The sequence below is a fragment of the Mercurialis annua genome, linkage group LG3 (genome assembly GCF_937616625.2).
Source record: "Mercurialis annua linkage group LG3, ddMerAnnu1.2, whole genome shotgun sequence".
Lineage (NCBI taxonomy): Eukaryota > Viridiplantae > Streptophyta > Magnoliopsida > Malpighiales > Euphorbiaceae > Mercurialis > Mercurialis annua.
Window position 1 is genome coordinate 76,120,446 of NC_065572.1, and position 72,089 is coordinate 76,192,534.

The window sequence follows — 72,089 nt, forward strand, 5'->3', positions numbered from 1 at the left end:
CCGTGAACACCAAGTCCACCAGCTTTTTGGTTGCCCTTATTTATTATAAAGCAAACCCATTTTACTCAATTTATTAACAAGGTTGAGTTTATATAATTTTAAGCTAAAGTAGTAACACTCTTTTTCCCCATGTTAAGTTATCTCTGCAACAAAACTCATAGCTTTAAGCAATTAAACTCGATAAAAGAATAAACAAAAAAAATCATATTCTAACAGATTTTACACATTTTGAGAATTCCCACAAAGCTCCCATGGTTCACAGTCTTCACACTTGTAGAGATCCATTTCAGCAGTGTAACATGGAGATAGTGCTCCCTATTATATAGCTCAAGAAGAAAACCCAGTTCAACAAGTTTGAAGAAAACATATAATAATTCTATTATTCTAAATTTCTATCAATACCCACATATCATATAGGGGTGTCAAAATGGGTCATGACACGATAACACGATTCGTCTAACCCGTAAGTTTGGCGAATCCGGGTTGAGCCTTAGCGGGTTCGTGTCGAAAACGTGTCAACCCGTTTATGACACGAAATAAATGGGTCGTGTCACGGGTTGACACGCGAACCCATCTAACCCACCTAACCCATTTATAAATTCTATTATTTATAATAATATAAAAATAAAATAGTTATAATTATAAAAAATATATAATAAAATTACTAAATCAATTATATTAATATAAAAATAAATTAATTATATTAAAAAATTACAATTTGAAAATTAATTGATAAATTTGAGGTTAAAATTATACTTATATGATTTAAAAAAATCTTAAATGTTAAGTGGGTCGTGTTAGTCGTGTCGTGTTAGCCGTGTAATAGTGTTAATCGTGTTACCCATTTATCTTAACGTGTTAATCGTGTCGTGTCGTGTCACTCGTTTAAAATTCGTGTCGTGTTAGGGTTGTGAATTTTGACACGATTAGTTAAATGGGCCGTGTTCGTGTTGACCCTAATCGTGTCAACAGAGTGTATCGACACGACACGAACACGACCCGCCAATCCATGTTGACACCCCTAATATCATAATGTTGAAATTTGAAGATTTATATAGAGACGAAAACAAGACAAAGGATTTAGAGGAAGAGAAAAGATGGGCTGGATTATGGGGTTTTGTGGGGATTTGATGAAATGAGTGGGCAGAGGGTTAAAAGGCGAAAATAAAATAATTTATGCGAACAGGGTTCTATGGGGATTTAAAGGAAATTTTAGTTTTTGATGAAAAAGATGAAGTGGAGAGGAAGAACAAAACGCAATCGTTTCATGTGAATTACAAGTTCAGAGAAAGAAGGAAAAAATACTTTAGAGGTTCCTTAATTTATATGTATATTATATATCTTTATAGAAATTAAAAGTTAAAAAATAAGACTAATTTTTTTCACAGTCTCATATAACGCAAGTGAACTTCACTTGCCACTTTCCGTCCATTTAAAAGTCTTAAAATTGGATTTTGTCAAGTATAAAAATCCGGACATGAATAATTTTAGAGTAGGGTCTCTCGAACAAAATCGATAAAATTGAGAGACCTCGTATGGATTTTGCTAATCTTTAATGTTGGTATATGTACTTATTTTTTATTTATTTGAATGTCCAAACTTGTTTATTATATTTATTTTAATGTCCGAACTTGTTTATTTTATATCTAATAAATGTTTATCACTTGTTATAACAATTTTTTTAAATTAAAGTAAAAAATTAATTGGAACCCCAAAATAAAATAAAAAAAAGTTATAGTTTAAAAAAATCATTCAGGAAGTGGCACTAGCACATTTGTATGTTAATTCCATCATGAAAACCCCAAGATAAAAAGTTGTCGTTGACAGGTTTATTAGCTTATGATGGGAATAAATACTTTATAGGCTGCTAATTCTTTTAAATTATTTCAAAAGAAAAAGAAAGAAATATTAACGGTTCCATCTAGTTCATAATATTCATAATAATTGGCCATTTTACATTAAATAAAAAAATTAAATTTTAATTTATATACACTTCTATTTAATTTCTCATATTAATTACTACTATTTTTAAATTTAACAGTCTTTTTAATTTTATAAAATTATTTACATACAAAAATAAATTTAGAAATACAACAACAAATGCTCTCGTAATATTCTAAACTGATAAGTACTGAATAAAAAAATACGACAAATATTTTAAACTTAAAAAAGTATTAATCTATTTTTTAAAATTGTTAAACTATTTCATTTTTTAAAATAATTTTTTCAATTTAATTTTTCAATTTGGCCAGTTAAATTACGATTATTTACATTAGCAATCCCATCATACACCAAAAAAATCAATTTTTAAAACAATAATAGAAAAGCACTAAATTATGTATATAAAATTAATCATTTATTAAAATTTGAAAATAGAGAAAGAGAAATGTAAAAAAGAAAACACACAACATTTAATATCATATTTGAGTTTTTTATGAATTAAAATATTTTTAAGGCAGAAGGTATAAAAAAGCTCTCAATTTTTTTTTAAAAGTACAGATCAGCCCTTTTACTTTATCTGGGCACAATTAAGCCTCCGTGTTTTTAAAATTGAACAATTAGACCCTTATTATTTTAAAATTGAACAAATACACCCTTTTAGTTTACTTTTGGGACACTTATCCCCTTAAATTTTTGATAAATATTTTAAATATTAAAATTATTTTTGAACTTTTCCCTATATGATTATGGGCAAAAGGCTCACTTTAGCCCCTAAGGTCGGACCAAAAGAATAAATAAGCCCTTCAGGTCGAGGTTGGCTCACTTCACACCCCGTAATTTTTCAAAACGGCTCATATCGCACCGAAAACTTAACACCATTAATTTCTTCTGTCAAATGATGACGTGGCATATAGTCAAAATGTTCAAAAAAATCCTTAATGTTTAAAATACTTACTAATTTTACACTTACAATTTTTTTTATCAATTTTCAATAATTAAAAAATATTTAAAATTAAAATATTTATTAAAACAATCAAAATACAATTAAACATTTCGAAACAAAATTAAACGTTTCGAGATCCAATTAAACGCTTCAAAATCACACTAATTAAATTTTTTCTAAAAAAATGATAATTAAATTTAGTCCACCCACTCACTCCCGAACACCCACCGTAAACTACACCGACAGAAAAAATATTCCAAAAAAAAAATTAAAATTTTTTTTATCGGAGAAGACTCGTTCGTCTTCTCCGGACTGTTCTTCCCCATGGAAGAACAGATAAGGAAGAACCGGCTTGTTCTTCCCCGAGAAAGAACAGCAGCTATTCTTCCCCATGGAAGAACAGATGACAAGGGGAAGAACAACCGACCTGTTCTTCCCCAATGGAAGAACAGATCTGTTCTTGGCTGTTCTTCCCTATGGAAGAACAACTATGGAGAAGAATAGCTCCGGCTGTTCTTCCCCGGAGAAGACGAACGGGTTCGTCTCGTTCGTCTTCTCCAATGATTTTTTTATTATTTTTTTAATTTTTTTAATTTTTTTAATTTTTTTTAATTAGGTATTAATTTTTAATTTTTAATTTAATTAGGTTTAATTTTTATTTTAATTGTTTTAATTAAATTTTGATTTATTTAATTGAATTATGAAACGTTTAATTAGGATTCGAAGTATTTAATTGTGTTTAATTGTTTCAACAAATATTTTAATTTAAAGTTTTTTTTAATTATTGATATTTAAGTGAAGAAGAGGGTGAAAATGGTTTAAAAAAATTATAAATATGAAATTGATAAGTATTTTAAATATTAAGGATGTGTTTGAAATTTTTCCTTACATGCCACGTCATCATTTAACTGAAGAAACTAACGGCAGTGTAATCTGAGCCGTTTTGGACAAGTACGGGGTGTAAAGTGAGCCAACTTTGACTTTAGGGGCTTAATTATTCTTTTGATTCGACTTTAAGGGCTAAAGTGAGCCTTTTGCCATGATTATGAGAGACATTTCAGCCATTAACGAGTGTTTCTAATGATGTTGGATAAAAGAGATTATTTGTTCTATTTGAAAACAAAAAGGGCTTATTTATACTCTAACAAAATAAAAGGGTTAATTTGTACTTTTGTAAAAACTACAAGAGTTTGTTTATACTTTTTGCCTATTTCTAAGGGTATATAGAAGCTATGCGCCAAAAAAGAGTGAGATATTCAGATATTTTTGTTATCTTATTACCTACTACATTAAATGACATGATTTGATAATTAAAGTTAGTAAGTTCACTTCATTTAAAGACAAATACTAGAAAAAGGCACAAAGTATAAGTAGTAGAAAGGAAAGTTTTGTCTGTTTTAGGTTTTCTCATCGTCTTGTTCATATCATGTTGGCTTGTTAGGGTTCTTGGAAATTGGCGATTCTGGCTGAAATTCATGGCGGCCAAAAAGTCGAGCGTTGAGTGGCTCTGGTTAATTGATTATTTTTCACGCTATCGTACCGATTTTTCTCTCATAGATGATTTGATAGATGAGGCTCCAGAGTTACCTGAGGATTTCAAAATGAGGTTGGAAGAGACACCGGTATGTGAGTTGATAACAGGGGAACAGGATTCGTCTGGATGTGATTTTCATGGTTTCTTCTTCGAGAACAGAGCTCTCAGGTCGATATGTGCACTGCGACAGCTGAAAGATGCACTTGTTGAAGGTAACAATCCACTCGCTTCGTCCTTGAGAAAATCCAGTGGTCTGGTGCGCGAAAATGATGTAATTAGTGTTGATTCTGGAATTGTGTCCGACAAGGACGTTCAAGTTTTATCAATCTCAAAAACCTATACAAACACCTTGTATGATGAAAATCCAGTTGAACCTGTTTCCCGGTCTAACTCGGTAGAGCTAATTCTCTCTAACAGAGATAATCAGTTGTTGATCTGTAATGCTGATGCAAATGACGACTTCCAGAAAAATCAATCTGACAATGTTAATAGTGGCAATAGAATGCTGGAATGTATATATGGAGGTGGAGCTAAGCAATGTATCTTGGAGGATGAAGCCAACGCGGCTGATACTGGTAATCAGTTTCAATTACAAAATGTTGTTTCCTTGAATGTATTTCCTACTGGCAGTGGTAGTATTGCTGTGAATTTGGAAAATGGCACGGAGAATGTTTGTCAGAAAGTTGCATCAAGTGAAAGTGGTGGCTATAATCATGAGAAGATTGATGTTGCCATGGGGGAGAGTTGTTTTCTGAGCTCTCCTTCTACTCTAAGCCCTGTTTCCCCGTCTAACTCGACAGATGATTCTGGCCAAAATGTTTGTAAAAATTGTAAGAATAGTAACGAAGATCATCAGTTGTTGATCTGTCCACTTTGTGCGTGTCATGATGCCGTCTCTGAACGCAATGTAGCTAAATCAAAATACAATGAAGCTAAGGAAAAGGTGAATTTGGCAAGGAAGAAGCTAGCTGCATTTGTTGGCGAAGAGCATCCTATAAGAGATCACTTATTCAGAAGCGTTGCAACTTAGAAGACAACAGAGAGGAAGGTACTCTTCACAAAATGCATGAGACCTAATCGAGATAAATATAGTTCCATATATGTGATCTTAAAGTTGTGTTTTACTTGAACTTCTATGTTGGTAATTTTACATATATATAGATTTCATTATCTTAGATTACTGGTTTGTAAACAGTTACTATTTTGTAGTACAAATAGCTAGGAATTATAAATTGTTCTTTAAGTGTTGGAATTCTACAAACTTCATTCAATATAGTTCCCGTTCTCTGTTTCTTAAATTCTGCCATGGTATGGGAGCGGGTCCGAGCCCGAGATCAGGCATTGCCACTGCGCTTTGCTTTTAGGTTCTTTATCCGTGATTTTTTTATTTCAGTTACAATTTCTACTATCGCTGGTTTCAGATTTCTTGTCTATCAATTTCTATCATTTCAATTTCAGATTAACAGTTAACCTTGTTCTTATTCTATGTTATGTTTCCTTATTCTCTGATTTTTTTATGATTTTTCATCTCACAATATCAGTTCTGTTCAATTTCTTATCTCTTTGTTATCATTTGAGTTTTAATCTCAAATTGATTACTGTTTCTATGTTTGTTTGGTTTCAAATTCTTCACTTGTGGAGACAAGTGTTTTCTTTCAGTAATGCTCCTTAAGTGTTTGATAAAATTCCTCAATGAGAATCATATCTCTTGAGTGAAGAAGAATGACAGAGCGCTGGTTCTGTTAAGTATCTTATTCAGATTCAATAATCCCCTCTATCATTCTGCTTACGATCGTCATGAATCCTGAATATGTCCATCTATTCAAACTTTTTTTTGCTAATTACGACTTATGGAGTTGACAAATCACGTCTTCTTTTGAGGTGCTAGAAATGATTTTGATAAATCATACTACAAGTTAACAAACACATCTCAAATTTATGAGAAAGAAGTTGATTTTCTCATATATTGTGAAATAGTGTTATTGCACACTAATTCATAGTAAGTTAAGAGAGAGCAGAAATACTTACTCAAAAATTAAAATTAACTCAATATGACCAAATAGAACTGAACCTCATGTATTTCAGGACTTGAGAAGAACTTCATTATAACATGTAAATTCACAAGCTAAAAAATTAAAATGTCTTTGGACACCCTAAAAGTGCAAGAATTAAATTGAATCAATTACATGACGTAGTCAATGCTTGTGTTTAGAATCAATTCAGATGAAGTGTTGCACACGATCCCAATCTAAACAAGTATTTTTAAGAGAAGATAACAAAAATATTCAAAAAATGGAATAAAATAACAAAAATGCTAAGTTTGTTGAAATATTACATGAGCACCTCAAAAAGCTGAAACTTTACATTTAATACCTTCCCAATGAGGATGCAACACATGGCACACACAAAACAAGTCAAAAAAAGTCAAAAACGCGTCAGAATAGGTCAAAAACGCGTCGGAAACGCGTCTGACATGTGTCTGCCACGCGCATCAGAGCTGTGCACCAATCACGCGTCAGTTTGTCAAAACTATTCAAACATGTATCATTTATGTATCTGTTATGTATCGGATATGTATCAAGGACATATTTGATTATTATTTTTTCATTTTTCTTTAACAAAAATAAATAAATAAATATATATATTATTAATATGTATTATTTATGTGTCTTGAAGGTGTATGTATAATATATTTTAAATTAAAAGATATATGTATCACATATTTTAATTAAAATTCACGCATTAAATAATATCAATAGCCTCTTATAATAATCCATCAATTTTAATAAAAAAATTACAATGTATAAATTATACATCAAACATGTATCTCTAATGTATCATAACTTAACATTTATGTTATAACAAAATTACAGTTTAAAAAAAATTTAGTCTGCAATGTATCATAAGAGGGAATGCTTTACTCATGGTCTCATTTTCTAACACTCTCTCGAGCATAATAATTAAATTGACTTGTGATCAAAGATGAACTAGCGTTAACATATAATTATCACTTGTATGGGCTACTCCACTAGTTTAAAAATCGATTGATGTATCTACGATGTATCAAAGATGCATCGGTAATGTATTATTTATGTATTTATGATGTATCAATAATGTATCTATAATGTACCGGTGGTACATCTATGACGTATCAGGTGATGTATCTATAATGTATCATTGATGTATCCAGTATGTATATACATGATATATAAATAAAAAAAACTAATAATAATATAATGTCGTCATAAGAAATGTATCGTATATGTATAGTATTTGTATTTGAGTTGTATATTTAACGCATTGAATATATAATTTACGGGTAGTTGAAATGTATCTATAACATATATAAAAATAAAAATATGCCACATACTCTGTAAATTGTATAAATTATTTATTAATGATACATAGTAAGGATATACTTATTATATTTTAATTGTATATGAAAGATGTATCTAACAAATACATCTAAAAGACATATATTAAGGATGTACATATTATGTATAAATTATATATCAACGATGTATCTGTTTAATACATTTTAAAAATATATCTATCATATATATAAATTATTTATCAGAGATATATTAAATATGTATACAAAATCTATATGTAATACATGTAATAAAATTTTCGATAAGTCTTTGAGATGTATTAAAATATTAGTAATAAAACTTAAAAAGAGAAAATAAGAAAAAAGTTCCGAACAACGAATATGTATCAAATATGTATTGCAAATGTATTGGATATGTATTCGAGGTGTATAGTATATGTATCGTAGATGTATCAAATATTTTTTTTAAATATCTTTTGTATGTATTAAATATTCATCGGTTGATTCAATTAAATCGATAAAAATAACAAATAACAAATTAAAACATACCACAAAATACATAAAACATACATCTCTTAAATAATATAAATACATGTTATATACATTTCAAATACATAAATAATACATCACTTTCTCATTCGCAGTGCCACCATATTTTTTTAAAAAATGCGATGTTATTTTTTAAAATACAAATAAACTGAATTAATTAAATAAAAATTTGAAAAAATATATACATGAATTGTTAACGAATATTCAAATGCATTCTTATTTTTACTTTTGAACAATGTTATAGCATCTAAAGTTATACATGTGTGGTCCTTAACAGAGTACAAATTCGTAAAAACAAAAATATTAAAATTGGACCCGCCCACTTTCACCACTATTTTCGGCTTCTTCATCTAGAGTCTTCCCTATTCCGGCTACTATTCATTAGTCCAATTTATTCTCACCATTACTAGAGATCTACATCACTACCGTGTGTTTACTTGCGTGGTCCGCCGCCGCCGCCACTTGCTCCGCTCCTTCGGTTCGTTTTTCTTTTGAAATTTGGCAATAATTAATTGAAAGAAATTTGGCAATAATTCTTTGCTAAATCCAACCTCTTGAAATTTGTTCTATAAATCAAGTAGCCGGTGACAATAAGCAAGGCACTCAGCATAGTGAACTTATGCTAATTTTTTAATCAAAGCTTTCCTTTTACTAATGTCAATCATTAAATAAATCCAAATTTAATAACCGTAATTAATTTACACCATCAAATGCAACGAATAATAAAATTAATAGTAAAGTTAATTAATGCTGACTCCTCAATTTAACCAGGAAAAATACTTTAATTGAAACCCTAAATAAAAAATAGAATATGGAAGTGTAAAAATAATAAGAGAGAAATTTTACTTTGACTGGAATTAAATGAAGTAGGCGGTGGAGGAGGAAGATCAGATAGTGGTTGTTTGGCGGCAAAAGAGGAGATGGCTGCCGGAGGTGTAAGAGGAGGAGGAGAGTGTTATTGTGGCGGTGGTGAGTGTTGACCGTTGAATTCGAACAGTTGAAGAAGAATACGGGAGATTGTTAAAGACATGTTTGTTTATTTGAATAATAAAATCCAAATTGGGTTCATGTGTTGCTCTCTTATTTTTTTTGTCAATTAAGTGACACATGTAAGGGTGAGATGAAGTATGTAAAAGTTGTAATAATTTGCCATTATTAGCTCTCTAATGTAAACAAAAAAATTAGCAGTGATGAAAAAAATATGGCACCTTAGCATTTTTGTAAGAAATTGCCGTGATTAGCCTAATCTTGTAATTTTTTCTATTTTTAAATAACGTTTCAGCAAACAATCACATAAAGGCCTAATTATTGAAAACAAATCCCACCTTAAACTCTTTTTGCATTTATATCCCGACTTAGAAAATTTTTCTATTATACCCTATTTCGGATTTTTAAATTTCAACTCTACCTCAACTAAGGGTACAGTTGACGATTTAAATAATATAAGGATAAAAATATTAATAACAACAAATAAAAGGGTTATATCATGTTTTTTCTTATTAGGAAAAGACAAACAAGTCATTCAGCTTTAAAAATATTTAAATAAGTCCTAAGTTTTTAAAATATTTATTAAAAATTAAATTATTTAAAAAAAATCCAATTTACCACCATACTTCTCCAATTTAAGAACCTGCCACTAAATTTAATTTTGTTTTTTGATTTTTATGCTCCTCCTTCCATGGAGGAGCTTTTCTTCTTCCATGGAAGGAAGGAGCAAATCTGAAGGAAGAGGAGTTCGGGCTCCTCCTTTGAAAAAAAAATTGAAAAAAAAGTTAAAAAATATAAATAAATTTTGTTGTACGTAAATTTTAATTTTTTTACGGTTTTTAATTCAAAAAATTATTAATAAATTAATATAAACTAAATATTTATTATTAGTTGAATTTTTTTTAGAAAAGTGTTTTTGTATAATTAATAACATTAGCTTCTAATTAGAATATAGCCTAAAAATGAAGGACTATTTTAATTTTTTTTAAATAAAAAGAGATTAATTTAGTGCTTCGGGGTAGAGTTGAAACCTGAAATATAATTGAAATTTTTTTAAATCGGGGTATAAACGCTAAAAAAATTCAAGGTGGGAGGTTTTTAACTAATTAGGCCTCGTATAAAATACAGTATAAACTATTAATTTTTAAAAAGAATAAAAAAAGGTGGTTAAATGAATATTATATACCACAATACGAGACAGTTGAAGAATATCATCAAGAGATAATGAGGAAGCTTATCCCTAAACGAAGTGAATAATTAACCGATAAGCCGATTTTGACATCGCATTCATCTATTAATTTCAGGGTGAGAATTCAATCTGATAAAACCCAAGAAAAAAGGACATATTACTTTTTTTGACAATCAAAGTGAGACTTTCACTACTAGAAAACAGTCGATTAGCGGCTGATTTTAGCCACAGATTTCAATCAAATTTAGCGACGAATTTTGAATCTTTCGCTAAATTCTAAAAAAAATTGGCGGGATTCATCCCGCCATTTTTAGCGACGGAATTTCTTTCGCTAAAAATGGCGGGATGAAGCCGCCAATTCGTCGCTAAATGTTTACTTTTAGCGACGGATTACAAAATTCGTCGCTAAAAGTGAATTTTTATTAAAAAAATATAATTAAAAAATATTTATTAAAAAATTATTATTCATCAACAAAATAATTATTTGGAAAAAATAATTATTTATTAAAAAGATAATTATTTATTAAAAAAATAATTATTTATTAAAAAAAGTATTATTTGAAAAAAATAATTATTTATTAAAAAAGTATTATTTGAAAAAAATAATTATTTATTAAAAAAGTATTATTTGAAAAAAATAATTATTTATTAAACACGTTTAGCGACGAAATATACCCACCAAACAGTTTGGAGCATCGTTAACCCACTTCCTTCGTTCTTACATAGAATTTGTTATTCTCGCAAGAGTGAGCAACAAAATTCGCATAACGTTAAACAAAATGACCCTTCACATGCGGTAAGGTTTTCAGAATGTCAACACTATCACAAACTAAACAAAGGATGTAAGTAGTAGGTTGTATATCTGAGTACAACCATTGAACAATTTGCAAACAATCCACCTCTCCAATAACATTGCTTTCATTCTTCTCCTTTATCGAGAGAGCCTCCTTGAGGGCCCAAGCTTCAGCCATAACCGGAGGTAGTTTCTCCATAATTGTATCAGAAATCGCTTCTACCCAGTAGCCCCTAACATCACGTTCAACCGCAGCATAACCAGTACAAGGGACAGTCTGAAAACAAGCGGCATTAACATTTATCTTTGTTCATCCTTCCTCTTGTTTTTCCCAACTAACAACGCCTCCTCCAAATTCTTTATTCATAACCAGCCTTGTATAAGATTTTTGGACCATCTTCCATTGATGAAGGACGCAGCTAGCTCGATTCACCACTTGCTTTTAAATGCTCCTTAGTCTCATTCCACAACAGATTATTCCATGCATGCCACACGCTCCATAAGACCATCACAATAAGGAGTTTAAAGTCTTCATTTTTTCCTGTGAATATCCAGTTCAGAAAATCAAGCAAAGACTGCCAAGGATGTGTAATAGAATTAACACCTACTAACAACCAACAACGGTTAACAAAAACATAATTGACAAAAAAATGAGGCACCGACTCCAAATGTGCTTCACACAACAAACACACATCAGCGATATCACATCTTTTGGCCCTTAACGCGTCCCTAGTAGGCAACCAATTACGCATCGCTCTCCATAAGAGCACTTTGCACTTTCCGGGTATTTCATATTGCCATAACCATTTCCAGAATTTCTCCTCCCCAATTCTCGAATTACCCGCATCACCAGTAGAAAGACGATATGCACTTCTCACCGAAAAATCACCTATCACTTCTGGAAGCCAAATCAGATTGTCTTCTAAAGGTCGATTGCTCATAATAATCTGGTTAATGAGTTGCCTGTCTTCCGCCGAGAAAAGAGTCTCTAACTTAGAGTTGTCCCATCTTATGCCTCCATTGTCATTTAACATAAGAGATTCAACTCTATTATTCCTCACCTCATCATCTAAATTAGAATTCACAAGCCCTGATTCACTATCTGGTAAGCATCTATATCAATCCCAATGCGAACCATGTTGCCTTTACCAATACTCCATCTTGTACCGTTTCGAACTATCTCTTGAGCAGCCATTAAACTTCTCCACACATAACTCGGATTCGAGCTCAATTTAGCATTAAGAAAATCTATGTGGTATAGTACCGAAATAATTCAACCTAGTCAACCGCTGCCATCGCTTATTTCTAAGCTATGAGTGTTGAGATAATTCAAGCGAGTTAACTCACTAGATACGGGTCCCGAGGTAATTCCATCGAGTTAACCTCATATCTATCATGCATAATCCTCATTTCCATTTCATACACATCATCATAAAGAATTCAGATCGAAACTGGTGATCACGCAGCCCTATTATCGCCCAATAGGAAGGCACGTTTCATCGGATCTATACTGGTTTGAAATCACATATGTATGCATTTCATATAAAACCTTTGCGATATAAACAATGCACTTGTAAATACTCATAGTAAATATATAAACTCATGGATAACGGTATCCAAAAATACAAAAAGCAAAGCAACTCCGACTAAGCTCCCTAAGCTTTGGGTCCAGCTGGCAGTTGCCTCGTCGGATCTATAAAGGATCCACACAACAAAACAAAACTCAAATAAGAACCCTATTCTAGAGATGACTCTAGACTCAAAACTTAAACGATAAACGTAAAACATAATTCGTCGAATTAAAGTCGTATTACTCTCTACGTACTTTCAAACTGTTTTCTTTCCTTATTCCGAAAACATTCTTAAAGACCATTCAAATCAACCTCGAGTACGCGATTTGAACCTTTGTGTAGTGTCTTTGATTTTGATTTAACAAGAATGACTCGTAGTCTTGAACTCTATCTCAGTCATCAAGACACACACAACCTTTTTAAAAGTGTTTTTCTAAAGTGCGTGCATGTCAAGACCCAATTTATTGAGTCGAGACCGGCACTAGGAAATGAGAGTGGTAGCTCCAAATCCCGTAGCAAGCCTAAAAGTACTATCAATTTTTCGTGATTAAAACATATCATTATAAAAAATACGTTTTCAAAAAACCTTTTTAAATATCAAAGTATCATTAGTGCTTTCTGAAATCCATCGCGAATCATTCTTATAGACTAGGGTCTTACCAAGCGACACCTCATGTCCAGCACTGCCCTGTCTCTAATCATAATCTCGACCAATTCCACTCATGGCAATTGATTAAGAGAATCAAACGGTTAAAATACGATCTTTATAAACAAATAATATATATAATTTTATATCAAATCACAGTTGCCCATTTAAATATACCGTTTGAATTTAAATCTCACATTACATACAGACATCTACCGACTACCGCAGCTCTACGAAGAAAACGTTCATTGACATAGTCTTTCACTATTGTAGACTTCCAGAACAAGAAAAGGAAGTCCATCCTTTAAAGCGCTTTGACCTGAAAGAAAGACTGTGAGGGGTCAGTATATGGGAATATACTGAGTGAGTTCATACATTTACTAATAAGTATTCATATAAAACATAAAACAATGCAATAACGTTCAAACCTCATGCAGTCAAGTATAAGATCCGACTGAAACCCTAATCCTTAAACATGCTAATCATATATTATCGAATCCAAACATATAATCTCAAAGTTGTGAGTCCAACTCATTGGTGGGTCCAGCCCACTAGATACGGGGACTCCAGGTTACACCGTAACCGAGTGCTCACTCGTATCGAACTCATAAGTCCAACTTCGAAACTCATAATCATAATCATAGTCAAATGTATAATCAGGTTTATAATCGTATCAAATCAAAACTGGTGATCACACAGTCATATTTCCGCTCAATAGGTAGCACGTTCCATCGGATCTTTATTGGTTTCAAATCAAACATGTATGCAATTCGTATAAAGATTTCGCATCCCAAGCATGCAAATCAAACATAAAGCAATATAAAATAATTGCTTGAGTAAATAGTTTAAAAGTAAACTCATATAAACTCAATGTGACCGCTTATTCCAAAAATACTCATGTGCTAAAAAACGTCTAGCTTCCCGAGCTCCTGGTCCAGCGGCTCCTTGCCTCGCCGGATCTAAAACTATTTCAAAACAATTAACTCACATCAGAATCCTATTCTAGTATTGATTCTAGACTCGAGACACGACGCATTACTCTTATCGATTATCGTGCTTCTCACGTGCATCCCAATAAACAGTTTCTAACTCGTTTACGGATCAAATATCACTTTTAAATAAATTCTCTTTTAACCTCGTTAGGTTAATTAACTCAAATACATTGCTAATCAATCGATTTCAATCTCGATACGCGAGTATTAACGAATTTCCAAAATGTAACGATCGGCCGAAACACTGTGCGAGTGCACGTATCACTGTGCGATCGCACAGTCCCTCTAGACTATGCGTTCCCACAGTCTTGCTGTGCGATCGCACAGCACTGTGCGATCACACAGTATGTTGTGCGTTCGCACAGCTAGGCCGTGCGGCGCACAGCCGCTGGTTTTCACCCCGACTCCATTTTCGACGTGCTTACAACAATTTTCCGCATCCCAATGCTCAAAAAACACCCGACTATGTCGAAAACACAAAATTCTAAACTCAAAACGCTATAAATCAATTCTATAACCGTTAAAACGATTAAATCATTTCGTGGCCTAAAACTTTAACTCGATATAACTTTAAATTTATCCATCCAAACGAAAAAGCGTCAAGCTTACCGTGATTCACCGTTGAAATACAATCAACTCGAGCTATGGAACGTCGGAAACAGACGAGAAACAGAAATCGAGCGATGAAACGGAATCGATCGTCGAAGTAATGAAATGAGCTGGTGATAAGTTTTTATGATTCTGGATTATTCTTCCACCTGCTTTCTTTATCTATATATATGGATAATATACTCTTTTAATCCTTCATTTCTTTAACTTAAACCATTCTCTTTGAGACTTTTTATTCTAACTTAATAACGATTAATTATTTACTTTAACTCAATTACGTACGTATTATTTATACCAAATAAATAGTACGATTTTAAAATTATTACTTTCCATCAATAATCTTTTAATCGCTATTTGATAGGAGTATAATACTCCTATAATATAGAGTGTTTTTGATGCATTTTAGTGTCTCTTACTATGCACTTTGAGGTGTTTTTATATCTTATTTGTGTGCTTAAGCGTTTCAGGATTATGGAGCGTTAGGATGCATCTTTGGTGTAAAAAGAGGGAGATTCAAGGAAAGGAAGCGAAGAGCAAAGCCGGAAGCGAAAGAATTGAAGAATTCCTAGAAGCCAGAGCCTTGCACGGATCGTGCACCTCCTTGCACGGATCGTGCACCACAAGAAGCCTAGGCAGTAGCTTTTGAGGACACTTGCACGGATCGTGCAAGCTTGGATAAGTAGAGTTGCACGATTCGTGCAATGACTTAAAAGAGAGAATTGAAAATCTGAAAAAAAAGGACTAAGGCTTTTGCACATTTCCTCTTTTGGCCCAACACTCATTTGTAGGATGTTTTTATTTCCTTTTTGAGACTACTATAAGTACTACTTTATGATTCAAAATTAGGGTATGCAACATTCATTACTTTTATTCCTTTTGTGTTGCCTCCTAAAAATAGCTTAGAATCTCTTTGAAGTTGCGTGTTCCATCTTTTCCACCATTGTTGGTGAAGTTGAAGCTTTTAATGTTTGATTGAACAAGATCTCTTATTAATTAATGCAAGTTTATTTATTGTGGAATCTTCATTATCTTGTATGAGTTATTATTCTTCCATTTTACTTAAGGTAACATTTCTCTACTTTTTAATGTTTAGTTGTTTGATTAGTGCTTGTATTGAGAACTTAAGCATGAGTGGCTAAACCCCCCTTGTTTGGGGGTTAATATGAATCCTAGTTAATGCATGATTGAGTTAGGATTAGGGTTTGTGTGAATGTTCTAATTGATGCTCTTAAGACTTGCTTAGATTAGCTACCTAAGTATTATTTATTAGATTAAGACTCACCTTGAGAGAGGGTTTGTTAATTGGAAAGAATTGATTAGATGCTTAATTAATGACACCATGAGAGTGGGTTAGTAATTAAGTGGCCTATGGGTTGTGATTTATTGTAATTGCTCTAATTGTGTTTAGTGCTACGAGAGTAGGTTAAGCTTGATTAGGTGTGGTTTTGTAACTCTTTGAGGCTCGAGAGAGCGGGAGTTGCGACTTAGAAACGCTCGGCCCTCGTTTTATAACTTTAAACCCAAAACCCGTGAATGCATGACCTAGGTGGATTATTGACCTCCAAACCTCGTTTACCATTTGAATTCTCATTAATTGTTAATCGCTTAAGTCTTTTATAGTTGGTAAGTAGTTGTTAATTGCAAGTTTCTTGTTAGTTAATTGTTAGTTGTTAGATTTTGTCACCTAAGACCAATCTTTAATTGTTGCTTTCCGAATTGGAATTCAAGATCATAATTCATTCACTTTAAACCTTTAGTCATCGTGGGATCGACATCCGACTTTCAGATTTACTACGAGTTGGGTTAATTCTCAACACTATTCTCGGGGCTTAATTAGCTAATTTACGTTTTGATCCTTGAACTTTTCAAAAGTTGCACTTTAGTCCAAAACGCATCAGCGTCCAAATTTTGAATAGTCTCTGATTGACTCGAGACCTTTACCATAAATATTATAAAATATTTCGCGGACCTTGGCGAAATAATTATTATCTCGAAATTTATAATTTATTTTATATCAATTTCCGAAGGTTATTTCTTTAATTCCCGCTAATCCGCTTTATAAATATTATATTTTATTTCCAATATAATTAAATTAAATCTTTTTTAATTTAATTTATCGGAATTCACAACACGTGGCACAACTTAATTATTCTAAAATATTTGGGGTATTACAGTGCAATTATGGCTCTGAATGTCTATCCCGGTTTAAATGAAAAATAAGGCAAAAAGTATTAAAAAGAATTCATAAATATAAAATCTGTAAACTTTAAAAATTGAAACTAATTTTAGACTTTTTTCTATACATATATGAGTGACATGTCAGCAATTAAGACTGATTTTTAACTTTGATAGATAAAAAAGCTTTTTTTGATCGATAAAAAAACAGAAGGCTTTTTTGTACCAATAAAGACTGCTCTGTACTTTTAAGTAAATCTCGAAAGTTTTTTTTATACCTTTTACCTTTGCAATTTGTAGCATATTTTTATTTTCCGGCCAGTTTTTGTACATGTGGACTGCCGGAGAGCCACCTAACAACCGAATTTGTTCTAACTCACATATGAAATGTCACATCACTTTTAAATAATCTCAATTCACTCCCTCAACTTTATATATAATTTTAAAAAATATTTTTTTTTATTCATTTCTACCCTCTTTTAAAATCACCACCTTCTCCAGACCACCTCCATGTCGCCGGACTACCTCCCTCCGCAAAAAACCTCCTTGCCGCCGCTGTTCTTCATATCCATACAAAAAAGACAACTCTTCTTCTTCCTTTAGGTACGAGATGAAGAAGATGAAGATTTTTTTGTCTGAACACAAATGAATTGTCCGAGTTCAAACGAAAAAAGATCATCTTCTTCGTCTAGGTTCCAATTGCATTAAGCTATGAAGTGATGAATGCTTCCACAACACTTACAGCCCTTCTAAGCCAATTGACTAATTGTTTCCCACTCAAATATTGATGGACGCATGCATTCATTCGCTTTTAGCATATATAACTACTTAAATATGCATATATATGAGCTAAGCTAAACATCAACTACAGCTAAAATATATATATATATATATATATATATATATATATATATATATATATATATATATATATATATATATATATATATATATATATATTTGACACTTGGCACATTCTCATTCGTTATGATTAAAAAAATATTATTACTTTAATTGTTTTGATTATTATTCTCACAATTTAATAACACTATATTAATTGATTTGTTAATCTTTCCATAAATTCCTAGCTTGATATGAAAATAAAAATAATTACTAGCAATTAATTTTTTTATAATAATAATAATAGACTAATTATTTATTTGATAACCTTCATATGCATTTATTTTGAGAAAACATCCACCAATTATTATAAGCCTTTTATTTTTTATTATTTCTTTTTCATTTTTATATTATATAATATATTTATAAAAAAAATACTTAATTGAAATTTAAGTTTTCTCATGCAATCTACTATCCACTTCTACTAAAAACATATATTTTCGATTTTCTAAACTAATTTGAAAATAATTAATTAATTTCAAATGTTTCTTTAGTTGGTTATTATTTAGTTTGATTTTCAAAGCTATTACTATAAGATTCCAATTACAATTTAAAGCTAACATTTTGGCCACTAAATAGTCAAACGTAAATTGATTTGCTAATAAAATTTAAATTTATGGAAATAATTTTTTATTTTTCTTATTTTGGCAACCTTAATGATAATTATTTTTGCACATTTGGTAACAATTTACAATTAGTTAACAATAATCTGGTAATCTTATCTTTTTAACTTTTTTGATTGATCAATTTATTTATTTTAATTGAAGATCTATCTTAAATGTGTAACTTTTTTTCTCATATTTTATTCTCTACTAAAATGGAAAGTCTTTAATTTCTCTTTTAATCACTATAATATTATTAAGACAGTTAAAACTATTAATAATTTCATTAAAATTTATATTTTTACTATTTAGCCAATTAACGCACAATCAAATAAAATTAAAAAAGAAAAACATAAATTGTAAAATTATAGAATTATAAAATGATATAAAATATATAATTACAGAGAATAAACAATTAAAATTTTTAATTAAAAAAATCAAAAAATATATTTTAATCATTTCATTTCACATAAGAATTAATATATTGAAAAGAAGGAAATGCAAACAAACTCATACTAAATCCTCAGGATTATTAAAATTATTGGCTACAATTTCAGAATTGAAAATAAATAATTAGTACTCCATTCATTTAGGTCAAATAATAACTTTTGAAACGTAAAAATAAAAGGAATGTAATATGCCAATAATGTTAATACAAAATCCTTTAAATTATCCATAAATTATTATTATAAATACTCATATTTATATCCTTTTTTGGAGCAGTAGTTTTAGAATTTTAGCTTAAATTGTAACTACCATTCATTTAGGTCAAATAATAACTTTTGAAACGTAAAAAGAATTTAATATGCCATTAATATTAATACAAAATCCTTTTGATTATCCATAAATTATCATTATAAATACTCATATTTTTATCTTTTTCTGGATACTTTTGAGGTAAGTTTTTTTTACTTTTTCCTCTTATTCACTATGAAAAAAATCAAAATTTTGTAAACATTATAATTCTAATTGTGAGTTTGTTGTGCAGGTTTTGTATCGAAATTAAATTAAAAAGGTATTGATAAGGTTCAATTCTTGAAGCAAATGAGGTATTTTGACGGTCATCATTTTCATTTTAGAGAAATTCTATATATCTTTAGAATTTTAATTATTTAGTAATGTATATTGTGTTTAATTGTAGGTGGTGACTATTTCAATAATACTTGAGATAGATGAGACAAAGATAAGTAGAATTATTTTGTCATTCGCCACGGAAAATAATTGAATTAGATTTTGTATTATAAAAAAAAAAGTTAATGAAAGTTGTGTTTGAAAAAGAGTAAACAAAAAATTTTATAAAGAAAAACCTAATGAAAATTCTACAAAGAAGAGACTTATAATTTTGTTTATTATAGGTGATGAAACTTTTTTCCGTTTAAGCTATATATCACTGAAATAGAAATGCTCAAATAATAATTGAAATAAAAATTAAAACGCCATTATAATTATAGAGTTTTATTATTCTACTTTTTTTTTTTTGAAACTTCAGAGAAGTTTCCATGCAAAATTGTTTAATATTCATGCTCTATAATTATTAATCGTCATTCATCAAAAAAAATATTAATCGTCACATTCTATCATATGATATATGTTTTCCTATATATCAATATTACAGAATTTTAAATGCAATTTTAAATATAATTATTAATTGACATAATTATCTGTTTTAAATAATAAATGTATTAAATTTGATTTTTTTTTTATTAAAGGTGGAAATCGACTTTTTAAAGTCTCATGTTAGTTGTTAGTTACCGAGGCGTGGTTCGAACCCACAACCTCTCGATGCACTTAGAGACGCCTTAACCATTCAGGCTAGGCCCACATTGGCATTAAATTTGATTGATGATTGTCAGAATTCGTTTCATGTTATAACATGTATGTTATGTTTGAAATTATAATTTTCTATTATTAAATTATGTAGTATATATTCCTTAATAAAAAAAATTATTTATAAATATATGTAAATATTTTTCATAGATTTATTTGTATGGATAAACTTGATATTATTGAATTAGTTATATTGAGTTTTCATTTTTTTATAATCAGTTGTTATAACATGACAATAATAAATTTTATTTTTTAAAAATTGAATAGGTAACAAAATAATAAAAAAAGGTTGAGTCTGATAACAATTTATACAAGCACAATTCATTTTTTCATTAACTAAATATTGTACTATAAATTTAGAATCATTAATTGTAATTTAGTATTAATTCGGGTCAAATAATTAAAGATGACTATATAATGTAGTTAATAAGTTCCGTTTAATTATAATTAAGTTTCAATAACATGGATGTTTATTTTGAAAAGACTTGATTGAAAGATATACATCAACTAATCAAAATAGTATATATTAAAATAATACTCCTATAGTTCAAATATGGAAAACATACAGAAAATAGAGTTTTCTTTTGGAATAAATTTCGTAATTTAATTTGACATAAATTTTTGAAAAACAAGAATTTAACAATTATTATTATTATACAATTAAAAAATACAAATTTTGTAAATAAAAATCCACCTAATTAGAAAGATAAAAACAAAATCTTTCTATTTAAAATTTTATTTAAAATGTTAATTAAAATAAAAAATTAACTAAAGACATTAAACTTGACTAATGCTACCATATCAAATAAAAAGAAACGATATAACAATTTGATACATTAAATTCACTAATACTGCCACACTAATCAAAAAAAGAAATGCTATGCAATATTAAAGAAAAAATGTTAACAAAATGCTATAAAGAAAAGGTAACGTTTTCTTATCACTTTCACATAACTATTTCAACAATACAAGTATTTTAAAATCATTACTAATTGTTAATAATTAATTTGGAGTTACATATCTCTAATAAATGCTAGTGTATATAAAAATACTAACATTTCTTTATTACTCTCACTTATTAATTTCATTTTATAAATGTCCTTATAGAACTGCAACTTGGAGAAATCACTTTGAACGATTAGAAAAAAAGAGGCAAAAAAATGACAAGAAAAATGACCCAACCTTCTTTTAATCATTCATAGGAATTCAACAAGAGGAATATGGGTTACTATGATGATAAATATAATGATGTGGTCTTTATTGCTATATTTATCAGAGTATTATTTATATTTTTGTTCTATCCAAAGTATATTTGTTTTTCGTAACAAGTCTATTTGTAATTACAAGATTTAGTTGTGCCGTACTATATAATCACGAGATATTTTTATAATGAAAAATGAGATTTGATTTTACTCTTTTGCAGAAAAAGGCAAAAGATTTTGTAAAGAAAAAGCCGATGAGAAAGGAGAAAAATATATTGATGCAAAGCAATAAAGAAGAGAGAAATAAAAGCGTTAAATAAATTTCTATTGTTGAGAAAAAAATAATTGTATGAATTATGATTTGTTGTGTTTCTAATGTATTTGTCGGACATTATTCTATTTTTAATTTGATCTACATTTATTACTATATTATTCTTTTCGGTAATTAATATTCTTGACAAAATGAAAGACTATTCAATTAAAAAAATCCTATTTATTAGAAAAGTAATTTTAAGAATTTAAAAAATTTAAAAGAAAACTTGTGCAACGCACAGGCCTAATGCTAGTATATATATATAGTAGGACATTTTTTTCTCAATAATTGACATTTGGCATCTTTCAATTGGTTCTCACATTTCATTATTTTTAATACATTTCCTTTCTTTTTAATTCTTTCATTTGAATTATATAAATAGAAATTAATCACATTAAAGAGAAATTATTAGTTAGACTCAGTCCACCACGTCATCCGTAGACTAAACCTATCATATTATGATACGTCATTAAAATAATGGCACTATCGTAATATTACAATTCAAAAGTGTAAATAAGTAATAAACAATATTACGATAGTGCCATTGTTTTAATGGCGTGTCATAATATGATAGGTTAGTATACGGATGACGTGGTACACTGAGTCTACCTAAGAATTTCTCCACATTAAATGCTAATGATTAAATGCTAATGACCATTCATTCTCATTCATTTTATATTTTTGAAATTTACATACTAAATTGAGTTTGACCTTAACAAATTAGTACACTCTACTAAATACATAAAAGACTTTCCTCTTATACTATTATTTTTGCTAATTTTTAGTAATATTTATTAATAATTAATAACTTATGGTTATAATTTTTTTATTTGTATTTGATAAAAAAAATTATTTTGATGTTTTTTTTAATCTTTCCATTTATATAAGTTTAATAAATTGAAAAGCTAAAAACATTTAGTTGTGGCCCTGTTTAGTTGTGGGAAATACTGGCTGTTTTCCAAAAAATTACTCCAAGAAAACTAAAAAACAGAATCTGGTGTTTAGTTGTATTATTTTCTAATTTAAAAAACTAGAAAACAATTTTCATAATTTTCCATATTATAACTAATGGTTGGAAAACACCAAAAACATGTTTTCTCACTTTTCCTTTATTAAAATTAATTTTTAGAAAACACAATTTTTTAATTGATATTTCTATCTAACAAGTTTGAAAAATACTAAAAAAATTTAATTTAACAATTTAACAACGAGAATCAATATTTATTCAATCTTAATATTAATGAAATTTTTTTAATCACTAATAAACACTTGCATGTAGAAATGGCCACAGTTTATAACTCTATAGTTCACAGTCCGAGAAACGCTTGAACCGGTCCTAAACCGACTCTTAAATTATTCCGGAACGTTTTTTATACCGGAAAATTCCGGCTACACCCGATTCGAAAAATTAAAAAAATACATTAAAATAAATTTAAATTTAAAATAAATTTAATATAATTAATTCTATTAACAATGAATTATATAAACATATTTAGTATATAATTTAAAATGTATATTTTTTTTAAATATACCAACCGACATTTTTAGTTCCAATTTTTTTTTAAACCGGCCTAAAATATCTCAGTTTATTTTTGATCCGGTTTTTAAACATAATCAATGATCCAACCATATTATTTTCGAATTAAATAATACACATTCATCATGATATAAAAAAAGTTCCTTAGCACATATTTTCTCCTCATATTTAAATTAAGTATTTATTTTAAATTAAATATTAAATAATTAAAACTCGAATTTCAATTCTTTTTAATATTTTTTGAGATTATACAACATTCATGAAAAATAAAAATACGAAAATCTCGTTAAAAAATGTAGTATGTTGTTTAATTTTGGAAAATAGAAAATAGAAAACAATACAAAAATTAGATAAGCAAACAAAATTTCAATTTTCTAGTTTTCTATTTGGAAAATAAAAAACTGAAAAATAGAGAAAACGAGAAGAAAAATGGAAACAGAAAATAAAAAATATTTTCTACAACTAAATATGACCTAATTTCCATCTTTATTTTTCCGCCTTCTAATTATTTTACAGTAGTAAACATTTCTTTTTTTAGCCACAATTGCAAAACTTCTGTTTTTTATTTTCTAATTTTTCTACTTTCCATTGTAGAATCCAACCACTTCCCACTCTTTAATATTTCTATGAAACCGCTAATACATGCATTTATCATTTCTTTCCTTTGTAAGTAAAAATTAAACGAGATAGGACAAATAAATAGACAATTGGTACTAATTTATTTCTTTCTAAGTCTTTTTAATTTTATCAATTAACACCATTTACCTTTATGTTACTAAACATAGCTAATTAATTCTTACGTTTTTTTTATAGCTACCTTAACCGAAATTGTTAATATTTGAAATTTTGAATAGCTAATACAATTATTTGACAAAACCAATAAATATACCTTATTTGAATTTAATTTTTATACTATTACAATATGTTCTTTCATCTTCGAGAAATTCTTATGTAAACTCGGTCTACCACGTCATCCGTAGACCAAACCTATCACATTATGACACATCATTAAAATGATGGCAATCTTGTAATATTACTAGTCAAATGTGTGAATGACGTGTCATAATGTGATATGTTAGTTTACGGATAACGTGGTAGACCGAATCTACATAAAAATTTCTCTTCATCAAATAAATAAAATAACAAACAAATTTTATATTAATATAATTATCAAAATTTATAACACATACACACATCACTTCACTTTCCTATATATTCATCAACATCCTCTAATCAAAATCACCGAAAGCAACCAACTCAAATTTCGATTTCCACAAAAATTTATTATATTTTTATATATATATATTAGAATCCATAGTCATCTCAATGTATTGTCCATGCTTTTTATAGTATTGTTTTCAATCCCATTTTTTTTTTGATGATGATGATAAATTAAGCCGGTTAGTTTGTTTTGGTTTTTTTATATCAAGTTTTTGGATATTAAATAATGGAATTTCCTGATCAAGATTCTATAACTTTTGGCATCAAATTTATTTATCAAAATGATATTTATCTTAATAAATTTTTGTTTTGACTTGCAGGCAATATTTCATCAATTTTAGATGGTAGTGTACCTTAAAAGGTTCCATTTTCATATTTGTTTCACTTTAGTTGATCAACAATTAATTAACTATTCTCTGCTATTTTGGTATTTTTAAATAGCAATATTAGAAACTATTTTGGTATTTTGTAAATAGCAATATTTTGTAAAGAGTTTAATATCATCAACTCTAAAAATCTTGAGTTACCATAAATTTTCATTTTATATATTCATATATTTGTTCCTTTTCAAGCTACTAACTTCCTATATATGTTTTTTTTTTCATTTTAAAAGTTGTTAAGGATTAAAATATTGGTATTAAGTTATTTTTGAAAGATTCAACAAAATTAATTTATTTAAAAAAATTGGGTTATATATTAATAATTTTTATGGCCAAAATCCATGATGTTTTAAGCAGTGTTTTGAAAACCGAACCGGTGGCCGAACCTGCGAGGCCACCGGTTTCCGGTTCAACCGGTTCACTGACCGGTTCAACCGGTTTCATAAATTTAAAAAATTTAAAAAAATTTAAAAAAAATTCCGATTCACCGGTTTTTTATCGGTTCAATCCGGTCCGATCCGGTTCAACATCCGGTTTTTTACCGGTTTAATCCGGTTCAACCGGTCCAACCCGGTCCAACCAAAAAAATCCGCTTTTCGCAGTTTCAGACCGGACCACTGGCCGGTTCGCAGTTCAACCGGTCCGACCGGCCGGTCCGGTCCGGTTTTTAAAACACTGGTTTTAAGATTCATCAATCTAATGTATTAATTGAATTTTAAATTTAATTCGGTAACATCTATTTTAATTTTTTTTACTAAACTTGCTACCATTAGACTTTCCAATTTTACGTTTTATTTTCCTATTTAACCGTTTTTTTCAGAGGAAAAAAACATGGCATTTATTTTGAAATTAAGACAAAATGGAGCATTTAATTTGAGAATAAATTATTTAATATTTTCTTATTTTATCTTTCACTTATCAATTTATATAAATAACACAACTTGAATTCCACAACTTCACATCCTTTAGTCTTCATCTTTAATTTTCCCTCTTTTTTTTCTTTCCAATAGTTCTATTCATGTTTCTATTTTATGTTATTCTTATACATGTTTTTTATTTTTTTATTAAATACCTTATGATGTGTCTTATTATATTTTATTATTAATGATTTATATATATTTCATCTCAGTAAATTTTTAAAAAACAACTATTGATTATTTTTTTGGAATGTGTAAGTATATATGAAGTCAAACCTGATGCTATTTTTTTCAAGGATGAAGATTTCAAGTGCAGCAAAAAAATCCTTTTCCGACATCATGCCAAAGTTGACAAAACTCTCAATAGCTCCCATTTTATTGGATGGATGATCAAATGTATAATTAGTATCAAATTTAATAGAAATATTTTTATTGTTTATCAATATTTATTTCTAATAGATGTATTAACTTTTCATCTAATGTGCAATTAGAATATATAATTTTATTTTTGAACAGTCATGATTATAAATTTATATAACTATTTTTATTAAAAAGAAAAGGTCTGCCATTGTTAATTTAGTATATTACATTTACAAAGCACATGCCAATATTTTATTCACCTAAATCTTATTTGGTGATATTGAAAATATTAATTGTTATTGTTTTTGGTAAGCTTTTGTATTTTTTTTATCTTTTTTGGAATTATGGATGGTCATATTTTTTTTCTAAATTTTAGTTTGATTGATTAGATATAATAAGATTATTTTTTTATATTGTCTAAATTAAAATTATGTCTCTTGGTGAAAAGATTTATGTCTTCTCATTATTCTCTTTTTTCCACTAACTTTTAAAAATTATAATTCAATTTCAATTTGGGTTGAGTTTATTTTAATAACTTTTTACATTCCTTTATAAAAAAGATAAGTTTTTACAATTATTTTACATATATTTATTATACATGCTTAAAAATAAATAATATATTCAGGATAATTTACAATAAAACTTAAAAATGACACTTTTTCTTTAATTTCTTTATTATTAATTGATTCTCAACTATTCTCAACTATTTTCAATTTCACATAATTTATTCCTTTTATTGAAATATTTCATAATTTTTAAAATAAATGCATTATAATTACTTATTAAAATTAAAAGAGGTATAAAATACCTATTGATTCATAAATAAAAAACACAAAATTCTACTAATTGTTTTTAAAAAGTTAATAGAAAAATAAATATTAAATAAATATCGTGCAACGCACGGGTTAAAGCTACTAATCTACTATATATATATAAAGCAGATATTTTCTCCCTTGTTGACATGTGTCACTCCCTAACTTGCTCTTATATTTTTCCTTTTTTATTTGTTTGCATTGCCATTTACTCCATATTCCTTATTATAACTTTCCTAAATAAAACGTTTTACCATTTAATACTCTTTGCCTATACTTTTCTTTAAAAAAACCTGATTAAACACCCTAATTAATTTTTTCAAATTGCTACTATAAACGTATCTGATACTAATAGATTATAAATTTTCTTCCTTTATATTAGATTCTTGAGAAGATCATAAAAATACCACAAAAATAGCTCAACATTTCACACATTGTCACCTAACTCCCTTATTTATCATTCTTACCACAAAAGCAAAAAAATTTACAACAAACACCATTCCATTAAATAGGTGACACATGGCAAGCATAATACCATCTTAATAAAAAGGAATAACAACAACTAGCACATGTGATTTCCGTGTCAGAGCGCGTCAGCGCGTCAGCACCTATAGCAAGCAAGCATCAACAAATTATAGACACAGTTTTGTAATATCATATGATACATCTCTGATACATCTCTGAGACATCATTTCAAAAAAAAATTGATAGTAATCTATTTATTTTTTAAAAATATATACTGATTATTTATAGTATTTTATTATTTCTGTACATTTACAAATATAAAAATAATCCACAAAACTAAATTATTATCAAACAAATATAATAATATTTACAAAAATTAAAAAATTAGTTTAATTAACTAACAATAAATAATTGTGTATCAATGATGTATCAAACAAATATAATATTGATATATATCGGACACGGGTCCGATGCATGAATAATATATTTTTCATGTATAAATTATGTATCGAAGATTTATCAAATATGTACTAAAAATAATTTTATTAATTATTATCGAATATATTGTTCATACATACCGAACACGGGTCTAATGCATGAATAATATATTTCTCATGTATAAATTATGTATCGAATATGTATCAAACATATATTAAAATAAATATATAATACATGTAATAAAAAATTTGATACGTCGCAAAATGTATCAAATAAGTGTAAAAAATAAGTGTAATAAAACTGTATATATCATGTATCTATTTAAATATATATCGTGTATAAATTTAGTAAAAATATATCTATCATGTATATATTTAAATATATTTAAAAATATATCTATCGTGTATAAATTATGTATCAGTGATGTATCTATTAAGTACATTTAAAAAATATATCTATCATGTTTAATATTTTTTTATAAATACCACGTATAAATTATGTATCGAAAATGTATCACGTATGTATCCAAGATGCATTAAATATATATCGGAGATGTATCAAATATTTATCGAATATTTTGCACTTATACTCGTCTTTCTCATTTCTTCCACCTTGGGACTTTCAGTCAAATAATGAATACAAACTGATCAAATATATATAAAACAATAAATATAATAATATTAATTATAAGTTTTTTTAAATTTAAAAACGAACCAATTGAATTAGTTAGTTAATTCAATTAATGTATCAAATATGTATCTATAATGTATAAATTGTGTATCAGAGATGTATTAAAAATATATTCGAGTTACAATTAAATATAGTCGATTAGAATTAAATAAAATATGTATCGGAGATGTATCCATTTTTTAAAATATAATAACAAACCGATTGAATTATCGGTTGTTTTAATTAAATCGATAAAAAAATAAAAAAAAATGTCTGAACGATCTAAATTATATATCATAGATGTATCAAATATGTATCGGAGATGTATCAAATATGTATATAAATATGTATCGAAAATTTCACTACAGTTGTAAAAAAATAAGAATAAAAACGTAACATCGCCATTCTCATACTCACTAGCAAATTAAAGGTTATTTTCAACAAAAAAATTGAATTTTAACTAAAATTGGCTTAATAACTAAACAAACGTAATTCAACAAAAAAGTTTGGCTTAACTACAAGTTCAGTGCTCTTTTCTGCTTTATATTTCACTTCTTTATTTTTTATTTTTTAGGCTTAAAGACTTTTGCCAAAAGTTAGTACTGAATTACTAATACCCACTAAATCCTAAATATTTCATCTTTATAACTAAATTTATGATAAAAATGAAGAAAATCCCAAGAGAACCATCCAGATCTAACACTTTCTCTAACGCTGCCATGAAATTTTGCAACATCAATTTAAATCTCATAAAAATCCAAATAGTTTATAGGATCACATCTTTTGTCTTACTTTCAATCACTTTCTTTTACTGGATAAACACTTATCTTTTTTAAATGGGTGTCAACACCTCATCTCTTTTACAACACCCACAAATTCCATTTTAGATTCACCAAATTTCTGTTCATGGGTTCTTTTGGGTTAACGCCGCCGTTGGAGGAGAAACTGTCTCGCCGGATCTGCTGGTTGCTGCCACCAGTTTGGAGAGAAGAAGATGGCGGTTGCCAACGCCGGTCTGGAGAGAAAAGAGGTTGCCGCTGGTTTTGGGTCAGTGTTGCTGTCGTTGTTCGTGGTAGAGAAAAAGGCACGCGGGAAAAGAAGGTGATGAGATGGTATTGGTGAAATATTTTTATAAAATCTGGTATGAATGTAAAGATAACACACAAAATTGTATTGAGTGAAAAAAGCTCCCATATTATTGGTTTTTATGTTATTTTCTCTAGATTCTTTCATTTTTGTTATGGACATGACAATTAATCACATTAATTACTATTTTTTTGAAAATAGATTCATTACCTTTTAAATACTATCATTTTTAAAAAAATTAATAATTTAATTATTTTTTTCAAAGTCAATAATATAACTCCTCCCTATTTAAAACCATTTTTAAATACTATGATTTTTAATTTTTCAACCATTCACTAGATTTTTCTCACCTTTTTTAATATTTAAATAATTCCTTTTAGAACATGGTAACTGAATCATTCCTTTAATTAATGACATTGATTTTTTTTATAATTTTTGGTAATATTAACATAATTGACAACTATTTAAACCTTTCCATTTATGTTGTTTTAATCCATTTATATCAATAAATGACAAGAATAATAAACTTATTAGACTTTCCATTTTTCAATTATTTCTTAATAACATTCATTCTACCGTTTTTAGAGATTATAGAATATGAGAATTAACATTTATATTGACAATTAATTGTTTGTCATTCTTATTTGACAGTTTTCAAATGACTAACTATTGCTCTACCAGCCTATTTTTTCTATAAATTAACTACTAATTTAATTTTTCTCTCATTGTCCACCATCATGTATGTAGATTGAGTCATTAATTTTTTAATTCTTGCGATGCTAAGGTTTGCCTCTTGCAATTCTCTGTATTTCTTATTGTTTTAGTATTTGATCTAATATGAATTCCAATTGATTGAAGAGAGTAACCATAAAAGGATACTATGGACCTGTCATTGTTTAGAAACAGATAAAATATATCGAGAATCCTTTAAGCGAGTTCGAAAGTAAACACAATTTTGATTTGTCTAATGTCTTTTTCTTTTTTTAATTATTGGAAATTATATCGATTGCTTGAGATTGGTTGTTTTTGCTAGAATTAGATAAAGGAAATGAATAGAAGATGAGGAAATTATTCTATATTGTTTTTGGTAATATTATATTGTTGTAGTTAATAATAATTGATAATTTATTTGATGGGATTATCATTCATAATTTCTTAATATTTTTTTATTGCAGTCATGTGTTTGTCTTGTGGTGTATAATATAATTTTTACTGTTAAATTCATAATTTTGTGATTGTTTTCATTTGTTTATGGTTTGTTTGTTGAAAAATTGTTTGCAATCAATAATACTTTATTTTAAATTTAGCGATTTAATTATATAGTGTTCAATTAGCAAACAAATATGTAAATATGAAATTTGAAGTCTTATACATAGTTGATCCAACTATAAATTTACCCTAGAAAGTAATTATTTATAGAAATTGTCTTTTCTGGTGTAGTTGTGCAAATATTAGCGACTGATATAAAACTAGCTAGGTAACTATAATTCTATTTGTTCTTTAATTTAGTTTTTTAATAGCAAGTGTCAGTATAATTTTTAAATGGATATTTTAAAGGAGTTTTTTCTGGGTAATTTGAACTTTTTTGAGAGAAACGGAGATGAAGAACTGGGCGCTGGATGTGCACATATAATAACCTAAATTTTTGAGGTATTACGTATAGTGCCACGAGACATAATCGTAAAGATTAAGAACGAAAATATCGGATTAGGATTGGATAATAAGGACTTAGACCGAAGCGGGTCTATTGGAATTATCGTAGAATAATAATTTAAATGGAAAATTATTATACGATAAATTGGATTTAATCGAGATAAAAAGGAAATAAAATAAAATAAGTTGGAAAGGCAGAGCTAATAATATACACGTCAAGGTCCGTGAAATATTATTAATAAATGATCGTCAAAATTCCGTAAGTATACGAAATCGTTTTAGAAGATAGTTTGATGATTAGTTAAGAATAAGGGTTAAAGTGCAAATTAGCCACTTTAAGGACTAAAGTGGACTTTTAACCACAAACTTTCGGAGAAAATTGTGTTTTACTCTATTTTCTCAATATAAGAAAATAATATCGATAAAGTTGTTATCAATAGTCAATAAAATGAAGATTGGACGAAAAAGTGCAAGTTAGCTCAAAATGGAAATTTGAGCGTTTTTGGCCAAAATTGCCAAAATAAATTTTTGGAAAGTGATACTATAAGATACGAGACTAATATTATTTATTTGGAAGTAAATAATGTGAAATTAATCGGACCTAAAAGGTTTCGTGTTCGGTGGACTAAATTGGACGAAAGACAAGTTAGAAAGTGAAGAGAAAGGAGGTGGCAACTTCAAGGACCAAAAGAGATACTTTGCCAATAATATAAATATCAAGTTCATATGATTTTAGATCAGAATAGAAGTCATTTCCAGCAAAGTAAACTCTTGAAGATCATCATCTTCATCCTAGGGCTTGCAAAAATTTCAAAATCTTGCCAAAGTTTCGTTTTTGATCCGATTTAAGCAATTCTTGCGGCAACGGAACGGGAAAAACGATACCTACTGATTCATGGCTTCAAATAAAGGTAAGGATGAGTATTTCCAGTGAGAGTTTTCTGGTGTTAAGGGCTGTTCATGATTGATAATTAGCAAGTGATGGATTTTGATGCAAAAATCTTAAAAATCTTGTAGGTTCTTCGTTTGATATCGGAATTGGACGATTCTTACGGCAACGGAACAAGCGGGGAATTATATACTTATCCAGATCATCATTTCAGGGTAAGGAACTCATTCTCTAAGTTAGGGTTTGAGGTATTGATTTCGGTTTTAATGAGAAATGATGTTGTTATGATTGTTTATGGATGAAATTTTGACATGAATAAGGACTTAGGGTTTCAACCATTATGTTAGGTTTATGGTATGAGATGAGTTGATGGTTTTAAGGTTTGAAATTAAGAGTGATTAGAGCTGAATTGTAGTTGGTTTTGATAGATAGTGTTGAATGAAAATGAATTGATGATTCAACCAAAGTGTGCAACTCATGTCTAAATGAAATTGAGCTATGCTATGCCAATGGATTGTGTATGTTCGGATGTGTGCAAGGGGCTGCATGTGTTGCTGATAGAAGCATGTAATCGATAGATTTTATAGGTCTCGATGCGTAATGAGTTACGTAAACTAAGTTGACGTTTTGCAGAAAACTGTTCTGCAGAACAATCATGTTACGAGGGCTATATCTGGAGTTTTATAACTCCAAATCGAGTTCTGTTTGATTGTACAGAAACTTGAATGTGTCCTCTACAAATGTTTACCTTTGCGTTTTTCCTGATTCTGCCTCTAACATAGTCATATGAGGCAGAACAGTTTGTTACGCAGAGCAGTTCTGCAGTTTTAGGACATCACTATGTAATAACTTAGGAGCTAGATTCAGACACCTTCGGGTGCTAGTTTTAGTTCGAGACCTAAATGAATATTGTAGAAGACATTTCAAACTATAGGAATGTCAATTTTGTTTAGAGGTCGGACTATTTTAAGTATACGTTTTTAATAGCCGAAGTTGGCTAGAAATCCAACTTTATAATTAAAGTAGTTATAGCTTGAATATTATTAATTCATGCTATTATCATAATTGCGTAGACCTGACGACGCGAATACCGATGAGGCGCGGAATTTATGGATCGAGATTAACGTTTTGCTGGATTAGAGTAAATGGATAAACAAGTGGTGAGTACACTTTAAATTATTCGTCAATATTCATAAAGCCGCGTATTTTCATACGAAAGGCTATATGAGTATTTATATATTTGAAATGTATGATTTAAAATGTATTATGTATGTATGTTTTGAAAACAATTGCTTATGAATTATGTTGTTTTAAATAATAACATGGTTATATGAACAGATCACGAATGTTAAAGTACCGGGGGAAGGGTAAAACAATATAATACGAAGTCAAATATCAAATAATATACGAGAAAAGTATAGTACATTCCTATATGTACTATTATTCATATACTTATAATGAAATATAGTACGTTCCTATACGTAATTTTAATTATAATGAATACCCTATTGTGCGTGTGTTATAAATGTATGCTCTTAGGTTGTATTGTGCATGTCATGGTCCACAAAAGATAAAAAAAATACCCAACATAAATCATCGAAATGATAAATACATGAGATAAGAAAAGTGTACTCTGACATATTCAATAATAAGAACTGAGATATAAGGTGGAACTCGGTAGAATTATCCCGGGACCTGTATCTCATCCATTCTCGATGATAGTCCTCGGAACTCATACGAAATAAAAAAATAAGTGCGATACATCGAGAATCAATACGAAACAAGATCGAGACATAACGTGAACAAACACTCCTATTAAATGTCAATAGGAATTATATGAATCGACAGTTAAGTTCAAAAGACTTGCATGGTGCAGAGTCCGAATGCAGACACGAAGGTAACTCGGTTGAACTATCTCGGGACCTGTGTCCGGTGAGTAACTCGGTTGAACTATCTCGGGACTCACAACTTGGGATTAAGTAGTGGCATGAGTAACTCGGTTGAATTATCTCGGGATTGTGCCACATGATTGAAGGTAACTCGGTTGAACTATCTCGGGACCCAGCCATAAGGATCAAGTCACAAGAGACTTGCCAGTGATTTAATTCGATTTAGAATCATGATGATATAACCTAAGATTTAAGATTCGATCAAAAATTATTGCAACAAAACAAGAAAGAAAAATATCAATACCATAATAAGAAATCAAAAATGTCAAATACGTATAAACTATAAGTTTATGAAATAAACAAAGAGTTATGAAGGAAAGTAAACAGGGTATGCAATATGATTTCAAATGAGTATTTTCTATATATAAAATGGATTTTCAACGGTTTTAACCCTTTATGTGATATTGCTTGTAATTTGGTGAACTCACTCAGTTTTATACTGGCCCCGTTGCTCCTCCCATTTTTCAGAGATAGTATGATATGATTTGAAGAGTCAAGCTTCTGAAATTTTAATTCTCGGAAGTCATTTGCACAAGAAGTAAAAGAAGGTTTTCATTCTAGCGGTCCGCAGTAGTCTAGATGTTTTGTCTATGTATTTGTATAACGCATTTTAACTCTGATGCTTTTGTAAAATGGGGTCACATGTATTTTGATATGTTAAATATGATTTGATTTGCGAAAAATTTACAAGTTTTTAGGCTTGCTACGGATTTCGGAGCTACCACTTCCATTCCCTAGCGCCGGTCGCGACTCATAAATTTGGGTCGTGACAGCACAGCTCAATATGTTCATCCCAGTCGTGAACTGAAAAGAAAAATACATAAGGTCAAGTCACATGCATTCTCCGCAAAATATTTATATTAGTAATATTTTTATTATAAAAAATGTAAAATTTGATATTTAATATATAATTGTATAAAATATTTATAAAGCGGATTTTTTTAACTGACATTCTGCTCTTTTAAAAGTATACTCATAATTTTATTTCTTTATTTGATATAGTTATTACTTATGATAATATGCCAATAATCTCTAAATAAATGTTAATAAACAATTAAGCCATTCCATTTACATTTTGGTGATTTGATTTAGCAAAAAACTCAAATAATTTATTTTAAATTTTGTGTAATTTATTTTTAAAAACATCGTCAATAACTTATTTCTTTCTTTGATAATATATTAGCATTTCCATTTAAATTTTGGGAATTTTAAAACATACTAATGACTTCTTTCCTTCTTTGATTATATTTTTTTGTTTCCTAATTTTTTTGTATAGAAATCAGTTTTTAAGCCCCAATTATGGGGTAAGGTAACAATAAATAACCACATCAATAAAAATATTATTAACAAAAAAATTAGGAATCTCTTAGTGCTTTTAAAGTGAATGGTTTTAAAATTTACTTTCATAGTTTGTGGTTTGGATTGAATGGCTAACAATTATTATAAATTATTATCTTAATATTTTTACATGACCTAATATTACAATTAGCAGATGAAATAGTTATTAGCAAAATATTTTAACACAATAATTAAACAATAAAAACTTTTAAATTTCATGTTTTAAATTTGCAATGATAAAACAGCTAATTTTCAATAAATAAACACAAATGTTATGTTCTTATGTTTCTTACAATTTTAGATGTTTTAAATTTTTTTGAAGTTGTGATGCCTAATATTTATACTATATGTTTATCATAAAGTGGTATTACATTGTACATAAAATTTTATTTTTAGCATATCAATATGAAAACTTAATAAATAAATAAATAATACATTAAAAGTAAAAATAAATTACAATTATTAATATTTAATATATATTATTACTATTTATAAACATAAAATAAAATAAAAAGTAAATATTAGAGAATTAACTACATTATTGTTATTAATATAATTATTATTATTTATAAAAATAAAATAAATTAAAAAGCTAATATTAGAGAACCTATTGGAGCATGGCATATAAAAAAATAATTTCTTTAAATTAGAATTTTAATATGCATAATTAGAATTTAAGAACTACTACTATATTTTCAATTTAATCACAACTTTACATTTTCTATAACTTTTTTATACTACATAAATTATTACTTTTTGTATCTTATTGATAACTATATGTATCTTACATTTGTGTGCGAACTAATAAAAGTTAAGGATCAATTATTGCAAAAAAAAAAATCAATTACTATTTTAGTTTATTTGGTAAGTTAACAATGACTAAGATAACAATGCCAATATTAAATTGATAATAAAAATGTTAAAAAATACACTTATTTTTATTTTTTAATTCTCACAATAATTTTAATATTTTTAATAATGTTTTGCTATAGAAAAAGACAATCAATCACATTAAATGGGAATCAAATCAAGTTTGATTAATTTTTCTATGGTAATAATATCAAAAATAAAAATAAGATGCTATTAACAAAAATGTCTAATAAAAAAATGTATTTATGATAAGTTAACAGTTATTAAGGTAACAATTCCAATATTAAATTGCTAACAAAAATATTAAAAAATGGTTTCTAATTTTATATGGAGAGATTTAAAAAGTTATCTCCATGGTTTGTGATTTAAATTAAATAGCTAATAAATATATTACATATATTAAATTTTGATAACAATTTAGAATTAAAGCAATCATTAATTTATTGTGGACAAAACACCTACTAAGTCCATTATGTTTAAAGTGACCTTTCATTTGGGTCAATCCAAATCAAATTACTTATCAAAATTTGAAATTTATATATCAGTTACAAAATTTAATACATTCATTATTTCACATCCTATATATTTCTAGCGAACACCCCACCCCACTAAACCAATTAGTTTGCAATAGCAAAAAACAAATATGATGTTGATTGTGAGAGTTTTGAATCTCATCCAGGAAGGGCCTCTGGAGGGAGCTGGCAACCAACTACCAGTGCCTCCGGCAGTGGACACTGTCCCAGCATTAGGGTTTTTGGAAGATGTGAAAGTTCCAACTATGGGTAGAAAGCTTCCATGCTCAATGACAACTCCCCCGTCTGTTCGGAGGCAGCAACCGGGACGTGCCAGGGTCAAAGCAGTTGCAAGACAGCGGCAACATCAATCTCCTCAGGTCATTCAAGGGCCTCCTCTTCAACCACAACCAGCGGTAGGTGAGACGGAGGAGGTTACTGGAGGTAATTGTAAAAGCAGTAGGGAGAAAGACCAGGCTATGACTTCCAAGAAACGGTGTGTTACCCAAAAATCCAAAATGGCGGAGAGTACCAGCCTCAAGGGTACTCCAAAAGGAAATATGAAGCTTTTGCTGTGGAACTGTCAAGATATGGGGAACCCCCTGACCACCCACCATCTGAAAAGGATGTGTAAATCCTATTCCCCGAAGGTCGTTTTTCTCTCCGAAACGAAAAAAAAATCTATCAAGGTCCAGTCTTATCTTAGGAAAGCAGGTTTTAGGAACTTTGTTTCAGTAGAATCAGTCGGTAGTTCGGGCGGTTTAGCGCTTGCTTGGCAAGCGGATTGTATTGTCTCTGTTATTGCTCAACATAATTTTTTTTCATTGTACTGTTGTTAACAGTGAAGATAATGAAATATGGAATTTCGTTGGGGTGTATCTCGATGTGTCTTGTGTAACTCGCTTACAACAGTTTGCTTTCCTACATAACTGTGTCACTTCCTTAACCGGACTAATCATAATGGGAGGAGACTTCAATTGTGTGGGTACGAATGAAGAGAAACAAGGGGGTATGCTGTATAGTATCAGAAGAATGGAAGAGCTTAATGAATTTTTCCTTAATGCAAATTTGATAGACTTGGGCTGTACTGGTCACCCATTCACGTGGAATAATCGACGGGTAGGTAACGCCAATATCCAGATGCGACTCGACAGAGTGGTTGCTTCCATGGATTGACTTAATGCTTACCCAAGTGGATTTGTTGCGCACCTGGACGAGCTAGGGTATGATCACAGGCCAATGCTCCTTGACTCTTCCCCTAAGAAGCAACACAGACGGGGTGCATTTTCTTTTGACCAACGATGGGCCAATAATCAGGAGGCAGTCTTTATTGTGCAGGAGAGCTGGGTGGAGGAAGGGCTATGTCCGACGATGGAAGCAGGGCAGTCTAGTTTGGACGATGTTCATCGCAAAATTAAGGCATGTCGTTTTGGGCTGTCCAGATGGGAAAAATCTCAGAAATTGAATGCGAATCAGAACATTAAAGAACTCAATGCAGAGCTGATCAGCCTGCACCAAGGGGGCTTCTGCCCAAAATTCGGGCAAGATAAAGGAAGCGGAGGAATCTTTAACGAGAGAAATTGTCAGGGAGGAGCAATATTGGCACCAAAAGGCTAGAGTCAATTGTTTGAAGTGGGGAGATGGAAACACCGCCTTTTTCCATTCAAAGGTTATCCAACGACGACGAAAGAACAATATAGCGCAACTCAGGAACAACACATGGCAGTTATGTAGAGAGCAGGATCAAATTGTGAATATTTCTCTAGATTACTTTAGAGATATTTACACTACAACAAATCCTACGGGGATTAATGAAGCAACTAGTGGTATTCTTAATCGGGTAACGCCTAGAATGAACACCTCCCTTACAAGACCATTCTCAGATGCTCAAATAAGGAAGGTAGCCTTCGAAATACATCCAAACAAGGCGCCGGGGCAAGATGGGATGACAGGGTTGTTCTTTCAATCTCATTGGAACACCATTAAGGATGACATATGCAAGGCAGTAAGGGAGTTTTTTGATGGTAGTAGGCTTCCAAGGGGTCTGAACCACACAACGATTACCTTAATCCCGAAGATTAACACTCCGACCTCTATGTCCGATTTGAGACCCATTAGTCTTTGCCCGGTATTCTACAAAATAATCTCCCGTATTTTGACCAATAGACTGCAACCCTTTATGGCATCGATTATCAGCGAAAATCAAAGCGCATTTGTTAAGGGGGGAAACATTTCCAGACAACATTCTTCTTGCACACGAATTAACTCATCACTTAAAAACAAGGAAAGGTGTTTCGAAGTTCGAATTGGCCCTTAAATTAGATATGAGTAAAGCTTACGAAAGGATCGAGTGGAATTTTGTTAAACGAGTGATGCAGAAGATGGGTTTTCATTATCGTTGGAACAAATGGATTATGTGTTGTATTTCGACAATTTCTTACTCACTAAAGTTTAATGGGAATTCTCATGGGTTCATCAAGCCGTCTAGAGGTCTTCACCAAGGAGACCCGCTGTCTCTCTTTCTTTTTTTGCTGTGCGCAGAGAGTTTCTCCTCCCTTCTGTCAACTGCCGAATCGCGAAATCAGATTACCGGCATCCAGATTGCTAGGCACAGCCCTACGATTTCACATTTGCTTTTCGCGGACGATTCACTTTTGTTTTTCCAAGCGAACTGTGCTCAAGCTGAGTGTATTAAAGACATCCTCCAGGTTTACTGTACTGCATCGGGACAACAAATTAACGTTGATAAATCTTCAATAATGTTTGGCAGAAATACTCCTATGGCGGTGAGAGGACAAGTTGCAGCGATTTTACGTGTGAGGAATAGTGGTGGGGAGGATAAGTATTTGGGTCTTCCGGCTCTCATCAATAAGTCGAAGAGAGAAACCTTTAGTGAAATCTGCTTAAAGGTGCGACGCAAGGTAGCGGGATGGCAAGGTAATCTGCTGTCTTACGGAGGTAGGGAGGTTTTAATTAAAAGCGTCGCGCTAGCTGTCCTGGTACTCTCCATGTCGTGCTTCCTCCTCCCAAAATCAGTCCATAAAGAAATCAATAAAGTCATCGCCAATTTCTGGTGGGGGCAAAGAAAATCTGAACGGAAGCTTCACTGGATCTCGTGGAATCCATGTGTATGCCCAAAAGTGAATGAGGTATGGGCTTTTGAGATTTAGAACAATTCAACTTAGCGCTCCTAGCGAAACAAAGGTGGAGACTTCTATCGCAGCCGGAATCTCTCGTTTCAAGAGTTATGCGTGGTAAATACTTCCCTCATAACTCGTTCCTTGAGGCGACCGCTCATTCCAATGCATCTTGGGCCTGGAAAAGCATTCTGCAGGGGAGGAAAGTTCTGAATTATGGAATCAGATGGCAAGTCAGAACAGGCAAAAACATCAACATTAGTGAGGATCCGTGGGTACCGGTCAACCCGGAGTTCAAGGTGAGTACGAACACGGCTGTTCCTCAGCACATTACACAGTCTCTGATCTAGTGATAGAAGCTACAAACTCTTGGAACATTGATTTGGTTAGAGGAACCTTTAATCAAATAGAAGCCGAATCTATCTTGAGTCTACCTCTGAGCACGACGGGACAAGAGGAGAAGTTGGTTTGGCACTTCAATAAAAATGGAGGGTTTAATGTGGGGTCAGCCTACCATGTAGCACATTCAAGAGCCCTTTTAACAAGAAGGAATGAGGGTATCCGCAGGTACACAAAGGAAATTGCTTGGAAAGATATTTGGCGACTGCAGTTAACGCCAAACCTGAAAACCTTCATATGGAAGGCTTTGAACGATGGTTTACCAACAAACTACAATAGCCACAAGAGAATCCAGGTTAGAGAGAAACTCTGCCCTCGTTGCAACACGGAAGAAACCCTGCTACACCTGTTCTTTAACTGCCCTTTTGCTGAATCTGTGTGGATTGGAACGAACTTGGGAATCCTGGACGTTATCCAGGATCAGGACTGCCTTCCGGGTGTTTGGGTTGCGCTGGATCAGTCCCAGCAATCTGTACCGTCGAAATTGGAATTGTTGTCGAAGGTGGTGTGGACTATGTGGTCCTTATGGCGATCCCGTAACGGTTTCATTTTCAGAAATGAGTTTGACGAACCCAGCAATGTTATTTCAGCATCGGTAAATCTTCAGACGGAAGCCAAACGAGCAGAATTGAGTCTTCAGCTACCGAGGAGCGAGCATCCTCATGAGAATCAAGTTACAGCTACAGCTTCGGCAGATTGGACCCCTCCTCCTTTTAACTGTCTCAAAATTAATTTTGACAGGGCTTTCAAGTCGGAACTTTCAACAGGGGTGGGTGCATGTGTAGTCAGAGACCATATGGGGAAAGTAATCCATACTCTCTCGAATAAGTACCAGAATGTCACCTCACCAGCTCTTGTGGAGGCAATGGCCATGGGAGATACTATTCGGCTAGCCAATCAGCTTAGACTACCTGAGGTAATTTTTGAAGGGGACGCGAAGGGTATTGTGGAAGCCATGTCTTTGGGAACGAAGGTTGACTCTTCTTGTGAAGTTGTTATTGAGGATTGCAGAGCCATGTTGGCTAATTCTTGACCTCATTCGTTTCAGTTTGTTAGACGTGCATATAATTGGGTGGCGAATATGTTAGCCAAAAAAGCCCTTAGAGATTTTAACTTTTGTTGTAATTCACTAGCACAAATGGTGTGGCTAGTAAGAGTGAGCACGGTTCAGGGGAATCCGGGGATTGACAAATCTCCGGAACCAAACCAAAAGTCGGGGATATCGAAAATTGGATCTCCGGATCCGTACCAATAATCGGTTCGGTTCGATTCGGAGATTTTATTTTTCGGTACAGTTCGGTACGGGAATTCGGTTCTAATGGTTCGGTACGGATATCACTAGAACCATAGATATTGTTTTATTTAAAATATGATCTCTATTATATTATAATATATTATTTTAAATTTTAAAATTAATTAGCTACTCATTCATTCTTTTTTATATTTTCAACTATCACAAATAAATAATCATCAATAAAATAAAAGGACACAACATATATATTATCGTTCGATTTAATATTAAATTTTTGATTATTTAATAAGGATATTTTTATCTATTCTCAAGTCTAAACTATATTATTTTTGATAAAACTATGTAATTTCGTCAATAATAGAAAACAATGAATATGTAAATTGTTCATATCATTTTTTTTTAAATTTTTTAATAATTATTAAATATTTGACAAGTTTATATAATTTTATAAAACAAATTTAATGTTTAGTAATTCAAAATCAATACGAATATAATAATCAAATTAAAAATAGAATTACTATACATATATACATATATATATAATATATAATTTCGTTTCTTTGGGTATAAGTTCGGTACTTCGGTTCGGTACGGTTCTCGGTACGGTTATTTATAAAAGATCTAGAACCGTACCAATTAAAATTTCAGTACAGTTCGGTTCGGGGAAAGTCAATGGTTAACGGATATTTTTCGGTCCTGGATATTTTCGATCCGGTTTTCGGTTCGGCTTCGGAGATATCCAGGATCCGTACACACCCCTAGTGGCTAGATGTGAGACTCTCCGAGTCGATTTCAAATCAATGAATCATATTCATCGTTGTTAAAAAAAATTAATAATAATTTTTACATTCTTTTTTGAATATTTAGAAACTTAATGAAGAGATGAACTAAGTGTTCTTTTTGATAATTAACCTTCCATCTTTTATGTATTTAATAAAACAAAATACTATCAAATTTTAAAAAAATCTCCTAATTTTTAAAATTATTAGTAAAAATTTGAAAATTTTAAATAAATATTGTACAACGCACAGGTCTAACGCTAGTTTATAAAAATAGGGCAATACTTATCAATTCTATCACTTAAAAGTACTTTTTCTAACATAAAAAAAAAGTAGGCAGATTGCCACAGGACACTACAGATTGGATTCTATGCTTGAAAATGTGCACATGTCAAGCAAATATGCAAATACAGAGTACCTTGCAAAACCATATCATAAGAAAAATGAACATTAGCCTTTTATGAAAACTCAATTAAATCCTCATTGGATATCTACAGTGCATGCTTAGTGGCTTTTGAGATCATGCTGAATCCCTGTTTGAATTATAGTTGGGGTAGTTTGATGGAGCACCTTGGCGAGACATGCCTTCATTACTCGGTACATTCTGATAGTTATGCTGCATATTCCCTCCCATGTTATTGGACCATCCTGCATTTGGCGGCATTCCTCCACCGTTGTTCGGAGGCATGCTACCCATGTTTTGTGGCATTCCTCCCATGTTCTGTGGACGGCCCATATAGTTGTTTGGCGGTGGGGGTCCCCCCATGAAGTTGTTCTGCGGTGGGGGTGGAGGTCCACCCCTAAAGTTGTTCGGCGGTGGAGGTGGTGGTCCTCCCATAAAGTTGCTTGGCGGTGGAGGTGGTGGTCCACCCATATAGTTGTTAGGAGGCGGCGGAGGTGGCCCACCTGGTCCACCCATGTTGCTCTGTGGCATTCCAGCCATGTTAGATGGAAAATTCTGCATGCCCTGATTAGGCATAGCCATGTTGGATTGAGGGTTCTGCAAGCTTTGATTACCCATTGGTGGAGCAGTATTCTGGAAATCTCGGCTCTGCATGCCTTCCCTCTTCCTGTCATAATTTCTTGACCTATCAAAGTTACGAGGCCTATCATTGCGTCTGTTTCTCTCATTTGCCCTTGCATTGTTTCTTATCCATTCCTCATGGTACTTGGGATCATATGGAACAGCTTTCCCATCAATGAATGGTTCCCCTACAGAAGATACAATTTAAAACTCATTTCATGTATGAACCAGAGCTTGTAGCTAGTAATGAACCAAAACTGTACACAATCGCATAAACACTAACCAAAAATATTCAGTTCAACCAAAAAAAGAAAAAGAAAACAAGCACTAGATTTAAATTGTATAGCGGGTCAAAATGCAAGTTGTTGTGCAAGCCTCATTGCGGATTGGGGAACTAGACACCTTAAACATCATACAATTACGACCTACATGAGAGTCGTGGATTAATGTAAAGGAGAAATGATATTGTTCATTGCATGATAATTATTTAATGGCATGATGTTCCTCTAGCACCAATCACCAATTTTGACAAGACTGCAAAGCTAACTCTCCAACAATAAAGAACACTCATTCAATGAAAGGCCTCACAAAGCCTTCTTGCAAAAATTTGCACTTGCTTTACAGTTTCAGGACTGTAAGCCTTTAAAGAGTATTAATTGCATAATGTGAATACAAGACTGTTTTAAAGTTCAGTAAAACCAAATAACAAAATATATCTAAGTGCAGTGATTGTCAAGAGTGTTATTATAACAAGGCCAGGAAAACATGAAAATAGGGATCCTTGATAAGATTCTTAAAAAAGTTTAAAAACAAAACTGTTCTTTTAAATTTTTATCAAGTCCAAGACATATTAGGACTCCAATATAATCAGCAAAATTACTATGTTCAAGACAATGAATAACTAGAAATCTCACCTCCATAATTTTTGTTCTTAACATCCAAGTATGAATCAGGAAGGACCCAGCGAACCCTGGGCAATTCTGGGGGAAAAGAAGCAAAACAAAATCGTCAAACACAAGACTGACTTTACAAACCGTGATTAGCACAAACTTATGCATTTGAAGCTAGATATACCTTTTATTTTGTATGAGAGCTCTTCTGACACGAGAGCTCCAAATGCAAAGTAGCATCTAGTTGAAACTGAGTAGAGTTTCATCCTCGCTTCTTCCTCACTGTTGTTAGAACAAATTTTTTGTAAGAATCTTATAACACCTACAGTTCAAAATTTCTTCTTATGGAACAAACTGCTATCAAGCATGCACTGATAAAACAGAGGTATGCCATAAAAAGTAGAATGACCAAACTACAGGTGCAATTATGCATATAAAGATCATAGGTCTTGTGTAACTGAACAGATTCTCTGGCCGTTTGAAATGGGAATTAATTACAGAAAAAATTAAAAAACAAAGCTTAATATGGATCCGAATGTCAAACTGAAGCTGCTTTTAGTAACTAAAGGGCATAGTCACTACTTTTGAATATGGTAAGCAACAATTAGATCATCCACTGAAGCAGTAGACAAGAAAAAGTAATGACCAGCCTAGAATACAACAGAGTGGAGTTGAATTTTATTCATCAGATAAAAATAAAAGACTACAACAATAGACAAAAATCATACTAGTGGGAAAATATCAGTTTGAAAGTTCTCGGGCTATATTATCTTTGATCATTTGAAACTCTCAGTAATTAAACTTTAAAAAGGATAACGTTTTTGGAAGAAATACAAGCAGCAAAAGGTAGAGCAGAATTTGCACACTACAAAACAGACGCCATAGCAGAGGGAGACAAGCTATTAAAAAAAGCTATTCAAGGAGCAGGCAGGAATTAGACAAATGGTATGATCATGCTGGAAAGATTAGCAGCAATGAAGACTGATGATCAAATGCAATTATGTACTTTAAAGTGATTTTTCTCATGAAGCATACATCAATTTTGATGCTATGTACGAATACAATGTTGTAAATCATTATTTAAACCAAATCACCACGGAAAGAACATATCTGCCACTGACAACACTGCAACTCATCTTTGCTAAAAGATTTTCATTATCAAAAGGAACACTTAACCAACAAGAAAGAATCATAACCACAATTAATTTAAACTTTATGACTTTTATTCATGTTAATTCCAATCCGAAACCAACAAAAAGGATGAGAACAGATACATGCCCATATAATCATATAGAGGAAAATGACATCAATGGTAAAGTAAAACCTAAAACACCCAATAGGCAACAGATAATTGAACATTTAACTAATGATAATAATAAAAAGGGTCATTTGCATTTTAAATCACTATGTTCCATTTTTTAGCAATTTAATCTCATTCTTTAACTTTTAAATCGCACATTCTAACCTTTCAATGTTTTTCGCATGCTGTAGCCTATAGTCATTTTCACCAAATATAAAACTATGAAATGTGTACAAAAAGGCGGTGTTATGTATGAAACAAAACAAAAAAGGGCTATAGGCTACAGAATGCCAAAAAATTACAAGGTTAGAATATGCGATGCAAAATTTAAAAAATACAATTAAATTAAATTAAAACATCGGGATTTAATATGCAAAACCCCCCTAATAAAAAGAGAACCACCTATAACAAATAGACAGTTGCATCAGACTAATCTAAAGAACATCAATCAATCAATTAAAAAGCACCCAAAAAAAATAAGCTAAATGGGTATATCTATAACAAAAAGATTGCAAATTTACTAAAAGAATATTAAATAATTAAATAAAAAATCATGCCTGCCAACAACAGCAGCTAGGGTTTTGATATAGCTATCAATAATCTCATCTCTGGTAGGATCACCCTCAGGAGGTTCCATAACAACAAGCCAGTGCTCAAAATCACAGCCGTCCAGCAAAATTGTTTCTTTGGGCGGCCTATTAGACCAATTAGGAGAAGGATCATTAAGAGAAGACCTCGTAGCACGGGTCGATAAGGAGCGGGTGGTGGTGATAGAAGAGGAAGATAGAGGAAAATGGGCGCCAGCGGCGGAGAGAGGGCGGAGGTAACGGATGAGAGCGAGAGAGCGAGAAATGATTGGCGTAGGTGTTTGTGTTGTAAAGGAGCGACTGAGGAGGGAGAAGATAGTGGGTTTGTGAAGGAACGAGCGGGAGATGATCTGTGTAGCCATGACGGGTGGATAGAGCAAAATGGAGAGATGTGTTTATGAGGAAACTGTGAGGGAATGAGGGTCTAGGGTTTACGGATATGTAGGATGTAAGATAAAGGTCGAAGATAAACCCCTTCAATTTTAGAAAAGGCCTAATTACTTAAAAAAATGAGAAAATTAGGGAATTACATAAATAAGTAAAATAATAGCAAATACCTACCGCAATTTGTGGACTTAACTTTCATACCTAACCGCCTCAACCAATTACTTTTATACCCTGATTTATTTGTTTTTATACCTAAATAATACTCCACGTGTTTTCATTGTAACAAACTTCTTCTTCCTCCTCAAAACTTTCAGCTCATCTTTTCTTCTCTTTTTCAGATCTCAAAATCACGAATTCTCTCTTCAATATTCTGTCAGATTCACTCGATATACTGCTACATTATTCAAATTCATTCATTACGATCATCAATAACTGCGAATTCAGCAAAAAACGGTAAAAATTTGTTCAATCGAATTGTTTTACAGTTTTAGTATGTTTAATTAGGTTTCAGAGATTTTTCGAACATTTTATCTAGTTTAAAACGTAATAAAATTTATATTACAGTTGCAAACTGTTTCATTCGTTTATTTTTTTATCGTTTTTTATATTATCAGATTCATATAATTTCTATTTTAGTTTATATGTTTTTACAACAGTTGATAACAGCTTCAATGATATGTTTCATTAAAACTGATCTAAATTAAAAACGTATAGATCTGTTGCAAACGGTAAAAACTAAACAAAACAGTTTATTATTATATAAAATAAAGTATAGTACAGTTTCTAATAGTATCAAATGAATTATAACAGTTTCAATGTGTATAAACCTAATTTCTGAATAAAATTTAATTTTATATCAAATATTTTTAATTATTTTAAAGTTTAAAGCAGTTGCATATGTCATTTACATTTGTTGACAACAGTTGACATTAGTTTAAATCTTATTTTACATGAAAATATATCTATTGTAGGTTTAAATGTTGACATTAGTTTAAATGTTGATTGACATTAGTTTAAATGTTAGTTGATATATTGTTTAACATTAGTTTAAATGTAAGTTTACATGTGTTTACAATAGTTGACATTAGTTTTAATCAGTATAATTTTGATTTTCTAATTATTTAGATTTTTTTATGTTATCAGATTCATACATTTTCTGTTTTATTTTATATGTGTTTACAATAGTTGATAACAGGTGCAATAATCTAAAAATTAAATAAAACAGTTTATAATTATATAAAATAAAGTATAGTACAGTTTCTAAGAGTATCAAATAAATTATAACAGTTTCAATGTGTATAAACCTAATTTCTAAATAAAATTTAATTTTATATCAAATATTTTTCTATATTTTAAAGTTTAAAGCAGTTGCATATGTCATTTACATGTGTTTACAATAGTTGACATTAGTTTAAATCTTATTTTACATGAAAATATATCTATTGTAGGTTTAAATGTTGACATTAGTTTAAATGTTGATTGACATTAGTTTAAATGTTAGTTGATATATTGTTTAACATTAGTTTAAATGTAAGTTTACATGTGTTTACAATAGTTGACATTAGTTTTAATCAGTATAATTTTGATTTTCTAATTATTTTAATTTTTTTATATTATCAGATTCATACATTTTCTGTTTTATTTTATATGTGTTTACAATAGTTGATAACAGTTGCAATAATTTAAAAACTAAACAAAACAGTTTATAATTATATAAAATAAAGTATAGTACAGTTTATAACAGTATCTAAATTATTTACTACTTTAATTTTTACTTCAGGAATGGAAGATTTACAGATTTTATTACAATATGATGGCTCATGGGAAGATAATTCATCTTATTCAAATTATAGAGTATCTGAAATCATATTACCAAAGAATTGTAACTTCACAAATCTTGTTGATATAATCTCTACTGAAATGAAGATTCAGCTTAAACAAAATAAATTAGTTATTAAGTACAAAATCAGTGATGATTGTCCTCCAATAAGTATTGAAGATGATGCAAGTCTTACATTCTACAAAGAGCTTAAGAGAAAAGATAATGACATTACAAAATATAGAATATGTGTAACATTAGAGAAAAAGAGGAAAAGAGTCTATTCTAGTGAGACATCAAATGCAACTGTAAACCAAGATAACATGGAATTGGTTTTACAAAATAACATGTTGTCTATGGAAGGAGAATCTTCAGCATTAAGAGAGACATCAGAGAATAGCATGAATATGATTGAATATGCAAATCTTTTATCTGATATTGGAGAGACATATCTTGAGGAAGACTTCCAAGAATTTGTTCAAGGTTCAAGGGATATCGAAATTGGGAAAAAGTACAGGGATAAAAATTCATTGAAGAGTGAAATAAGCCTCTATGCACTATCAAAACATTTTCAATTCAAGGTACATATAATTTATTAGATTACTTTTTATTACTACTGTTTCTTTAACAGTTTACAACAGTTTCTAACAGTTTATAAACCAATATCCTTTTTAGTTTATAACCGTGTAGTACATTTTCAAATATAGTTTCGAAGTGTTTATATAACAGTTTCAATTGTTTTGTACTTCCTAAACTGTATTCAACCGTTTACAACACATGCATACAGTTTAAAAGTTCGTTTCATATACAGTTTCTAATGGTGTACAACATGGTTTATAACAGGTAATCAGATCATGCACAAGGCAATACAGGTTAAAATGTGTTGATGAAGAATGTCAATGGAATCTATACGCTTCAAAGATTGGTTACACAAAAGCATTTGTGATCCGCAAATTTGTTGATATTCATACTTGCCGTTTGGAAAAAAGAATGGGCAGTCAATGTCAAGCTAGTTCAACCGTCATTGCAAATATTATAAAACATAAGTTCATTGATGTGAAGACGATTTATACACCAAATGACATTAGGCGGGACATGAAAAATGACTACAGTGTTGATATGGACTATTGGAGAGCTTGGAGATGTAGAGGAAAAGCTATTGATCTAATAAGAGGAACACCAAAAGAATCATTTGTGCAACTTCCAAGTTATTTACACATGGTAAAAACAACAAACCCCGGATCCTATGTAAAATTAGAAACTGATGAAGATTCTGCTTTTCTATATGCATTCATGGCACTCAATGCATCAATAAAATGATGGAAACATTGCATGCCTATTGTTGTAGTGGATGGAACATTCTTAAAAGGTCCATATGGTGGAACACTACTTGCGGCTTCGACCCATGATTCAGCTGGTAAGATTTTAAATTTTTTGAATATAAATTTTTTGATTATGAAACATTCATAAATACAGTTTACAACAGTTGCAGATAAAGTAAAAAACTATTGCAAACCGTTTCATATAAGTTTTTTTTAATTTTTAATAGTCTTTAATACAGTTTACAACTGTATCACCTATAGTATAAAACCGTTGCAAACCGTTTCAATTTTATATTCTTTCAACATATTTATGATTATTTTGTATTTTATAAAGTTAATATATTAATTAATTTTATATTGTATACAGGAAAAATTTTCCCTCTTGCCTATGCAGTGAAAGACTCTGAGAATAACAATTCATGGAATTGGTTTTTTGAAAGTATGATGGAAGTTTACGGTGTGAGAGAAGGAATGTGCATAATTTCTGACCGACATGAAAGCATAAAAAATGCAATAACAGATGTGTATGGTGAAGAAGTTAAACATGGGGTATGTATTTTCCATTTGCTTAACAATTTGAAGGTAAAATTTAAAAGAAAGCAAAAGGAAATAAAGGACATATTTCTAGCTGCTGCTAAGGCCTACACAGAAACATAATTTAACTACCAAATTGCAGAAATGGATGCTTTGGACAGCCGAGTAAAACCTTATCTTGAAGATGTGGGATATGAAAAATGGGCATTATCAAAATCAGTCCATAATAGATTCAATATCATGACATCAAACACAGCTGAATCATTGAATGCCGCCATCAACAAAGCAAGAGAGCTACCTGTCTCAATGTTATTTGAATACTTGAGAAGCTTAACTCAGAGATGGAGTTATAAAAACAGACATTTGGCAAGATGTACAATTACAACACTGATGCCTAAACATGAAGAAAGTTTGAGGGAGAGCTTCATAAACTGCATTAAACTAGAGGTTAGTTATTACCAGTTATAAACGTTGCAAACAGTTTCTAACCTTATCAAACAGATTTTATAACAATTTCTATTACAGTTTCAAACAGTGTAAATTATAATTTTTTTACTTTTCTTTGTAGGTGGAGCAAACAAGTGATGAAATATTCAAAGTTAGTAATGGTGACAAAACAAACACAGTCAATATTATGGAAAGAACTTGTACATGCAAAAGGTTTCAATTGGATATAATACCGTGCATACATGCTTTAGCTGTTTTTAATGACATGCATCAGGATCCTTATGAATACTGCTCAAAGTATTACACAAAGAACGAAATGCTAGCTGCTTATGAAGACATAGTCTATCCAATTGCAAACGAAGAATCATGGGATATTCCAATAGAAATAAAAAATCAAGTTGTTCTAACACCAAAGGGAAAGGTTAAAGCAGGTAGACCAAGAAAACAAAGGATCAAAGGACCAAATGAAAAGTCAAGCAAAAATAGATGTGGAAGATGTGAAAAATATGGTCATAATAAGAAGACATGTAGAAATCCTCCAAAAAATTGATACAATTCTTGTTTGTATTTTTTAATATTTTTGAACAGTTTTAAATAATTTTTTTCTTATTGAATTCATTGTAAGACAATTTACATAATAGCATTGAAAAAAGTTACAATCCGTCTCTTTATATAAAATAATTTTTAGATCAGTTGCAAACTGTATATAACAGTATATAAAGCAGTTTCAAATCGTTTCAAAAACATATAAGACTTTATGGAACAAATCAAAATGAAAAATGTTTATAAACTATTATATACAGTTTGTAACTATTTTAAAAAATGTTATATACAGTTTGCAATAGTATATAAGTCAGTTTAAAATGAAATATAAATGTCTATATAACAGTTGCATACGGTTTACAAAAAACAACTTCCACTAGAATAGTCAAATGTAATAACAGATAGAAAGATACAAAGTCAAACAATACAAAAATATGAAAATTACATATTGTCATATAAAACTAAAAACAATAGTTCAACAAACAAAACAATAGCAACCAGAGTATTCTAAAATGAACTACTCAGACACATAACCACTAAAATTCTTCCACAAACCATACATGTATAAATTTGTAGCATATCTTCTCCGGTAACTATCAATATTTTCAATCTTCACTAAATCAGCACTAATATCTCGTCCTTCGATAAGATATTCAGCAAAAGTTGTGATGAAAACTCCACAATCTCTAAAAAATGAAAAAATAAAAAAAAATAAGAAAACATAATTGTTAAATAATGAAAATGAAAACAGTTAAGAAACATACCCTTTACTTTGTTGAGGCATGTTCACAACAAGAGCAACACGAAAAGGTTCAGTACGCCCCTTACCGACATAAGCCTCAGAATTAAAATCAATATCATTCCGTTCATAAAATCCAACCTCGTCTAGGAAAAAAAGGCAAAACTGTTGCATAACCGCGCACCACTGTCATAGCAATACAATTGTAGAAATCAGAGGATAAGGAATTGTAGACGTAGAAGCAACGGTGGTCAAAGTCCATTCTCGCCAGAATAAAATGATCTTACTCCTTTCCATCAACCTTTAAATGAATAGCAAAAATAACGTTCTTCTTATCACACCAAGCGATTGGATAATATCCTTCCTCTCCTAGAATTATATTAAACATAGTGTCATGGTACATCCAATCCCCTATTTCCTTGCCCTCCAACAAAGATTTATATGTTGCTTGAACAAATGCGTCAAAGGCGATGCCAAGGACAGTATAGCCATTCCATAATATAGAACATTTCTTCCGCAAATATCCAAAGAGAATATCAATATGCTATGAAAAAAACAAACAGAAAATTAATAGCATAAAAAATGTCTAAAATAGTTATAACAGTTTATAAGATAATCTATTAGAGAATATAACAGTTTATAATAGTATATAAACATAAAATACAGTTTCAAATTAATTAAAGATACTTACATCAGACTCCAAATAGCAACCACTTTCAGAGAGTTTGTAAAAGAAATCCTTCTTTGAAACGCATTCGCCACCAAGAGACATAGTTGGAACCAACTTTCTTGATTTCAATTTATACAATTCATTGCAGTAAACATAATAATAAATATTAAAAATTGTTAAATAAAATAAAATTAAAAATATAATAGTAATAATAGTAGATTACCTTTTCTTTTTTCCCTTTACGTTCTTAGTCGGCAAATCAACGATGTCAATCTCTACCCAATTGTAAAACTCCGCCTCCCAATCAAGATTATGCTTCTCTCCAACATTTTCAACAGTTAGTGGACAATGATCTCTAAATACATTGCCCATATTCTTAATTTTTTCAGGTGTATCAAAACATTTGAATGGAGATTTCAGCACACTTGAAGGATTAACCTTTCTCTTGCGTTGATATTTTGTAACCTGCAAAATTTAAACAAAATAATAAGTTAATAAAATAAATATTGGCATATTCAAAGAAAAAGTTAAAGAACATACCTTTTTAGGTACATATGATGCTGTATCAACTAAATTTTGTAATTCAGCTGCAGTTACAGCAGCATCAATGTATTTTCCATCAAGATTTTCCAGAAAAGAAGATGTAGCGGGAAGAGGTTTTTCCGACGCATTATCGCCCTTAGAATAGAACAAACAAAATAAAATAGTTTATAAGAGTATATAACAGTAGATATAACAAATTATAACTGTTTAAAAAAAGTTAAGAATAACTATTGTACCTCTAGAACATTCACTTTTTCTAGAGCCACATCAACAGTACTCTCATTAACAACACCAAGAGAATCAGTTTGAACATTCTCTTTTTCTAGAGCCTCATCAATAGTACTCTCATTTTCAACACCGATAACATCAGTTTGATCATTAACTTTTTCTAGAACAACAGCAACAGTACTCTCATTTACATCACCAACAGCTTCACTTTGATCATTAATCTTGCATAAATCAAAAATAAAAATAAAAAAGTTTAAAACATTTTTTTAAAACAATAATAAAATGCACCGACAAGGTATATAAATTCTTACCATCTCATGAGTAATAGAATCAATTTCTTTCTCGTAAGTATTAGGGAAATTAAGATCACTAGCATCATGAGTAGTTTCATCATTGTCATGCTAAAAACAAAAAAAAGAATTAGTTTAAAACAGTTTATATAAATGAATACAAATGAATACAACAGTTTATAAAAGTATTAAATATAAAATTTACCTTCTCATTGCTCATATCAGCTAAACCATCACGAGAGTTCTTCTCGATTTGTACATCATCTTGAATATCAGCTTCCTTATTAAATTCAGTAACTTCAACATGCTCTTTTGTATCATTTTTCTTTAAAAAATAAATAAATAAATAAATGAAAAAAAAAAATCAGTAAAAAAATCAATATTCATAAAAAAATAAAATGAAAATATAACTAAAAGTATAAAATATACCTTTTTCAACACAAATATCGTATCATCATCAGATTCAGTCTTCTCATCATCCTCCGTTTGAAACTTTAAATTTTCAATTAAATCAACTCTTTTCTCAAGCGATGAAATATCTTTCTTTAAAACTTCAAATTTACTGTCCACATACGCCTTCAAATCGCGAACAATATCAGCTTTAAAGTCCTTAAAAAACTTTGAACATAATGACTGCACAAGATTATGAATAGGAACACCACCACCTCCATCGACATTCTCCTCACCAATAACATTTTTGGCAGCAACTGAGTCGTTAAAACCTAATTCATTCTCATCAGGTTGAGGACCTAACCCACCAAAATCTAAACCCGATACTTCATCTTCAGTAGCTTCTATGTTCTTCATTGAAACCTAAAATAACAAACAACCAATTATAAAAAATAGAAGTTTAAATCAGATAAATACAAAATGAAACAGTTTACAACCCTTTGCAACTGTTATTGCAACTACTAATTAAAAGCTTTATAAAGTATACAAAGACCACATATATTTAAAATAAAATGAATATGATATCAGAATAATTACCTTCATCATGCTATCTTTGAAAAGTTTGTAGTCCACATCCTTTAAGTCCGATACGTCATTTGGTTTCCAACGTAGCATACGAGGAGACACTTCAGATTTGGTTAACTTGACAAGAAAGTCGGGTACACGAACCAAGCACTCATAAAACCATATCTGAATAATATACGGAAATCCGCTTAATCTGTAAAAATAACCGTTGTTTTGGTAATCCTCTGAACTCACACCAACTAGCTTATGCTTTAAAGCACCTACTGTTTTTTCAAAGATATATCTGCCCCAAGGAAATTCATCAAATCTCTCACAGTCAATCAAATGTACAAGCTTCATCTCAACTCTAGTTTCAGGATGAGTAGATAATAGAAGACACTGAATCAAATATATCTTAGCAAACTTCACAGCGTCCTCATTATCATTTTCCCAACAACGAGACATAAACTTTTTCTCAATAACTCTTCTACTAACCTTAGATTCATCTTTGAAATATTTATCACAAAAACTACTAGAATGGCAGAATTCAGCATAATCAGATTCATCCCCGAAACAACACAATCCAGTAAGAATAACAAACTCATACATACTAAATCTCATTTTCCTACTACAAATATCAAACCACAACTCTTTATCATCTGAAAAATAAACCTCCCTTAACATCAAAGAATGTATCAACTGATGTTGCATAAGAGCGCTATCAAAATCAAAAAAAAAATACCAAAGCAATTATCCTTAAGCTTGACAAACTGATCCTTCGATAGAATTCTCCTAATATTTGCACAAACAGAAAATGAATATGGAACATTGACTTTTCCAAAAAAGTGCTTCCTTGGATCAACCACAAAGTCAAAATTCTGAAAATTAACAACAAAGCATAATTAAAAAACAATATACATTATAATAAATAACAATACATAAATAGCAATTATATCATTTAAGGTTGATAAAACAGTTTCAATTACAAATTAAAACAGTTTCAATTAAAGTTGACAACATTATATAATTGCTGATACAGGTTATCCTGTTTTTAGGACAATTTCAAACAGTTGCTAAATCAGATTAATACAGTTGCAAACAGTTTCATATAGTTGCAAACATATTCATATAATTTCAAACAGTTTTAAAATCACCTAATTATAATTTAAAACCATAATATCAACATAGAAAAATAAGGAATATCATAATAAAAACAGTTAGTTACCTTATTATTACTTGAAGGAACATCTTTATGAGCAAATAAGCGTCTTCGATTTGGTCTTCTATGACGAACATTTTTTTTCAGTATCTGAATAAGGTTCATTATCAGATTCTTCAGAAACAACCTGTAATACCCCAAATATTTTAGAATAATTAAGTCGTGCCACGTGTCGTGAATTTTGATAAATTAAGTCAAGAGGGATTTAATTTAATGATATCGGGAATTTAAAGTAATTTTTATTGAACGGATTATTGGGATTAAAGGAAAAGGGTTAGAAAATTAATAAAAAATAAATTATAAATCCCGAGATAAGAATTAGTTCGCCAAGGTCCGCGAAATATTTTATAGTATTTGTGATAAACGTTTCGGGTCAATTGGAGACCTTTTAAAATTTGGACGCGGATGTGTTTAGGACTAAATTGTAAATTTTGAAAGTTTAAGGGCTAAAGTGTAAATTAGCCAATTAAGCCAGAAAATAGCGATTAAAAGATTATTAATAGAAAATAATAATTTTGGAGTCGTATTATTTATTTAGGTATAAATAATACGTACGTAATTGAGTTAAAGTAAATAAGTAATTGTTAAGTTAAAATAGAAAGTTTAATAGAGAATTGGTTTAAGTTAAAGAGTTTAAGGACTAAAAGTGACATTTAGCCAAAAGATATGAAACCTTCCAGACGAAGGATTGTCCAGAAATGGGAGCAGTGGAATCAAAAAGAGAGAGCGAGAGGAAAATGGAGATAACGCCGTTCCGTCGCTCGATCTTCGTTTCTCGCCCATTTCCGACGTTCTATAACTCCAAACGATCGTATTTCGACGGGTAATCACGGTAAGGTTGACGTTTTACCGTTTAAACGAATATATTTTAAGTTATATCGATTCAAAGTTTTAGGCCACGAAACGATTTTATCGTTTTATCGAGTATAGGATTGATATATAGCGTTTTGAGCTTAGAATACGCGTTTTGGCTGAGTTTGGAGCGTTTTTACGTATATAGCAGGTCGGAAACCCCGGAAATCGATTCCGGGGGATCGTGCACGACTGTACACGATCGTGTACTGTGGTACACGAACGTGTACTTGAGGTACACGAACGTGTACCATCATATGGTACACGAACGTGTACTAAAGTACACGAACGTGTACCATCATATGGTACACGAACGTGTACCTCCCTGCACGGGCGTGCACCCTTCGATTCTCGCACCCTGACTCTTCGTACCTCGATTGAATTAATTACGCGTATTGAATCGGAAATCGAATAGTAGTTAACCTAATGAGGTTATAAGAAGATTGAATTGGAAGTAATTTGCGATCCGTAAACGAGTTTGATATCGTTTAATGGGATATGCGTGAGAAGCACGACGATTAGTAAGAGTTCAATGTGTCGAGTCTCGAGTCTAGAGTCAATCTTAGAATAGGATTCTGATGTGAGTCAAATGTTTTGAAATTGTTTTAGATCCAGCGAGGCAAGAAGGAGCTGGACCAGGAGCTCGGGAAGCTTGATGTTTCTAAAGCCCCGACGTATTTTTGGATAAGCGTTTTCAGTGAGTTTATACGATTTGCTTTTAAAGTATTTATCAAAGCAACTATTTTATATTGCTTTATATTGGAATTGCATGTTTTATATGCGAAACGTTTTTATGGTTTGCGCATATGTTTGATTTGAAACCGGTATTGATCCGATGAAACGTGCTACCTATTGGGCGACAATAGGACTGTGTGATCACCAGTTTTGATATGACTCAGCTGGGAGCTGATGATGAATATGAGATTTACGATTGGGTTATAATTTAGATACGCAGAGTGAACTCGGCTACGGTGTAGCCTGGAAGTCCCCGTATCTAGTGGCTGAGCCACCAGCGAGTTGGCCTCGCGATTGATATTTATGATTGGGTTGATCGATTGATTATTAGTATGTTTGAGGATTAAGGTTTCAATCGGATCCTGTACTTGGCTGCACGAGGTTTGAACGCTATTGCATTGTTTTACGCTTTATGTTTTATATGGATACTTATTAGTAAATGTATAAACTCACTCAATATATTCCCATATACTGACCCCTCACAGTCTTCCTTTCAGGTTAAAGCATTTTGAAGGACGGACTTCCTCCTTCTTGTTCTGGAAGTCCACAATAGTGAAAGGTCACGTTAAAGAACGTCTTCTTCCTAGAGCTGCAGTAGTCGGTAGATGTCTGTATGAGATGTAAGATTTATATTCAAACGGTTTATTTAAATGGGCAACTCTGATTTGAGATTAAAATATATATATTATTTATTTATAAAGATCATGTTTTAACCGTTTGATTTCTTTAACCAATTGCCATAAAGTGGAATTGGTTACGATTATGATTAGAGACAGGGCAGAGCTGGACAAGAGGTGTCGCTCGGTAAGACCCTAGTCTATAATAATGATTCGCGATGATTTTCAGAAAGTAGTAAAGATGTTTTGGTATTTATAATAATAAAGTTTAAAAAGATTTTATAAAAATGTTTTATATAATTCGCGAAAAAAATTTATAGTGGTTTTAGGCTTGCTACGGGTTCCGGAGCTACCACTCCCGTTCCCTAGCGCCGGTCTCGGCTCAATAAATTGGGTCGTGACAATTGTGGTATCAGAGCAGTTGGTCCGGTTACCTCTGCTAATATGTGATTTCAAACAGTTGGTTCAGGATACCACTGTTTTGTGTGTGTGTCTACCTAGGAACTACTGCAGCACATAGGGATTCGAGTCATGTCTTGATCAGTTTTCGTTTGATTTTAAGATTTTAACTCTCCTCCCTACGATCTGAGTCTGTTAGTACGATCAATAGGATTGTTAGACAATATACATATGCGAAAGTATTCTGCTTACGTAAGAATGATCGATATATTATATGATCGTTGCATATGATCACGTACGAGATGGACAGTCGAGATTATGCAACGCGATGACGTGGCTAGCGTGCTAAGTATCATATGGTATTGTGATACCATCAGAGTTATGTGATATAAGCGCTAATAGATGATCGATAATGAAACGTGGATTCAGAGGAATGAAAGAATTTCCCAAGTTACAGAGTTTAAGGTTTGGAGAACTTACAAGGTAAAAGATTTGTGATTTATAAAGATTAATTGTTTTAATGATTTTGAAAGTATAATTGTGCCTAGATTCGATATAGTAATATACTATTGCCATGACATGAATAGAATTGCATCACTACATACACATTAAATGAAAAGAATAGAACTGAATTCATACATTAGTAGGACATGCATCATATGCATTATGTTCAGATGAAAGGTAAGTTATGGCAACTCTTTGGAGATGAGAGACGTCATCGCCCTAGTGCACAATTATACTAATGCTTAAAGAATTTGAACATGAATTTTATAAAAGAGTTAATTTCTTTGGATCTCAAAGATTTCAAAATGGTTGCAACCATGATTGTTTTAAATGTGAGTAGACCTAGACTAGAACTCTGTAACAAAAGGGGAAATGTTCGAGATCTACCTACAAGCAATTCTCGAAGGTACAAAGAACGCATATTAGAACACGAACAAGAAGTTATGCTTTAGGAAGATACGAAGATAGTCGTAGGTCTAAGACCTATTATAACATAGAAAAATAAGATACGCTTGAATGATGAAGTGAAATTCATTGACTAGTAAATTAAAGTGTCACTATCTTGGAACGAAATGATCAGAATTTTATGTTATAAGATGATAGAAGTGTAAGAAGTGATTATTAGCTTAAACCCTAAAGGTGTAAAGGTAATATCTACGAATGGGAAATGTGAGTTTTATACTATATTGGAAGATTATCAAATCTAGTAAAACTGAGATATCTTGCGATTGAACCGTTGGATTGGGTTAATATCGGAGGATTATATTCCTAAGAAGGTTGACTAGGAGTTGACCGTTGCGATCGTCGAACGGAAGACTAAGCGACAACTTCATACGACTATTCATAGGAGACTTGTACGGTTAGAAGTAACCAATCTAGCCAACATACTATGAAAGTATAAGAAGTAAAGAATGTAAGATATGTATCAGATGTGGATGGTGTGACATATAAGATGAATAAAGTCAAAGGATGGATTGCGTATTGCGTGACTATGTTAAGGAATTAGAAATTGTGTGGCAAGCTGTGCGGTTGTACATGCTGACCCACAAATTAAAGGATAAGGATATGTACACAAAGAATGACGTCATGAGATGAGGGTAAGAAGGATGAAGCGCAAAGAATATAGTACGATAGCTATGCAATGTTGATAATGATGACTTTCAAAGGAAGACATGAACGCTGCATGTGAAAGAAGGACACATGTTTCATGATGAAGATGGTACTAGGCATATATGAATTAAGAGCTCCATATTTTAGGACTGGTGAATAGATCGAAGTAAGTAACACTTAGGATATGTAATATGTTACGAACAGAGATGCCTAGACAAGGATTTTATGATAAACGAAGAAAGCGAGACAACGATGTACAAAAGGGAGTTAAGCTATGAAATGAGTAAAAGAGAAAGAAAACTATATAGTCAATAAAGACAAACAGATCCTGAAGTTTGATACGAGAAATGATGACGAATGAGGAATGTTATGATGGATTAAGTACACGGTTATAGGAATACCTCCCATTGGATATAAACGAGCAAGTGGATAGAAAGATATATATAATGAAAAAGTTAAAAGAAGAAGAACATGAACAGTTAAGAGCAGAATGTCGAGAGTGAAGTTGTAATTCAAGGATATTGATTGAAGTTCAAGGTATACTAGCTAATTACAAAAGAGGACATCGTATCCAAAGACGAAATGATGAGTTTGACATCATGTAGTTTCAAGATTAAGCGTTATATTAACTGTATCTAGATTAGAATGGCTAATAATGATATAGATCATTTTGGAGTATGATCAAAAGATTATTAACGATTTATAAGTATTTAGAACGAAAAGAAACAATACGTGAAACGTTAATGATTGGTATTTCAACTTTCAAGAGACATCTGGGACGAATCAAGGTGATTAAATAAACAAGTGACTAGTATGAGGAAAAGATACAAAAAGTGTTACAAAGGTCAAGTATAAGATTCAACATGGATTTTGCACGAAGAATCAAGAAGTTTTAAAAAAATGCGATAATAGGAGATTGAAATTAGCCTCACTGACAAGACAAACATCAGTATTGAATGTATCCAATAAGTATGACTGAATATTGAAGCATTGGATCTTAAAGTAATCTAGAGGAAGTAACGTCTAAGATTTTCATTAATGATTGGACAGATAACAACAAAAAGTGGAATGTGAGGACAACGACAAAGGAGTATGTGGAAGGAATTACGAAAATTACACGAGAGATAGTACTAATGGATGAAATTAAGAGATATGAAAAGAAGTAATGGGTTGCAATAAGAATGAATCGTAAGTATAAGTATTTATATAGAGTGTGAGTACAAGGAAAAGTACAAGAAGGAAACGAAAGGTTACTATAAAAGTTTATAAACATCATTTTTACGATTTTAAGCATAAAGCTATCTATGGATTTATAAATCAACGTGAGGTGAATGATTTTAATAGAGGACGTGTAATGAAGGGGAGGCAAAGTATCTATCAAAAATGATAGATAGCTGGATAGTAGGATTGACTAGTTAAGTCTAGTATCCTCTTAGAACCAAAGAACTAATGAAGGATCGAACCAGGAATGTTCAAGAATTTACAAGATCAGTAACGACATAAGAGTATAGCAATGTGAAGATTAGGATCGGATTAACGTTAAGTGTCATTAGATAAGGAATGTCTAATGAAAACAATAAGTTATAAGGATAAAAAGCTGTTGAAAGAATATGAAGAATAACGATACCTCGAGAGGTAGATTAAAGAAGCATGAAGAATGCTTGTAACTATTGACAAGGATAAGCTACAAAACTAATTTACGAATTTGGAAATTTGAAATAGAATCTCAAATGAAGAGAAAGTAATAATAACCAGAGAAGTGAATAGAATCGAAAGATCAAGAAATAAGATACATTAGAGAAGGCATATGTTAAATATATCAAGTGATACTAAGAGTGCACTCAACTTCATGAGATTAAGAAATCATGAAGTGTGAAAAGGAAATAAGGATTTAGATGATACAAGTTTGAGAAAACGTATGCGAACAGCACGATAAAAACAAACATTCAAAAGAGATTTGACTTATGATATAAGATCATGAAGTCAATAAGCTAACCAAGCAGAGTGTTGATAAGAAACAAGGACATAGTATCATTTTCTCTCTACGATCAACTAGAGTGAAATTGTGTATCATAAGAAGATAGATGGTAATAAAATAACAAACATAAGATTGAGAGTAGTAAAACTACTAGTAAAACGATTACTGTGGATAAGTAATTCGAGTAATGCAAGCAAGGAATCTTGCTACAGAAAAGTAGGTAGTAAGCCGTAAGAAACAACAAAACACAGAAGTTCAAAGAACATGAGAGGTTATGAGGACGACAATTTGTAGTATCCATAAGAGATTAAGTGCCGGAACCTACAAGCAAAGTAGTAAGAGCATAAAGAACAAGATTTTTAGTAATTCCAGTAAAAGAACGACCGCGGTACGCCAGAAAGATTAGTGATAGTCGTATGTAAACGACGTCAAATATATGGAAAAGAAGTAGGCGTACAATGTAACGGATGACATAACATTTGAACACATTTCTGCTAATAACAGATCATTAGAATGGCCAGCTAAAGGCAAGTGATTTCGAGAAAGAGGTATCAAATCCTTCTCGAATAATTCAACCGCAAGCGACGGAAGTGACCAAAGAGCCTGTCATATGAAGAAAAATCAGTAAAGAGCATCAGTATGCAAGTATGAAAGTTGCGGATAAAGAAGGTACCTACGGTAAGAGCTCCTAGAAGAAGCTAGCCCGTAAGAAGAGTACACATGAGCAGCAGAAGAAGATATGAGTTAGAAATATTCGTATTAGTTTATCTTAGATACGTGGCAAAAGTTTTAAATTCGAGGACGAATTTATTTTAAGGGGGGGTGAATGTAATACCCCAAATATTTTAGAATAATTAAGTCGTGCCACGTGTCGTGAATTTTGATAAATTAAGTCAAGAGGGATTTAATTTAATGATATCGGGAATTTAAAGTAATTTTTATTGAACGGATTATTGGGATTAAAGGAAAAGGGTTAGAAAATTAATAAAAAATAAATTATAAATCCCGAGATAAGAATTAGTTCGCCAAGGTCCGCGAAATATTTTATAGTATTTGTGATAAACGTTTCGGGTCAATTGGAGACCTTTTAAAATTTGGACGCGGATGTGTTTAGGACTAAATTGTAAATTTTGAAAGTTTAAGGGCTAAAGTGTAAATTAGCCAATTAAGCCAGAAAATAGCGATTAAAAGATTATTAATAGAAAATAATAATTTTGGAGTCGTATTATTTATTTAGGTATAAATAATACGTACGTAATTGAGTTAAAGTAAATAAGTAATTGTTAAGTTAAAATAGAAAGTTTAATAGAGAATTGGTTTAAGTTAAAGAGTTTAAGGACTAAAAGTGACATTTAGCCAAAAGATATGAAACCTTCCAGACGAAGGATTGTCCAGAAATGGGAGCAGTGGAATCAAAAAGAGAGAGCGAGAGGAAAATGGAGATAACGCCGTTCCGTCGCTCGATCTTCGTTTCTCGCCCATTTCCGACGTTCTATAACTCCAAACGATCGTATTTCGACGGGTAATCACGGTAAGCTTGACGTTTTACCGTTTAAACGAATATATTTTAAGTTATATCGATTCAAAGTTTTAGGCCACGAAACGATTTTATCGTTTTATCGAGTATAGGATTGATATATAGCGTTTTGAGCTTAGAATACGCGTTTTGGCTGAGTTTGGAGCGTTTTTACGTATATAGCAGGTCGGAAACCCCGGAAATCGATTCCGGGGGATCGTGCACGACTGTACACGATCGTGTACTGTGGTACACGAACGTGTACTTGAGGTACACGAACGTGTACCATCATATGGTACACGAACGTGTACTAAAGTACACGAACGTGTACCATCATATGGTACACGAACGTGTACCTCCCTGCACGGGCGTGCACCCTTCGATTCTCGCACCCTGACTCTTCGTACCTCGATTGAATTAATTACGCGTATTGAATCGGAAATCGAATAGTAGTTAACCTAATGAGGTTATAAGAAGATTGAATTGGAAGTAATTTGCGATCCGTAAACGAGTTTGATATCGTTTAATGGGATATGCGTGAGAAGCACGACGATTAGTAAGAGTTCAATGTGTCGAGTCTCGAGTCTAGAGTCAATCTTAGAATAGGATTCTGATGTGAGTCAAATGTTTTGAAATTGTTTTAGATCCAGCGAGGCAAGAAGGAGCTGGACCAGGAGCTCGGGAAGCTTGATGTTTCTAAAGCCCCGACGTATTTTTGGATAAGCGTTTTCAGTGAGTTTATACGATTTGCTTTTAAAGTATTTATCAAAGCAACTATTTTATATTGCTTTATATTGGAATTGCATGTTTTATATGCGAAACGTTTTTATGGTTTGCGCATATGTTTGATTTGAAACCGGTATTGATCCGATGAAACGTGCTACCTATTGGGCGACAATAGGACTGTGTGATCACCAGTTTTGATATGACTCAGCTGGGAGCTGATGATGAATATGAGATTTACGATTGGGTTATAATTTAGATACGCAGAGTGAACTCGGCTACGGTGTAGCCTGGAAGTCCCCGTATCTAGTGGCTGAGCCACCAGCGAGTTGGCCTCGCGATTGATATTTATGATTGGGTTGATCGATTGATTATTAGTATGTTTGAGGATTAAGGTTTCAATCGGATCCTGTACTTGGCTGCACGAGGTTTGAACGCTATTGCATTGTTTTACGCTTTATGTTTTATATGGATACTTATTAGTAAATGTATAAACTCACTCAATATATTCCCATATACTGACCCCTCACAGTCTTCCTTTCAGGTTAAAGCATTTTGAAGGACGGACTTCCTCCTTCTTGTTCTGGAAGTCCACAATAGTGAAAGGTCACGTTAAAGAACGTCTTCTTCCTAGAGCTGCAGTAGTCGGTAGATGTCTGTATGAGATGTAAGATTTATATTCAAACGGTTTATTTAAATGGGCAACTCTGATTTGAGATTAAAATATATATATTATTTATTTATAAAGATCATGTTTTAACCGTTTGATTTCTTTAACCAATTGCCATAAAGTGGAATTGGTTACGATTATGATTATAGACAGGGCAGAGCTGGACAAGAGGTGTCGCTCGGTAAGACCCTAGTCTATAATAATGATTCGCGATGATTTTCAGAAAGTAGTAAAGATGTTTTGGTATTTATAATAATAAAGTTTAAAAAGATTTTATAAAAATGTTTTATATAATTCGCGAAAAAAATTTATAGTGGTTTTAGGCTTGCTACGGGTTCCGGAGCTACCACTCCCGTTCCCTAGCGCCGGTCTCGGCTCAATAAATTGGGTCGTGACACAACCTTAACCTTCTTCTTACCAGTAACATTCTTAACCTTCTTCACTGAAGCAGAAACAGATTGAACATTAATTTTCTGTTTTTTCTTTACAGGAGACTTAACACCAGCTTTTTTAGAAGGAGATTTCAGAGTTCGTTTTTGTTTTTCCTTGCTAACAGGCTTAACAACAGGAGTTTGAGGCTTCTTCGCATGAGCCGCAATCTCATTTAAGCTCTTATCAATATCATCATCAGACCTTGTATTAACCATTTTTCAAAATCTAATAATAAAAAACAGAATAGAAAACATGCAAACTCCAATTAGAAAAATCAGAAAATACCTAGAATTAAGAACATAATACATAAAACAATATAAAATCAAAATCAAAAACAAGAATACATGAAACCGAAATAGAATACACAACATGCAAACAAAAATAGAAAAAAATAAGAAAATACCTAGAATTAATGGCAGTAGCAATGGATGATTGAAATAACGAGCACTTTATAGGAACGATCGCAGAAAACCGTCAAGGAATGGATAGGGAAGAAGAAACCGTCACGGAGTGGGAGAAAGGAACTGTGAGAGAGTGGGAGAAAGGAAACCGTCGCGAATATTTTCAAATTGGAGAAGAAACCGCAGGAGAGAGAAACAAATCAGAAAAGGAAAGAGAGAAAAAAGAGGGAAAGAGAGAAAGTGTGCCAAATATTTCAAATTGGAGTATTTTCACAAATAAAAAAAAGCCTTAATTGAGGTAGGCACATAAACAATACAGAATAGGAGTAAAAACATAAAGATTTAAAATTGGAGTATTTAAAACAAATAAATATATAAAGGGAGTATTTTGTGCAAATTCCTCTAAAAAAATGGGTTATTTACAGAATCATCACTTTTAATCAATCAATTTTCATGCGTACGCTTCTTCTAACATTTATGCAATAATACGCTTTTTGAGAAAGCATAGTTATATTTATAAGCTCTTTTATCCTCAACCTGGCCAGGTCGAACCAGTATACTTATTCCCTACCATATTAATACGTAATTAAGTCTTATAATAATACAAATATCTTTTACAGTTAAATATTTAATTTGTTTTGATTAAATTTGTTTTTTCCTCATTATTTTTCTAGAATTTGAACTCCACCAACTGCACACTATTTTTAAAGCATTGGTGTTATTCTTATTATAATAAATATATAATTTTTTCAATTAAAAATTTACTTACATCATCAAAATAGTTATTATCTTTGAATATTTAATCATTTTAAATGTAAACATCTTATACAAAACACTTATTATTTTATTTATTTTAACTTTTAACTTTCTTCTATTTAATATTTTATCAAATTACTATATATCAACACATATAATTTTACAGTTATTGATAATACTCAAGCGGTTTTATTTTACAAGTCATTCCATCTGGCTTTTAGTTACTCCTGTTTAGATTTTTTCCGTAGTTTGGATATGTTCTTTATCCATTTTTAATTGTATTAGTTCCTTTGCCATCCACTCTTTGTGGATGAGCTAATACAAATATCTTTTTATCAAAAAAAAAATATTGTCGATTTTTATAAAATAAATTTTTTAAAAATATACCAACTTTCATTTTTTGGCAAATTGGTACACCGACCAATCACGCAACGACACATGGCGGTACATTACAATGTCCACGTTAGTGTTTTTCGTGTTTGGTGTATCGATTTGCCAAAATTGTAAAGTTGGTTACTAACATTGCCGAGTTTTAAAGTTTATGTTGTAATTGCAAATTAGGGTAAAGTTCGTGTATAAATTTGCAATTAACCCAAATGATAAACTCCTTCATGTTTAGGAAATGTCAATTTTTTTGGCTATTAATCACGTCCCTGACCTTTGGAAGTTCGTGCATAAAATCCCCTAATGTTAAAAACGGGCATAAAATTCTCTAATTTTTGTGGCGGCGCTTTGGAAAGGAAGTTTGGGTGCGTTTTACGACCCTCTATACGTGTCAGATGAAATTCAAACCTAAACGGAAGTTTTAAACGGTGTTGCAGACAATAAAAATATTCAATTTGCTTAGTAATCGGACCTAAGTAAACGTTTTGATAGCCCGAAATTGGCTAGAAAAGCGGTTTTTAAAAATTGAGTTTAACTGAGAATTTCGTTAGCTCGATCATTTATCGGTTATTCGGACAATGTTTTGAGTTGAAATTAATTATAATCAAAGGAAAAGTGATTTAATAAATTAATTATCGTTTTATTCCGATAATTAATTTATTTTAACTAATTTGGATAGCTAATTATATTATTTAACGTACGAAAAATGTTATCATATCTTTATTTCATTTGAAGATTTGCAGTCCCCAAAACAGCTAAGGGAAGGAAGTTTGAGTGCATTTTTTGACCCCCTACGCGTGTCAGATGAAGTTCGAACCTAAACGAAAGTTTTAGACGGTGTTGCAGAAAATAAGAATGTTCAATTGTTTAGTAATCAGACTGTTTTAAGTAAGCGTTTTGATAGCCCGAAGTTGGCTAGAAAAGCGGTTTTTGAAAAGTTAAGTTTAACTAGGAATTTTGGTAGCTCGATAATTTATCGGTTATTCAAACAACGTTTTGAGTTGAGATTAATTATAGTCATAGAAAAAGTGATTTAATAAATTAAGTATCGTTTTATCCCGATAATTAATTTATTTTAGCTAATTTGGATAGCTAATTAAATAATACTCGGAAAATGTTATTTAACGTACGAAAAATGTTATCTTCTCTTTATTTCATTTAAAGATAGAAAACTAAAACCCTACTCGCTTGGCTATTTTTGGGACTGTTCTCCAGTCCCCAAATAGCTCAGAGAAGGAAGTTTGAGTGCGTTTTGACCCCCTAAGCGTGTCAGATGAAGTTCGAACCTAATTGGAAGTTATAGACGGTGTTGCACACAATAAGAATATTCAATTTGTTTAGTAATTGGACTGTCTTAAGTATGCGTTTTGATAGCCCGAAGTTGGCTAGAAAATAGGGTTTTGAAAAGTTAAGTTTCACTAGGAATTTTTTATCTCGATAATTTATCGGTTATTCGGAAAACATTTTGAGTTGATATTAATTATAATCATAGAAAAAGTAATTTACTAAATTAATTATCGTTTTATCCCGATAATTAATTTATTTTAGCTATTTGAATAGTTAATTAAATAACACTCAGAAAATGCCATTTAATGTATGGATAATGTTATCATATCTTCATTTCATTTGAAGATACAAAATTAAAAACCTGCTCGCTTGGCTAGTTTTGGGGTTGTTCTGCAGTCGCCAAAACAGTTCAGGGAAGGAAGTTTGTGTGCGTTTTTTACCCTCTAAGCGTGTCGGATGAAGTTTGAACCTAAACAGAAGTTTTAGACGGTGTTGTAGACAATAAGAATGTTCAATTTGTTTAGTAATCATACTGTTCTAAGTGAGCGTTTTGATAGCCCGAAGTTGGCTAGAAAAGTGGTTTTTGAAAAATTGAGTTTAACTAAGCATTTTATTAGCTCGATTATTTATCGGTTATTTGGACAACGTTTTGAGTTGAGATTAATTATAATAATAGGAAAAGCAATTTAATAAATTAATTATCGTTTTATTCCGATATCTTCATTTCATTTGAAGATAGAAAATTACAACCGTGATCGCTTGGTTGTTTTTGGGGCTGTTCTGCAGTCCCTAAAACAGCTCAAGGAAGGAAGTTTGGGTGCGTATAACACATCCATATCTCCCAATTGCACCGTTGGATCAGGCTCAATTTTGGATATGCTGTTCACGACAAAAAGTTGACTGTTGGATCTAAATATTAGGCGCGTTGGAAGAGCGATGGAGTGCACGATCATGCAGTCAAGTGCACAAACGTGCACTGTGCTGTTACGGGGTTTCAGGTATCTAAATAGATCTCTTACGTTTTTAAAACCCTATTTTCAATCTTTCGTTTTCTATCAACCCTAGCCGACTCCCTCACCTTCAAACACTCTGAAATGTTCTACCATCATCTTTTATCATTAGCTTTTGGATTTGGTAAGCAACTCACGTTACTTTTCTTCCTTGAGTTTCAATTTGATATCGTAACGCCGTTTAATAACTTGTGTTCTTTGTTATTCTTGCATCGAGCTGAGACTTATCTCTTCGTTTCATCAGTAACATCGTCTTCTATTATCCTTAGGCGTTGTAATTCAATTCGGTACGTAAAATCTATCCGTTTACTCATCGTATGATTCACCGTTTTTGAAGATTCTTGACTGCGTGTTTTCATGTGGTTACTGTCAATTGTTTTGTTCTTTGATAATGAGATTGGGTTGTCTCTGAAGTCTTATATTGATTATTGTTATGGTTAAATTATTAAATATTAGAATTGATATGGTGCTGTTAGTGTTTCATGAGTATTAAATATTTGAGTTATGTTAATTAGAAATCTGTTGATTAAGGATTTCATTGTTTGATTTCTTTTTCTTGCCGATGGTTTGATTTCTGGTTGGCTAACCTAATTGTTATTGGCAGTGGGTTTATCCTTAATTAATTATCAATGTAAACTAAAGATGATATTGACTTATGATTCTTTGTTGATAAATGGCGGGTACACATGAGTATGAAATTGTGGGTTTTTGTTGAATGATTGGTAGTGGTGGTATAAGGACTTGAATGGTCCTTAAGGTTTTTTTTTTGTTTAAACCTATTGATTACTTAGGTTAAATTTTATCTATTGATTAATTATTTTTGATTTATAATTTGGGGATTTCATTTTAAATTGAAAGCTTGTCAATTTGGTAATATTATTTTTAATATCTAAAATTTATATTTGAGTTATTTAAATTAATAATAATATTATTATTTTATTGTTTTGAGATTTTGGCTTAATGTGCCAAATTGGCTAAATTACAACTTAACCCGTGAATGTTTTTTTAAAACTTATTTGATTAAGTTTTTGGTTAGTAACTCGGGTTACTTGAAATTTGAAGTTATTGAGTTATGTTCTAATGGTTTATTTTCTCATCAAATTATTTTTATAAATATAAACTCGGGTTTATATTCGATAAACGTTTTGAGTCAGGTTAGACTTGGGTCACCCGACAAGTGAGGTTAGCTTGGTAGTTATTGGTAACTCGGCTAATCCACTATTTGCATATTAATTATTATTTAAAGATTATTAAATAATATTTATGAAATGGATTTTAAAGCAAGAACTTAATAGACTTGTATTAATTGGGCGTTATTACCTATTGGGTATTTTGTGTTGGTCTGGATTGTTTTATTCCGACGTGTTATTTGTGCTAGTCATATGTGGTGTCTAGTACTCTCTAGAGTTAGGGTCTGTTTTTAATAATTATTTATATTGTCTAGACCCATCGACTGTTTGTGCTTCGGAGACAAACCAGGAGTAGTTGCTTGCCAGTTTATCACGTGGATTAGCAAGTAGTGAGTTTGTACTTACAATTTACCGCTTTATGTATATTTTGAACTGTTTTTTTCATTATGGCTTTTAGTTGAAACATGCTACCTAATGGGCATCATTAGGACTGCGTGTGCACCGGTATTGATCTAGATAAAGTATGTGATATGTGGGGGTAATTTGGTGGTAGCCTAGCTCTCGGGACCCAGTAGAGTAACTCGGTGTAGCTCAGCTCTCGGGACTCTGGTTATGAATTAAGAGTGGTCGGTGGTAACTCGGTGTAGCTCAGCTCTCGGGACCAGACCTATTGGATTATGGTTATATTTAGTATTTTTGTGGATTAGGATTCAAACTATTATACGTAATGTTCGTATTAAATGTTTTAAAAGGGTTTTAAAAGTTTTTCACTTAATAAATGTAAATAGTGGTATGATTTCATATCAGTATATATGACCCCGTTGTTTTCCCAATTTTTCCAGGGTTATGATATGAGCGAGTCAGCTGCTCTCCGATTCTTTATTTCCTCGGAGATTTTACTGTAGTTAATAAAGTTATTAAACTGATTTTAATCTTAGACCGCAGTACTAATTAGATGTCTTATTGTTTTTAGTACTTGTTGTCAGATTCATTCAATGGATTTAATTGCTGTTTGGCATTCTTATATTAACTTCGATTAATAAATATTTCTGCTATGTTTAAGAATCAGAATTGGCTGAGCACTGTATATGAAATGTTGAATATAATAAACTGCTAAAACTAGGATGAAGTCTCGGTTGCCCCCGAGCATTTGTTTTCTTGCTTGTTTATCTAATTGTTGTTTATCCGCAAGGCTTGCTACGGGTTTTGGTACAACTATACCCATACCCTAGCGCCGGTCGCGATTCATGAAAATGGGTCGTGACAGTTCAATAGTTGTTAATTCTAGTTCCTTTTACTTGTTACAAAACCAAGCAATTGCT

General features: G+C 31.1%; 6 protein-coding genes and 1 long non-coding RNA gene across 8 annotated transcripts; 3 read left to right on the top strand and 4 right to left on the bottom strand.

Annotated features, from left to right (window-relative positions):
* Positions 1–11,686: 11,686 nt before the first annotated feature.
* LOC126673028 (uncharacterized) lies at positions 11,687–13,785 on the bottom strand. The gene is made up of 3 exons (XM_050366979.1): positions 13,691–13,785; positions 12,868–12,960; positions 11,687–12,380 (listed from the first exon to the last, which is right to left on the bottom strand). The coding sequence occupies exons 1-3, from the start codon at positions 13,783–13,785 to the stop codon at positions 11,687–11,689; spliced, it is 882 nt and encodes a 293-aa protein (XP_050222936.1).
* An 18,586-nt stretch (positions 13,786–32,371) lies between these two features.
* On the top strand, positions 32,372–35,171 carry LOC126674548 (uncharacterized). Of its 2 annotated transcripts, XR_007639558.2 has the most exons (4): positions 32,372–32,553; positions 32,660–32,746; positions 33,605–33,691; positions 34,949–35,171. It is a non-coding gene; the product is annotated as an uncharacterized LOC126674548 (long non-coding RNA). The 2 variants fall into 2 exon arrangements; XR_008790430.1 differs by lacking the exon at positions 34,949–35,171 and having other exon boundaries at positions 33,605–33,852.
* Positions 35,172–43,059: 7,888 nt separating this feature from the next.
* On the bottom strand, positions 43,060–47,043 carry LOC126673699 (multiple organellar RNA editing factor 8, chloroplastic/mitochondrial). The gene is made up of 4 exons (XM_050367932.2): positions 46,539–47,043; positions 44,866–44,963; positions 44,706–44,771; positions 43,060–43,979 (listed from the first exon to the last, which is right to left on the bottom strand). Exons 1-4 carry the CDS (start codon positions 46,928–46,930, stop codon positions 43,288–43,290), a joined length of 1,248 nt encoding a protein of 415 aa, XP_050223889.1. The 5' UTR covers positions 46,931–47,043; the 3' UTR covers positions 43,060–43,287.
* A 1,740-nt stretch (positions 47,044–48,783) lies between these two features.
* Positions 48,784–51,294, top strand: LOC126675066 (uncharacterized). The gene is made up of 4 exons (XM_050369641.2): positions 48,784–49,355; positions 49,618–50,191; positions 50,464–51,077; positions 51,199–51,294. Exons 1-2 carry the CDS (start codon positions 48,876–48,878, stop codon positions 50,092–50,094), a joined length of 957 nt encoding a protein of 318 aa, XP_050225598.1. The 5' UTR covers positions 48,784–48,875; the 3' UTR covers positions 50,095–50,191; positions 50,464–51,077; positions 51,199–51,294.
* LOC126673029 (uncharacterized) lies at positions 50,775–51,627 on the top strand. Its single transcript, XM_050366980.1, has 2 exons — positions 50,775–51,077; positions 51,199–51,627. The coding sequence occupies exons 1-2, from the start codon at positions 50,775–50,777 to the stop codon at positions 51,625–51,627; spliced, it is 732 nt and encodes a 243-aa protein (XP_050222937.1).
* Positions 51,628–52,118: 491 nt separating this feature from the next.
* On the bottom strand, positions 52,119–52,897 carry LOC126671207 (uncharacterized). The gene is made up of 2 exons (XM_050364946.2): positions 52,385–52,897; positions 52,119–52,306 (listed from the first exon to the last, which is right to left on the bottom strand). Exons 1-2 carry the CDS (start codon positions 52,531–52,533, stop codon positions 52,138–52,140), a joined length of 318 nt encoding a protein of 105 aa, XP_050220903.1. The 5' UTR covers positions 52,534–52,897; the 3' UTR covers positions 52,119–52,137.
* On the bottom strand, positions 52,549–56,355 carry LOC126674720 (uncharacterized). The gene is made up of 11 exons (XM_056105117.1): positions 56,270–56,355; positions 55,078–55,922; positions 54,520–54,903; positions 54,252–54,415; positions 54,112–54,169; positions 53,809–54,021; positions 53,570–53,707; positions 53,253–53,494; positions 53,051–53,147; positions 52,761–52,903; positions 52,549–52,660 (listed from the first exon to the last, which is right to left on the bottom strand). Exons 2-11 carry the CDS (start codon positions 55,753–55,755, stop codon positions 52,549–52,551), a joined length of 2,229 nt encoding a protein of 742 aa, XP_055961092.1. The 5' UTR covers positions 55,756–55,922; positions 56,270–56,355.
* Between the last annotated feature and the right edge of the window lie 15,734 nt (positions 56,356–72,089).

Coding starts and splice junctions, on each gene's coding strand:
- LOC126673028 (XM_050366979.1), bottom strand. CDS start 13,785: ATGGACTTCCTTTTCTTGTTCTGGAAGTCTACAATAGTGAAAGACTAT. Junction 12,961..13,690: donor GCGGTAGTCGGTAGATGTCT/GTATGTAATGTG, acceptor GATCCTTTATAG/ATCCGACGAGGCAACTGCCA. Junction 12,381..12,867: donor TTGGATACCGTTATCCATGA/GTTTATATATTT, acceptor GGATTGATATAG/ATGCTTACCAGATAGTGAAT.
- LOC126673699 (XM_050367932.2), bottom strand. CDS start 46,930: ATGGCTACACAGATCATCTCCCGCTCGTTCCTTCACAAACCCACTATC. Junction 44,964..46,538: donor CTAGCTGCTGTTGTTGGCAG/GCATGATTTTTT, acceptor TTCTAACAACAG/TGAGGAAGAAGCGAGGATGA. Junction 43,980..44,705: donor TAAGAACAAAAATTATGGAG/GTGAGATTTCTA, acceptor TATCTTCTGTAG/GGGAACCATTCATTGATGGG.
- LOC126675066 (XM_050369641.2), top strand. CDS start 48,876: ATGAAGATTCAGCTTAAACAAAATAAATTAGTTATTAAGTACAAAATC. Junction 49,356..49,617: donor CAAAACATTTTCAATTCAAG/GTACATATAATT, acceptor GGTTTATAACAG/GTAATCAGATCATGCACAAG.
- LOC126673029 (XM_050366980.1), top strand. CDS start 50,775: ATGGATGCTTTGGACAGCCGAGTAAAACCTTATCTTGAAGATGTGGGA. Junction 51,078..51,198: donor TAAACTGCATTAAACTAGAG/GTTAGTTATTAC, acceptor TTTTCTTTGTAG/GTGGAGCAAACAAGTGATGA.
- LOC126671207 (XM_050364946.2), bottom strand. CDS start 52,533: ATGCAACAGTTTTGCCTTTTTTTCCTAGACGAGGTTGGATTTTATGAA. Junction 52,307..52,384: donor ATGCCTCAACAAAGTAAAGG/GTATGTTTCTTA, acceptor TTCATTTTTTAG/AGATTGTGGAGTTTTCATCA.
- LOC126674720 (XM_056105117.1), bottom strand. CDS start 55,755: ATGCAACATCAGTTGATACATTCTTTGATGTTAAGGGAGGTTTATTTT. Junction 54,022..54,111: donor ATTCTATTACTCATGAGATG/GTAAGAATTTAT, acceptor GATTTATGCAAG/ATTAATGATCAAAGTGAAGC. Junction 52,904..53,050: donor GTTGCTATTTGGAGTCTGAT/GTAAGTATCTTT, acceptor TTTTTTTCATAG/CATATTGATATTCTCTTTGG.